General features: G+C 34.3%; 1 protein-coding gene across 1 annotated transcript; it reads right to left on the reverse strand.

Annotated features, from left to right (window-relative positions):
• Positions 1–27,479: 27,479 nt before the first annotated feature.
• LOC145116585 (dicarboxylate transporter 2.1, chloroplastic-like) lies at positions 27,480–43,907 on the reverse strand. Its single transcript, XM_079052919.1, has 4 exons — positions 42,946–43,907; positions 31,887–32,200; positions 28,458–28,906; positions 27,480–27,730 (listed from the first exon to the last, which is right to left on the reverse strand). The coding sequence occupies exons 1-4, from the start codon at positions 43,573–43,575 to the stop codon at positions 27,615–27,617; spliced, it is 1,509 nt and encodes a 502-aa protein (XP_078909045.1). The 5' UTR covers positions 43,576–43,907; the 3' UTR covers positions 27,480–27,614.
• Positions 43,908–72,089: the final 28,182 nt, after the last annotated feature.

A 72,089-nucleotide genomic window follows, 5' to 3' on the forward strand; every position in this document is an offset into this window, starting at 1 on the left:
AACTTGGCGGTGATCTCCGCCACAGTCTCGGTGGTCTGCTGCAAATCATGAAACTCTCGCACTAGTCGTTTCACCTCAATGGGTGGTGCAAACTCCAAATCAAATCGCCGAACAAACTTGGCTCGTGTCATATCAGCCACCCCGGCTGGTCCCACCTGTCTAGTAACCTCGCCCCACCAATCCCGTGTTGGGTTTTAGTATACTACAACATCCTATGGTGCACATACAACCCTAAATACCTTGGATCTATGTTTTCTCTATTATACATGCAAATGGTTTCCAAGGCATTAAACCTATAACTAGCATGCATTTGACATAAACCATATAATATACTAGTTAGGGAAACATACCTTTTATGTGGCTTGAAGTCTTGATGTATTTGGCCTTAAGAGCTTAACACCAATAGTATGAAATGCCTCAAATGGAATCACAACACACCTAGGACAAAGGTGGCTCTTGAGAGAGAATTCCATGCACCAAAACACCTCCATATTTATCTAAGAAAAGAAGTGGTGATTTTGGCTATGGAGTAACCTATTTATATGTAGGATTCCAAGGGTCATGGGTATAACCCATAATCCATACCCATGGGTTTTATGATCCATGGTTCATGTGGCCCAACTCTTTATGTATCCATACATAAACTTGGTCCAACATGGATCATAAGCCCAACACATATAAATATAACTAATTATCATAATTAGTCCTCATAGATTTAATTAGTCTCTTTTGATCACTAAATTAATTCCAAATTAATTCTTGATCGATACTAATTAAAACATATGATTTCATATTAATATATTATAACTTATAATATATTAATAAACCATAAATAACCTTCTCTCAAAAGTCCATCCTAACAAATTGTCCTGATGATATGCAACCCAAATGGACCATGCTACTCTCGGGTCAAGTACATACCAATAATAGTTATGGGCTTAGACATCTAATCCAACAGTCTCCTACTTGGATAAGTCTAAAACTATTATTGCAAGTACGACTTCATAACCCGACTAGCAATCGTAGCTCTTAAAGCCGCTGTCGAACTCTGAACAAATCAATGACGCGTCCATTAGATAAGGGATCATCTATTCCTCCATTGTAGATATCATATGGACTGAGACATGGATTATAATCATTCTCTCTGTCCATTTGTTGTTTCCCGATTTTCGATTTATGATGACTGACTGATTGAACAAATCAAATCAGTCCTGGCTTGGCCAAGCACTCAGATGTGTCATCGCTAAATCATCGAGGGCCCCACAGATATCGCTTTTATCCCGAAGGTAAAAGGAATGGATAAACTTCGACTCATATGGCTTGTTCTACTACTTGTTGAATCATACACAAAGGCACATTTTATAACATCGAGTTACCAAATGCGTTTTCGTGCAATCAATGTATAACCAACTCATAGTAACAACTCATATCTCTAGGTTTGAAGAATATAAGATATTATCGTCTCATGATCACTCGTGATAAAATCCATGAAGTGATTCAAATGAGCGCGGTTTGAATCCAATACTCAGAACTTATAAGAACTCATGAGTGTTGTAGCACCACTTTGTCCACCAACTTGGACCTCTACAAACCAACCCATGACAGTCTTGATTCATATCTACTTCCAACATATGACCGACTATGGATGGTTTGAATAACTTAATCATTCAGGAAGAGCGACTTAGTTATTCTGGAAGTCAAAACATGCAAAGTGAAACACAAGAATAAATGAATCAAATATGGTATCAAACCCTATGAATATAAATAAACACTTTTATTTATCACCATACTGATTACTCATTATTCATTGTTTCGGTTTTATCAACTTTACACTTGAATTAAAAACACTAGTTGTCCCATACTCCAAGCATGTACACTATGTTTTTCTTAAACAATAGCTTTGCCATACACCAAGTATGCACTCTATGTTTGTCTATGATCCTTACTTTGTGAAATAAACCAATTGAACATAATTTCAATGATTCTAATTTCACACTCCCAAATCCTTATCGAAAAATGTGAGAATTTCAAATTCCTATCATTTATCGAAATCTGTTTAGATTTTAAACTTATATGCACTGACCCTCCTGTAATGAATATGTACAAAGTCACAAAGACTTGTCAACAGTCATTATAAGGTATTCCAATGGAGATCAACTCCATGGAAACTAAGTCTCATATTCAAAGTACATTGCTTTGGACATGCTTCTTGCATTAAGTTTTCTAATCTTACACAGATAACTTCCACCTATGGAGACAACTCCATATTCTCATTTTGACTATCACTTTTGAATAAGAGATGCCTCTTTTCAGAATATGTCAATATGGTCCTTCCAAAATTAGCATTATACTTCCAACTGTCCCTGAGCAACCAATCTTTGGTAAACCTCAGATTGTCCTCGACAATTGCTTAATCATTTTAGTCATATCCAATTCTAGACCTTTTCCCTTCTTAATGCCTCTAGGCATTTGGAAAATTTAGAAATGACAAATATTATAGCATATGTAATCGATCCTGTACCCAAAGCAAATGGTACACGATTCATGATGTCTCACATAAAGACATGATTCTAGACCAGTCTTTTGCTACAATATTTTTATTTTCCATGTTTTCAAAATTTGACTATGAAGAGGGATGACGTAATCATAATCGAATTTTGAGAACGTAATATATAGAATTTCCTTAAGTTGAACCAATCCAACATGAAATTCATATATATATTCTTGACTAAAGATGATTAAGGTCTCAATCTAAGCCTTTAGAACTGAAATGAAGTATATCCTCTCCCTTAATTATAGCAAAACAACTTTTTCAATCCCTGCAGCCTCACGAATTGAAACTTTTGTTTTCTGTAATTAACATTGCTAACTTGCAACACTAACAATAATTATCATGCTCCCACTAACATGATGATTATTAGCATAACACTTATGCTCCCACTAGCTTTGACATGTACTCAGAATTCAGCTGGACTTCTAGAAATCAATACTTTATTGACTTTCTTACCAAAGTTCATATTTCTAATACGAGATGCTTTGATAAAACTTTATCAAAATCATACACCTTTCCTTAGATAGCATGCATGTGTGTCTAAACAATTTCAGAACTATGAAAAGGGATGCCGTAATCATAGTCTCAATTGTTTAGACCTTTTGCCATCTGCCTCAAATCTACTTGGTGGAAGTGTTTCCTCACCATCATTTTCATGAATCGGAGAGAAACCTTATGACCCTTAGATTTTATGGTGTGTGTGTTCTTATCCATGTGAATCGTCAAAACCATAGTCACAAGACAAGGATAATGACAAATCCAAACTCATATGGACTGAACTTATGCAATCTTAACTTCTTGCCACCTGGCAGTACAGGGCCTGCCATTGCTTCCAAGTTGTTATGCAACCAATTGAGAACTTTCAGAACTCCTATGCAAAGCCAACTTTAACTGGAATGGGCACAGAATATGTCAACACGATAGGTTATAAACCTCAAGTCGTGTGCTAGTGAAGAACCTCAGGTTTTATTCTTGATTAGTTCTTGAAATTCTTTTTAGGATCTTTAAGACTCCCATTATCCTCTTGACATATAAGACTATCTTGCCAAATATTCAAGAGATAGTGCGGATTCTTTATCAAGACAAACACTTCACACAATTGGCCTTAGTTGGTCTTTGTTTTATCCAAAACATCACAACTTACCAATTTCAAATGTACAAGAGTAGGACACTTTTACTCTTACATTTGACAAGTGTTTTAAACCTTTCTTTAAGATATGTCACTCAAGTTACAATCTTGGAGTATGACTCTAAGAATTGTTTTGGAATGAAGTATGACTCATCTTCCTGATCTAACCATTTCAACAATTCATGACTCCTCTTCTTAGTCATAAGAATGCACTAAGATGACCTTTAGAGGACTAATTGTGATATGATTTCTAAATCATTAAGATGATCACAAACATGATACTAAAGTACTCTCCCATCTTTTCAGATTTGAGAAACTTTTATCTTTCTGCCTAGTTTGATTCTTCCCATTCGTTCTGCCATACATTGAGACTTTTCCAATGTTTCAGAATTATACTTAAACTTGTAAGTATAACCATATTTACTAAACTTTAGTAAATCAAATAGTCTTAACGAGCTTTGTGGTGGACATGAACAGTGCACAAGAATGTGTACTCGATCCCTTTAGTCCTTCACTTGACTCACACATCCATGTGAACAAGTAATTAGTCTTGATTTTCCAATGCTTGAAAGTTCTCATTCATCATACTATTCAACTTGCATGATTCCAAGTTTCGGTCTAATTGAAACTTGGGTGATGAGGAACTTTCCTGATTTGGTAAATTTAGACACTACCACAAATGAAAGAATCAAATCCATTTTCCAATATTGTTGTCAGTGGAATCATATAAGCAACAATTTTCCACAAATGCCATTGTAAGGATACATCAAATAAATAAAATTAAACAATTTTCTTTTATTTTAAAACTTTGCGGAAAAACTTATCCTTACAATCCACATGGAAAATTGTTGTTATCTATTCCTTAGCAATATATCATAACTTCTTAAGCAACTGCTCAAAATTCTGAGGCGATCGAAATCCACCTTCGCGATCAGAATCAGCATATACTTCCTTTAAGATTTCTCTCTATTCTTTGATTCTTAAAACATCAACATGTGACCCAGTCAAATCATGTAATGAGGATCTCAGAATAGAACTTAAAAGAGTTAGATAATGAGCTCTACCTGATGTAGAGTCAAACTTATTGACTTTAACATCCTTAGGTAAATTTGGCAGTTTCGCAAACAGTGCCCCTTCCTTTGGCAATTTTAACAAATGGACCCTTTGGTAATGGTACTATCTCAGACTTAGCCTTTCTCTTTACCATTTGGTCAACCGGGTTGACTATGGCCAATCCCTTTCCATTGGGAAGAGAATGCTTTTTCTGGATTTCCAGTGTCACCATTGTCACTGTCCATCAAGTTTTTGGGAAGTTGATCTTCTAATCAAATTTGCTTTACTATCGTTCCAAATCATTGCTGATTCAGCAGCACCAAGCAAATAGATATGATCATTAAGGTTCATGTCATAGTCTGTTTCATAGTAGTCCCAAAGGAACTCACTATGTGACTTAGAAAGTGATTGAACATCCAACTTTCTCAAGACTTTGACACCCAACTCTCCCGGCTTGTCAATATGTGACTTCATCTCTAAGATGTGATCACACATAGACCTTGCTTGCCATTAGGGCTTGAGTGACCTTGAACTTGTGGGTTAGGGAGAATAATTAGAAGATGTGGAGGAAGAGAAGTATGACTTCCATGAGCCAAACTCGGGAAGTCATATTCATTAGGAAAGCTTGGTTTGGGAAGATCATTGTTGTCTAAACCAGACATCAACAATGGGAGAAATTCACGTAAAGTTGATTTAAGTCCTTAATATAACACCCAATATGATATATTAAGGCTAGGACCCAACAAACTATTTTATAACTTGGAAGAGGGATGCCGTAATCCAAGCTATAAAATATTTGAAGGTAGGTGAATGACGATTCACCAATTTCCACCAAGATAAACGAAATGTATTATTAGGTTTTAATTGGTTTTGAAACTCCTAGATTCTTTTGAGATTCATTGAACTTTTCAATGGCATGTTTCAATCTCGAGTGTGCCCTTCAGGTTTTGTGACTGGGATGTCGAGGATCACAAAACAAGGTGTGAAGTAACCATGCAAATATACTTGGTACCCTTAATATTTACCCCTCAATCGATGTGTCGGTTAACCACACACGCTCCAACGATACTATGATAAACATTAAGTTACCCTTTGCCTATCTTGTTAAGTCCAGGTTAGTGTGCCGGTTAACCACACATGCTCCACTAACAGCTTAAACAAAGTGCAAAGTGTAATTTCATGGATTAGCACCTTATTCACATTTTCCTAAGTAACTAAGATTGGGAATTTATAAGTGTTTAGTTACTTAGTATTTATCATTATACTTATAATGAAGGGAGAATTATAGTCCTTGTCCTACCTGTTCGGCTAACGACCCTCCACTGGTCAAGGAAGCGGTGAGTGAGAGTGGACACCCATTAAACTGCCATTTTATAGGCAGTAACCTTATACCCCCCTTATAGACTGGCTTCGTGAATGAGGCCTACTAATGGTAAAACGACTTTATCTTATACATATCTATATAATTAAAATTATAATAATAGTATAAGGGTTGAATTTTAAACTTTTAAAATTCTAAGGTCTAGTTTGGAATTAAAGTATACATGGGGGGTAACTTTACAAATTCCAAAACTTGAGGACAAGTTTTGAAACCTTTCAAAACTCTTGGATTTTTCATAACTTATGAGTTTAATTAAGGTTTAATGAAAAAAAAATTCAAGTTCCATAACTTGAGGACAAGTTATGGAAGACATTAAATCATTTAATGATGACATTAAAAATAGTGACTCTTCTATTTTCATAACCTATGAGACTTAATGACACTTTAAAAAGAAAAACTCTTCACTTTCCATAACTTGAGGACAAGTTATGGAGTTCATAAAAACCATTAAGATCAAATATTCCAATTAACACAATAATCAAATAATTTTTCTATGATCTAGATTAAACTCATAAGTAAAGATAATTCACATCAACAATTTTCAAGAAATTAGATAATCATATAAACTAATACAAATCTTGAAACTTTGACAACTATCCTTTGAAGACTCTTGGAATTCATAACCTAAAGAGTTAATAAATGAGACATTTCACATCCATAACTTATGGAAGTTTCAAAACTCTTAAGATCATAACTTTAAAAAAAACTTTTGAGTTCCAAAATTTTATGACAAAATTTGTAACTCCTTAAAACCATTTAGATCAAACTTTTAAAACAAATAAAATAATCATATCATTCTATCTTTTAATAAATTGACCTAATTCAACTCTTGTAGTAAAGTGACTCAAATTTTATAAATAATTAGTTTTTCATAAAATCAAGTAATTATCATAAAATTTGACAAACTTCATGTTTTTTTTTCTTTTTTTTTTCCTTCAACTTGAAAAAAAATACATTTGCATCAAATATAATAGAAAACAACCAATGGCTCTGATACCACTGTTGGGTTTTAGTATACTACAACATCCTATGGTGCACATACAACCCTAAATACCTTGGATCTATGTTTTCTCTATTATACATGCAAATGGTTTCCAAGGCATTAAACCTATAACTAGCATGCATTTGACATAAACCATATAATATACTAGTTAGGGAAACATACCTTTTATGTGGCTTGAAGTCTTGATGTATTTGGCCTTAAGAGCTTAGCACCAATAGTATGAAATGCCTCAAATAGAATCACAACACACCTAGGACAAAGGTGGCTGTTGAGAGAGAATTCCATGCACCAAAACACCTCCATATTTCTCTAAGAAAAGAAGTGGTGATTTTGGCTATGGAGTAACCTATTTATATGTAGGATTCCAAGGGTCATGGGTATAACCCATAATCCATACCCATGGGTTTTATGATCCATGGTTCATGTGGCCCAACTCTTTATGTATCCATACATAAACTTGGTCCAACATGGATCATAAGCCCAACACATATAAATATAACTAATTATCATAATTAGTCCCCATAGATTTAATTAGTCTCTTTTGATCACTAAATTAATTCCAAATTAATTCTTGATCGATACTAATTAAAACATATGATTTCATATTAATATATTATAACTTATAATATATTAATAAACCATAAATAACCTTCTCTCAAAAGTCCATCCTAACAAATTGTCCTGATGATATGAAACCCAAATGGACCATGCTACTCTCGGGTCAAGTACATACCAATAATAGTATGGGCTTAGACATCTAATCCAACATCCCGGGATCTGTCTCTCAGCATGCAAGAAGAAAACCCAACCTTTGCCACATCTGGGCAGGAACTCGTGCGCTAGGCGTTTTTGATATCTACCACCCAGCGTCGGCTGACAATGGGGTCCCTGACCCCGAAATACTCCGGCGCCCCACACGCCTTGAACTCCCGGAACGAGGGAGTCCGGGCCCCAATCTGGCCCGAAGCAATCTCATCCCTGAATGATCTGAGTCTCTCCTCCACGATCTCCATAATGCCCTCCTTGACCGTCCCAAAGATGATTGGGGTAGCGTCAAGGATGCCCTTCATAACCTCGGATGCAATGATATCGCGCGGTCTCTCCTCAATAGGCTTAGTGCCGCTGCTCGATCCAGACCCAGACCCTGATCCTGATCCCCCTGCCCCAAATCATGTCACCACCATGCTGAACTGAAATGTCATAGCCCATAATAATCAGGACACTTATATATAGGGGATCTTCCCACACCGGTCATACTTAGAGTGGTCAGATCTAGCATTGGTTCGGGTACAGGTCCTGTGCTTTCAGTAGTATGGGCCCAATACTACCTTCCACACCTACCTGTACCTTTCCCCAAGGCTCCACCTGATGACTCCAATTCGTCCCAAAATAAATCATAACCCACAAACCACTGCATAACCCAAATCCCAGGCTGTCCTAAGATTTGCTCTACCCATATCAATCAGACCAATCATAACAGGTTGCCTTTATGCATGCAAATTATACATAGAAAAGGATCAAATAGACTTTCGAATAAAAGATTCTACCCTAGGACCACAACCAAACAAGGAACAGGAGATAAGGCCAAATCAATCATTCTGAGGCTATAAGCTCCTAACCGTATACAATTTTTAAAAGCATAGACATAGCAAGTCTCATACGATCATCAAGCTCAAATATCAATATAACATGGCCAACACATTGGGAACTACTTACTTGGCTCGGCCGATCGCGCGCGTTGCACTCTCTTCTCTTCATTTCTTAAAAGTTTTTAACTTTTATTTTGAAAACAATTTATCATTTCCTTAGTTTGAGTCCTGACACACCCGAGAGTGTGCCCGAATCCCTCAAACCAAGGCTCTGATACCAACTTGTAACGACCCAAATTTTCCAAAGAAAATTTCATTTTTAATTAATAAAACACATTTGCATAAATCATGAAATCCCAACATAATTGTTTTCAAATCAGCATTCATTACAACTTAATTAAATCATCAGAGTGTCCCCACAACATATCAGTGAAAGAGAGATAGAGTGCACGCCGCGCCATCATGCTTTGCCCTTGCCCTTGGGCTCAGATGTACCTGAAACAAATCAACAACGTGTAAGTGAAATGCTTAGTGAGTTCCCCAGAGCATACCACACACAATACACATACACATATCCTGTTAGCTAATTAAAGCTACACACATATCACATAAGCCATGCATACATAAAACCTATAAGATAGCCATGGGCTACCCCACATGGTCTTTACCTAGGACAGCCATGGGCTACCCCACATAGTCTTACATCCAATGTCATGGGCTACCCTACATGGTCTTTACCTAGGACAGCCATGGGCTACCCCGCATGGTCTTACATCCATTGCCACGGGCTCCCCCCCGAGGTCTTCCATGCAAAACACACATTCACATGACATACCAAAACAAATAATGACTAACACATATATCATAATCACATAATGGGCCGGCCTTGGTGCCTTAGACCCATGGGTATGATGAGAAGACTCACCTCACAAAGCTGAACTGGCAACTGAATTCAGGTATGTCCTACGCTGCTCCTCCCAAACGGCCTATAACCAATAAATAAATAAACTTAACTCAACCCCTAAGGCTCCTCTGAGTCAAACCTGGTCAAAGTCTAGGTCTGTAGTCAAGGTCAACAGTCCATATTGACCTTGACTCTTCGAGTACAATTAGTCACTCGTCGGGTTCCCTGCTTAACTCATCGACTCACCGAGTCACCTGAGTGACTCGTCGAGTTCCTTGATGTTCACGGCCGTAAACCACCAACCGAACGCCCTTGACCGTGAACCCTTGGTCGTGAACCCTTGACCGTGAACCCTTGGCCGTGAACCCTTGGCCGTGAACCCTTGGCCGTGAATGAGAAAACCCTCTCGACTCGCCGAGTCACCAGAGCGACTCGACGAGTTCTCACGTATTCGGTCCTTTCCAGTGGGATTTAATGTCTCAAACTTCAGATCCATAATCTCCTAGTGAAGATGTCACGTAAAGTTGCAAACTTTACGTGCATGCATGGCCTCACATGGCCATAACACCAAAACTAACCTTCAAACAAGGTTTTCATGTATGGAGAGGAGATAAGCTTATAAAAAAATGTGACTTTATGATATTTGGGACCTAATAAAGTCCAGATCTGGAACCATATCCTTGTGATAGGTTCAGATCCAAGCTTGATTCCGTCTCCTCAAGGTTGGCCATAACTTCCAAAAAGAAATAAAGGCTTAAGGTAACAGATTAATACCTCAAATAGATGCCCAACACGAAATAGATGTTTGATCTAACACTTCTCCCTTGATGCTTCCTCTTCAAACTTGGAGTCCTCCCCAAAATCTCAAAGATAAGCTCCCAATTGTTCTTACTTCACACACTAGAGGGTTTGCGGTCGTGAACGTTCTTCTATGGTGTTAAGGGAGGCTACTGGGGCGGATAGTGACGTTTATATAGGGGGCAAACCCCGAAATTAGGGTTTTCTCTAAACAGTTCTGACTCGCCGAGTCGGGCCTTCCGACTCGCCGAGTCAGTTCCGACCCGCGCCCAAGATGTCACGACCCTACTCGACGAGTTGGACTCCCAACTTGCCGAGTCCATGCATAAAATTCCCCTTAAATGGTAAACTCCAGCCAATCCTTGAAATAGATGTTACACGATACGACCCTTTCACATTTCGGACTTAATCTTCCAATGTGTTCTTGTCTACTAGCTTCATTTTTTCGCAGGACCAAGTCCCCTACTTTACATGATCCTCCCTTGACTCTTATGTTGTAATACCTTTCCGTCATCGTCTTATAAGCTGCTTGTCATATGGCTGCATCTCCTCTTCGCTCTTCCAAAAGATCTAGATTCGCTCTGAGGTCCACCTCATTCGTGCTTCCCTGAGGATTCTTGGATCGTGTGCTTCGGATGGTGACTTCTATCGGGATACTTCTTCCGTTCCGTATACCAGACTAAACAGTGTTTCCTTAGACGATGTTTGTGTTGTTGTTCTGTAGGACCATAGCACATTCTATAACTCATCCAGCCATTTTCTTTTAGCTTTTCCCAATCTTTTCTTTATCCCTTTTACCAGAGTTCGATTTGTGACTTCCACCCACCCATTCGCCTATGGGTTTGCTACTGAAGTGAAGTTTTGTTTGATTCCTTTTTCTTGACACCAAATTTTTAAAAGGATTGTCCACAAACTGCTTTCAATTATCACTGATGATGGTGTGTGGCAGACCAAAACGACACACAATCTGTTTCTAAACAAACTTTGCTACGTTCTTTCCAGAGATTACAGCTATAGCCTCAGCTTCAACCCACTTAGTGAAGTAATACACTGCCATAATCAAGAATTTCAACCTTCCTGGTGCTTCTGGAAATGGTCCGACAATATCAATTCCCCATTGAAAGAATGGCCACGGGCTGGTAATACTGGTCATCTCTGTTAGTGGTAGTGCAGGGATGTTCGAATGTATTTTGCAATCGCAACATTTGGTTATAAATGTATTCGTATATTTAGTCATCGAGGGCCATAAGTATCATGTTCGTAAGATTTTCTAAGTAACCGCCCTCGATCCCGCGCGCACACCACATACACCTGAATGTATTTCTTTAATAACAACCTCTACTTCTTTCCCTGTTATGCAATTTAGCCATGGGGTAGAATACCCCTTTCGATACAAGTTCTCTCCATACATAGTGTAGTTTGGTGAGTTTATTCGTATTTTCTTTGCTTCCTTATCATCGGCGGGCAATACTCCTTTTTTTGAGGAAAAGGATGTATGGTGTCATCCATGAGCCTTCTTCTTCTTATAATTCCATCGCCTCTAGGGCTACTCCTTCGATACTCCTCTTGGACAACATTCCTACCAAAACCCTTTTAGAAAGATGGATGAACACCACCGACGCTAGCTTACTCAAGGCATCTTCTTCTTTGTTTTGCGATCTTGGGATTTGCGTGATTTCAATTCTTAAGAACTTTCTGATCCATTTTTTAGATTGAGCGAGGTACTTTTGTATGTGTGCCTCCTTGGCTTCATAATCACCTTTTATTTGGTTTACCACAAGCATCGAATCACTGAATACCTTCAAGTCCAGGACATTAATTCTTCTTGCCAACCTCAGTCCTGCGAGTACGGCCTCAGATTCTGCTTCATTATTCAAACATTTAAATTTAAACCTAAGTGCGTAAGTCGATTTATCCCCTTGTGGGCTGGTGAGAATAACCCCCGCCCATTAACCGTCTTTGCTTGATGCTCCATCTGTATACAATGTCTAACACCCAGAGGTGAATTGGTTCGGTATCTGCAGATAACCGACGTTACCATCGGTAGATGCTGATGGATATCCAGGGTCATCAGGCATTTCTATTAAGAAATCTACCAGAGCCTGACCTTTGATACAAGCTCTAGGTTTATAGACTATGTCGTACTCATCCAATTCAATTGCCCATTTCTTCATGTGACCTGATCGCTTTGGTTGCATCAGGATTTGTTTCATGGGTTGATTCGTTTACACTAGTATTGGATGTGCCTGAAAGTACTTGCATAGTCGTCTTGCTGCATAAACCAGAGACAAAACTATCTTTTCTACTATTGAGTAGTTCTTCTCAGCTCTTTGTAGCACCCTACTAATGAAGTATAACGACATCTATTTTTGACACTTTCTGCCAATAACACCACACTAATTACCTCTTGACTTGATGAGAGGTATATGGTAAGTGTCTCCCCTGCGTTACGACTTGCCAGGGTCGGTAAGTGTCAAAGGAACTCTTTTAACTTCTAAAAAGCCTCCTTGACTTCTTCTTTCCATTTAATGTTTTTCTTTCCCGTGTGAGTTTTTAACATTTGGAAGAAAGGTAATGTTTTCTCAACAGACTTGGTTAAGAAACGTCCCAGTGCTGCTAACTTTCCATTTAAGCTATGTACATCTTTTATCGTCCAAGGAGTTTCCATTTTCAATAAGCTTTCAACTTTCTCTAGATTCGCTTCTATTCTCGATGTAGTGACTACATGACCCAAGAACTTTCCTTTTTATGCTCCAAAGACACATTTTTTTGAGTTCAATTTCATATTGGCTTGTTTAAGCTACATCATAGTTTCCTCCACATCTAAGAGAAAGTTAGCATCGTCTTTGCTTTTAATACCATATCATCCACGTATACCTCTATATTTCTCCCTATTTGTCATTTAAACACATTATCAACCAACCTCTGGTAAGTTGCTCCTGCATTTCTTAACCTAAAAGTCATTTTGGTATAACAGAATGTTCCTTTCGAAGTGTGGAAAGCTGTCTTATCTTCATCTGATTTTGCCATTTTCACTTGGTGATATCCTTTATACGCATCCAAAAAAGATTTCCACTTGAATCCTCCCAAATATTCAATCTTCTGCTCTATTTTCTGTAAGGGTTGCTGTCTTTTGGGAAACCTTATTAAGGTCAGTAAATTCGATGCACATTCACATCGTGCCATCACTTTTCTTTACTAGAATTGGGTTTGCAATCCACATCTAGAATTGTGTGGCCCTCATGACCTCTGATGCTACCAACGTTTAAACTTCTTTGTTAACCACCTCGTTCCTTTCTTTAGCCATAATATGTTTATTTTTCTTCATGGGGACATAGGTTGGGTTGATGTAAAATCGATGCTTAATCAGTGTACGGGGGATCCCCATCATATCTTCTGGCTTCTATGCAAAGGCATCCACATGCTTCTTCAATAAGTTAATTATACTTTATCATTGTGACAATGGAAGCTCCCCTCCCACCTTTATTTTCTGATCCTCGTGCTTTTCGTTGATCACTACCTCTTCCGTGTCCACTGATGAACTTCGCTCCTCAAATATTGGCACCGCTGGATCAGTTTGAACTGTGTGACTTCGCTTAGGTTGACCTAAGGTCATGCTCTGGATTATTGCAATGCCCTCATCTGTAGGAAATTGGAGTAGTCCACGCACCATAGACGGGGCTGCGTGTAATGTCCATAAGTCAGTTCTTCCTAACAACATATTATAGGGAGAAAGTGCTCGAATTACAAGAAATTCTACCAAGATGGTTTTCCGAATGATACCTCTATAATCTTCCACTATAATAGATAATGAGATCTTCCCCCTCGACCATACGGATTGTCCATCAAATCCTACTACAGCTGATGTGGTTGTTCTGATGTATTTTTAAACCTCGGCGGGCAAACCTTTCAAGAAGTGTTTGTATATGATGTTAACGGAACTCCCGTTACCTACATATATCCTTCGTATCAATTTTTCCCCACTGTTGTTACAGTTATTAATGGCTCGGTTCCCTGATGATCGAAAGGTATTGGGTCATGATGGTTGAATTCGATACTGATCATCTTTCGCTTCTTTATTGGCTTGGCATCAAATTCCCCTTCGCCTTGTATCATGGCGATTTCAGCGACATAAGTGCGGGCTTCTTCTTTCTTGGGTGCTCGTTATTCCCCGATCTTAATTGTCCGACCTTTCTTTCTTTATCTTTTTAGGCCCTTACAGTCTTCCATAGCATGACCCAACTTTTTATGGAAATCGCAATACTTATTGGGGTCTCGGGGGTATGTTTTTAGATTCCATGTTTCCTTTGTTCGGGCTCGTGCGAGCATATGTGTTATATGTCTCCTGCCGATATCGTTGAAAACGGTCTAGACGTCGATTTTGAACCTTTTGAGCAAATCTTTTGTTTAAAAATCTTTAGGATTGATTATCAGCTCCCGACCCCTGATGTTGTCTAGTTCATTCATCTCGTCCACCACCTCGAGGTACTATTTTCCCTTCCATTCTTCCTTTTTATGCGCTCTCCGCTTCTTGCCTTAAAAACCGATTGACCTTATATATCATTTCTTCTGCGTTCACCCAATCTCTCTCCCACCAGTTTTCGAAATAGATCGCCCTCTAGAAGCCCATAAGTAAACGCCGCTATGATCATGGGGTCATCTCTCATCAACATTCGTCGGCCTATTTCGTTAAATCGCTTAAAAATGCTCTATTAGATTCTCCTACACATTGTTGGTAAGCAAATATTATGTGTGCCTGCTGTTGGAATCGTCTCTGTTGGATGAAGCTGTTGCAAAATTTCTGACACAGCTCTTTGATGTTTATATATATATATATATATATATATATATATATATATATATATATATATATATATATATATATATATATATATATATATATATTAATTTCTCAAGTTTTAAATTTATAAATTGATTCTATCTCAACCGAACTACTAAACACACTAGACAGTGTACCTAATCATGCAATAGTGTAGTTGTGGTAAGACCAGGTGTCGAACACAAGGGGAACGTTGGTGAATTAATTTGGAATTCTCGGTTATGGGTAACAAAAATCACACAAAAAATAGTAAAAAGGGGTTTATTAAATTAAATCTCAAATAACCAAATTAAACTGCAAATCTCGATAAAATGACTGAAGACAAATCTCTTTAGGTACTTTGGTTTAGACAAATTACATCTCGAAATAATGGCTAACTACAAATACAATGAATATTTATTTATTATTCACCGATTCCTAATATGACTAGCATCATGGTAAGACTACTAATCCTTTGATTTTAACACAACTATTAATTCATTGATCAAGTGAACAAACAATCATGCAAATTAGTATTTAATTCATATTAAGAAAAAAATTATCTTATTTAACCGTAATGGTCATAGAAGTTAAATCATTCATAGAATGGTCATCTACTCATGCACACACATTAAAGTTCATCACTTTATTTCCTAACCCTTGGTGTTGGTCCAACACTAGTCATAATTACCAATAGTCATGGTCAACTATGATTCAAATTAACACATTCATAATCATCTAAACTCTATTAATTCAGCAATAGGGAACAAGGTAACAATCATTAACACATATGGATCTTGCAATCAAACTCGTCAAAATAAATTAAATAAGAATAAACAATCCAAATAGCAATTTAACCATAAACTCAAAGTTTCATCAAATCATAAACACAAAGTAAAAGGTTTTAACTCCTAAATCAGAAAGTATACACATAATGGAATCACAGTGGGATGCTAATCATGGTCAGAACAACAAACCACATGATCTCTGGCATGAATCCGCTCCCTAATCCTTCATATCTTCGCTCATGTTATCTTAACGGCCTTCCGACCGCCTTCTAGACCCTCAAAACGGCAAAATATGTGTTTCTTATCAACCAAGAAAGTATAAAATTCGTAATCTCTCTTCTGGTCGACCCAAGATCGTAATATATAGGTTTTGGAACCGATTTCTGTACGTTGGGCGTAAGTGAATTACGTTGGGCGTAATGTAATAAAACTCGCATTTTCTGACTTAACGACCCAGCCGTGAACGCTGGGCGTTCCCCCATTACGTTGGGCGTAATAGGCCTCGTCATCCACTTCTTCGATTTTTGCAATTCAACTCCAATTCCACTCTTTTCGCTTCTTTTTCGTTCTAGCAACAATTTATACTTGTAAAATATAAATTTAAGCATTATAAGTACCTTTTAGTTATAAATAGCATAAAAACATTGTATAAAATAATAAGAACATGTCATGAATATAAGTATAAACCAGACATTATCAAATTACCCCACACTAGTCTTTTGCTTGCCCCCAAGCAAAACTGATTTTATTATCATATTATCTCATCAAAACCCTAGTCACCAACATCACACAGAACAATCCATTTTGAGCCTCTCCATTACTCCGAGACCGCAATGCATGTATTTGGGTCTAAATTTTCCTAAGAACTTCCCCAATCCTAAATACTCACAATCTTCATAAACACTTGCCCACTTCTTTTGACGACGCTCATTTTATGCATCCCTCCGAATCCATCCCCATAAAACTTTCTTAACCTCAAGGTATTTTTGGTTAAACCCTCAAGCATACATATGGAAAAATAACCTAGAAAATAAAAATACAATAAATAACTTGGCCGCCTTATTATTGAGTCTTCATAATTTGGAGCTTTTCTTCATGATATTCTTGATCTTCATAGCTTTGTAGACTCTTATTCCCAACTTTTTCTTTTTTTTTCTATTTTTTTCTTTTATCATTTTTTTTACTCAAAACTAATAATCCTAAAAAAAACATATGCTTAAGCAAAGGAACTTAACTTCAACCCTTATTGTTTAGAGGCGTTAGTCTAAGATGAAATGACTACTTAAGCTCTCCCGGATACATTTTTTGTACACGATGCTAAACATATTGCGGCCCTCAAACTAAGCAAGGTCGTGTTTTTGTTCCATGATTTCACTAGGATAGGGAAACCACAAATACACTATAGCATATATTGGCTCAAATAAACATTGAAACTCGCATCGAATCATCCCACACAACACTAGCAACCTAGTTCTCAACACAACAATATACCAATTTTTTTTAAAAAAATGTACTAGATTTTCAAAATTAGACTATTTTTACAAGTCTTTATTATTATTTTTATTAAATTTTCCAATCTAGCAATGTCAAATAATCTTCAAAATTTCTTTTTTAGCTTTCGACCCCCTACCCCACACTTAATTGAATGTCCCCATTGCATACTTAAACAATTAAAGAACATAAAAATAAAGAGGGAGAAAAAGGAACATACTCCCTTGGGGTAGTAGTGGCGAGAGCGAAACGAATCGGGGCTTCGAAAAGTTGCTCCAAAATTTGTTGGAAGACTAGAAACTGGAATGCTACTTCTGAATGTACCGGAAAATAAGACCAAGAACAGCGACTTCTGAAATGTGGTGCAAAGGATTGCAAATTAATGCAATGTACAGTGAACACGACGTGGGAAATGTCGACCACGTCGTGTCGTGGAGTGAGGAAAAATCTGCATCGCGAATAATAACATCGCCACGACATGGTAAATGTCGACCACGTCGTGGTTTATAGAATCGCAGCTTCTTTTCATAATGAAAAACTGCCCCACGACATAGGAAGGTGTCATCCATGTCGTAGTAGCTGGGACGATACTTCTTAGTCGTGTTGAAATAAAACTTAATGGTGTGGGAACAACTCATCCATGTCATAGGAATCAATGTGTAGTTAGAAACGTCACTCTTCAAAAAATAATCTCTCACGAAATCGACTTTTTCCTCTCGTGATAAAGTAGCATTCGTTCCTAGCGTCTGAACTTACTGTCAGCTTTCTAAGGGCAAAAATTCTGCAAAAATCTAAAATATCAAAGAGCATCAACATGGAAAACAAAATTTCATCAAATAAATAAAACATCGTAAATTAAAAAAACTACATACACACCAAAATAAAAATAAAACTAAGTCTAATAAACCAAAAATAAACTAAAAATAAAATAAAAATAAGAAGGATAACTCAGTCACTCATCATCCTCGTCGTCGTGATGTTGCGTCCCAGATCACCTCGTTGTCCATATGGTGGAGGAAAGGGAGTTGGATGATGATAACCATGTGAAGAAAAGAATCCATTCAATGCCCCCTCAAACCAATTATGCCTAGTCTCAACGTAATCAAATCGGTCATCCACATGATGAGAAAGAACATCCACGCGCTGAGATAGGTAACCAATATCGATCTCCGGCTATGGTCCCTGCTGGGCTCCCTGTGGAGCAGGTCTATGCCTCCCTTGTCTCTCAGGCTCTGGCTCGGCTGACCCTCCTCTTACACCTCGTCATCTAGTCGTATCCTCAAAATCCCATCCTCACCATGCATAAGTACCCTCATCGACTCCATCAACTGCAAACTCATCGCCCTCACGTCATAAAACACCATCGACCTTGTGATATATGTAAGTGTCGAAGACCTGTTGTAATATATCGAATTCATAAGTTTATTTTACAATGCATTTTGTGTAACAAAGCGTATTGTTTAGTCCTTGTAATTTTTTGTGTGCTTTCATGTTTCCTATAAATAGGAACATTACTTAGAGTTAGATAAGAGTCTTTGTATGAACTTGTCTATTTTCTCTCTGTAACATTGAAAGCATAATAGAGCTGAAACCAGATCATATTTACATCGTGTGTTCAATCTATATTCTAATTACTCTAATTTGATTCATACTTGATTCCACACTTCATCAATATCTCTCGTCAATAATAAATAAGATCTACCCAAATGTGTAATGAAATGTCCACCATAAATTGGGCTATCATCACGACGACCCCTAGCCTTTCGCCCCATATATGTGGCTAAATCCATTGGAAGGTTCAGGTTCCTCCCTCATGTAACAAGTGTCCATAGGAAAAACAAATCAGAAGATGGCACCCTCTCACTATTCTTGTGATGTGTGAGAGATATAGAAATCAGGAGATGTAATAATCTGTAAGTGGTGGAACGAATCATTTTGTCTTGAGCAGTTGATGGTATATACACTCCCCAGGTAATCTCAGCCCAAAATACAATCTCGTTGTTATCAGTAGGCCGTCCTGTAACACAATCAATAAGAAATGTCAGAAAGTGGACATTCCTCGTCTCATCCAAAGTATAAACTCCCACTCTCACGGCAAGTTCAATCGCCCTGCACTCCCTAATTGCTCAACCAATTCGAAAGGAAAAGGTTGTCCTGTCATAAGGGCTCTCTCTAGGATCAAAGGAAAATGTAGAATAAAACTCCAGCAAAAATTCCCGTTAAGAGCTTCCTGTATCTTGAACAATCATTCCCAACCACGGCATACAAAGAAAGGCACAACACTCGCGTCCAAGTGGGTGTATTGCAACAAATTTCATATTAGTTCGTCAAGTCCAGTTCGGGATGCCAAACCCCAATCGAATGAATGCGTGATTTCAATCTCCTTGGTGAGCACTAAACTAAGTTTTCCTTGATATCTTTCACGATTTCCTTTATTTAAAGTTCGTGGGAATTGCAAAAATTGATGATCAATAATTTCTTCGGGAGGTGGATTTTGGTTTCTTATTTGATTTCCTCTAGCCATGATTCTGCAAAAATTTAGCACAAACAACCACCATAAAACCATATTTTAAACAGATTAAGAAGAAAAACTCGAGTTGGGCAGTGCACGAACATTGGGCGTACGTCCTGCGTACGCTGGGCGTACGTCCTGCGTACGCTGGGCGTACGCTCACATGGCGTAATCGTTGTGGTGTTTGTCAAGGTCCAGGCCAAAATCAATCCAAAGGTTAAGTTCTTAGGGTCTTAATCGGTCCATTTAAGCATTTTCAAGCACCAATTGCATGAAAAATCGACCCTAAATCAGGAATGGTATAAACCCTTGATTTCAATTTAAGCACAATGCAGCAAATTAATTGAAATTAAACCACAAATTCAAGTAAAAGGGTTAAATAAAATCATACCTTAGTGTCGAGTTTAGCAAAAGAAAGAAGAAAAATCAGAACTTTTTATGAAGTACAAGCCGATACAGCGATAGTGTTTTGAAAAATAAGTGAAAAAGGAAAATAAATTAGATGAAGAACAAATAAACCTGTGTCGATGATTTACGCTGGGCATACTCGGTGTTCCGAGAAATCTCAGTCGCGATCTTATCCTTGAACGCAGGGCGTACCAACAATTACGTTGGGCGTAATTTAGTTATTTTTTTTCTTTTTGTGCATTTTATTATTTCTTCAATCAAATACCATTAGGCATTTTGAATAATTAAATTTTGCACTTAAACAATAGCAAAAATCCACCAACAAGTGACGTTATCAACGAAATTAAAAATAAACAAAACTAAAAATTAAAACAAATAACGAATAATCAAATAAACCAAATCAATTGAAAACCGTTCCCCGGCAACGGCGCCAAAAATTTTGATGTGCTTATATATATATATATATATATATATATATATATATATATATATATATATATATATATATATATATATATATATATACACACACACACACATATATTAATTGCTCAAGTTTTAAATTTATGAAATGATTCTATCTCAACGGAACTAATAAACACACTAGGCAGTGTACCAAATCGTGAGTAATATAGTTGTGGTAAGACCAGGTATCGAACACAAGGGAAACGATGGTGAATTAATTTGGAATTCTTGATTATGGGTTACACAAATCACACAAACAATAGTAAAAAGGGGTTTATTAAATTAAATCTCAAATAACCAGTTAAACTGCAAATCGTGATAAATTGTCTGAAGACAAATCTGTTTAAGTACGTTGGTTTAGAAAAATTACATCTCAAAATAATGGCTAACTACTAATACAAATGATATTTATTCATCATTCATCGATTCCTAATATGACTAGCATCATGGTCAGACTACTAATCCTTTGATTTTAACACAACTATTAATTCATTCATCAAATGAACAAACAATCATGCAAATCAGTATTTAATTCATATTAAGCAAGATTTGATCTTATTTAACCCTAATGGTCATAGAAGTTAAATCATGCATAGAATGGTCATGTACTCATGCACACACATTAAAGTTCATCACTTTATTTCCTAACCCTAGGTTTTAGTCCAACACTAGTCATAATTACCAATGGTCATGGTCAACTATGATTCAAATTAACACAATCAGAATGGTCATCTAAACTCTATTAATTCAGCAATAGGGAAGAAAGTAATAATCTTTAACACATATGGATCTTTCAATCAAACTCGTCAAAATAAATTAAATAAGAATAAACTATCCAAATAGCAATTTAACCATAAACTCAAAGATTCATCAAATCATAAACACAAAGTAAAATGTTTTAACTCCTAAATCAGAAAGTAAACACATAATGGAATCACAGTGGGATGTTAATCATGGTCAGAACAACAAACCACATGATCTCTGGCATGAATCTGCTCCCTAATCCTTCATATCTCCGCTCCTGTCTGCTTAACAGCCTTCTGGCCGCCTTCTAGACCCTCAAAACTGCAAAAGATGTGTTTCTTATCGATCAAGGAAGTATATAATTTGTAATCTCTCTTCTGGTCCACCCAAGATCGCAATATATAGATTTTGGAACCGACTTCCATACGTTGAGTGTAATTGAATTACTCTAGGCGTAATGCAATAAAAGTCGTGTTTTTTAACTTAACGACCCAGCCGCGAATGATGGGTGTTCCCCCATTACGTTGGGCGTAATGGGCCTCTTCAGCCACTTCTTCACGTTGTGCAATTCAGCTCCAATTCCACTCTTTTCGCTTCCTTTCCGTTCTGGCAACAATTTATACATGTAAAATGTAAATTTAAGCATTATAAGTACCTTTTTGTTCTAAATAGCATAAAAACATAGTATAAAATAATAAGAAAATGCCATGAATATATGTATAAAATAGACGTTATCACTCTTCAAAACTTCCTATACTCTTGGGGGTAGGATTGCTAGCCAGTATTGAGCAGATCCATCTAAAGTTCCTGCAAAATACAGACTCGATAACATTGGATCCATTGGGATCATATTAATGGCCCACTAGAAGTTGGAGACATGGTCAGTTGGGTCACCCGTTTCGTCATACGTCGAAACTCTTGGCCCTTTCAACCCTTAGGAATAGGAGTTTCGTTTATTTCATTTGTGAATGGTGATCGGAAGTTCAGATTATGGAAGGCTCGGTTACATTGTTTAGCTTCTACTATTTCCCGTGGTTTTTCTTGGTCCTTCTGAGCATCTTTTATGGATTTTCTATGATGAGAAGTTTCTTCCTTTTTGCTTGACCTTTTCCCGTGTTCCTTTACTTCCTCTTCTTCTTCATCTGAATCCTTCGTTTTATCTGTGTGGACAGTGACCCGATCCTACTCTTTTTCTTTGTGGAGTTGTTTTTCTTTCTGTAACCTTCTCATGTTATCCATGAGTCTAAAGGTTTGAAACGTTGAAATGCGTCGAATTCCTCCAACTCCCATTCTTCCACCATTTTTTTTCGCTGATTCGTCCTTCCTTCTTCACCTACACCTCCATTGTTGCGTCTTGGTGTCTTACCATCGTAGTAACATGCGGTGTTTCTACTGTAGTGATATGCGGTGTTTCTCCAGGACCTTCCAGGTTCTGCATTCTCGTAACGGTACTTGCATTAGCCGCTAAGGTGTTTATGGCGGCCATTTGTAGCGGAGTCCCATGGATGGCGCCACTTGATGTACCTTTTGTTCCATCCTCCATATTAGCAGAGTTGAGTAACTTCTTATAACGATGGATTACCTAGAAACAATCACAAATTCGTAAGTTGGTTGTCCGGGGAGGGGTCCCGGAACAACGCTCTGACAATTAAGTTAGTAGAGGCCTTGATAAGGTTACTAAAATATGTCTTAAATCGAAGTGATAGAATAGTTCTTAGCGTACCTCGCAGGAGTGCATCAAATCCCCAATTTATAATTGGAGTAGAAAACATCCCGGCCTTTCTTTCTACCGAATGATCTGAGGTCTTATCGTATTTATGGCCGTACACCCCAGGGTATGAAGAGAAACACTCAAAAACCATTATACAATTGTACAAGGTTCAATCAATCATTCTTATACAGTTGTTCCTGTTTCTTTGAATTCCCATGTACTTTATGTACTATAGCGACATCATTTTGTTCTTTTCTCACCTCTTCGCCTAACTTCGGTACTTTAGGTTCAGTTGGGTATCGTATGTGATTCGAGGTTTTCACACAGTTTGGGGGTTACACGAGGTTCGGCAGTTCGATCATTCCGAGGGTATAGGAACGGTGATTAATCCTATACCCTATTATCTATGTAGGTGACTACATGGCCATCTTTCTTAACATAATCTTCCAGGAGTGACTTATATCTTGTCATATTCCTAGAGCATCCACTTTCAAGATACCAAACTTGCCTTTAACCCTGCAGTACTTATAAAAAATTAGAACACTTTATGAACCAATTTTGCAATGGGTTTAACAGTAGAGGATTTAGCGGTATTAAAAATTGCATAGCCTTCGGCAGGGAGAGAATTTAATAAGTAATCCCTTTTTATCCATTTTTATTTCTAACAAGGATGTTGTCAACTCTTTTTGAACCTTCCTTAAATGTACACTTAGTGACTTCATGAGAAGGGTCATCATATCCACAACACTTCCTAATACCAAATTTAATTTTTCTTTCAAAAACATGCTTATGAGTTTTAGACTTGGTTTTCCAAATGTTTGAAACACATTCTTTTCCTTTAAAAATTCTTTTTTTTTCTAGAAAAATATAAACTACTATCAGTGATACTATATAAGGTATCATTGGCATGATACTCTGATGAAGAACAATTAGATTCATCATGTCAGAAAGTACTGACATGGATTCGATGTCATAGTTATTAGTCGTATATTCAGGGATATCAAGAATAGCATTATTAATAGCATGAATATCACCATTAGAGATACGAAAGCTAATAAAAGTGGGAATACTAGGGCTCACATACTCCCAGTCAAGGGTTGGACTGAAGGATCAATCGCAGTTAAGTAAGACCATTAGTGTTGGTAACACAATTTTTGTCTATTAGGTCTTGATAATTTACGAAACCATTTCTAATAAATTTTATTTTGCATTCTTGAAAAAGCTCATTTATAGATGGAAATCAAGGTTCTGTTTCAATTTTTTCAAACGTTTCAACAGCGTCTTGGATTTGGCCATCGATTATCTTTTCATACTGATGAAGAATTTGATCATTTACTATTTTGTCAGTTTTAGTGTGAGAATGAACCCAATTAACAATAATGTTTTGATAATTTTCAGAAATCTTTTGAGCAACATTTCTTTCACTGGTGAGTTCGTGATTAGTAAGAGATACTTCTCTAAATTTAGAACTCACCAGGGAGATATACTTCTCACTGGGTAAAATATCAGTATTTAGGGATTATCTTTTCATTATTAGAGTAAGCAACAAATTCTTAACATGATACAAGGAAGATGACTCCTAACTCTGGTCCACGGAATCCCTAATAGCTTTAGAAACGTCAGCTTCAAAGGTGATGGAGCTATTGGATAATTCTTCAGTGAATGGCACACCAATGGTTGCCATTAGACGGACATCCTTTCTCTTGATTTCTTCATCAAAATACTCCTCTTCAACCAAAAACATCTTAGAATCCAGATTATGTTTCTTCAGAGAAACGATCAACCTTTTATACTATAGTTCATATGACTCATCTTTCTTTTCATAATCATAGGTAACTGTCAGCCAATCCATCATCTCCTTTAATGATAAGCAGTTTTGAACACGATGGTAGATCTCTAAAGGCAATGGATTACCAATAGCAAATCGAACACGAATGTCTAGATTTATCAACTTCTTACCATCTTTAGTAGAGATAGGAATATGGAGACCTTTTTTGACAATATCCAACATATCATAGTCCATGGATCCGAGAACAGCCATAGCCTTGATTTTCCACAACGTGAAGTTTTTTGCATCGATAAAAAGAATCTTGTTTAAGGATGTAGATCCAAAGGTTGGTTTTGATGAACTTAGGAAGGTAGTTATTGTTTGTAGTTATTAGAGAGCCATATACAGTTGTTGGATCGCTAGGGTTAATAACAAGCAATGAATTAAACGATAGAACAAGAAGGTTTTCACAAAGTCTTAATCGAAAACTGATTTCGATTAAGGTTTTCACTAAGAACTTTTCTCTTACAAAGAGAGATATGCACAAAGTCGTAGTTTTATAATAAACCCTAAAACAACTATATATACAAGAAAGTATAAACTATCTATGGAAATCCCTACATATCAGGGACTGAAAATAAACTATACATATATAAGATCTTAATCACTAAGATTGAGAATTTGGAAATCGTGGGAGAAAAGCAATCTTTACGCAGGCACTAATGAAGACTAGACAACATATTTGATGTTGATAGATGATCAGCGTGTCAATAGGTTTTTCATATTAGATTATAAGGTTTGACCTTACAAAGTCCCCGGGAAGAATTGGCAACAGAGAGCAAAAAGCTCTTGGTTTATGTAGTTTGGTATATTACTTAAAGTTAAGGTGGAGATTGTGAAATGTGACTTTAGTTGTCTGATCAGTACATGGATTATAAGTGGTTGGTTGCCCAGTAGATAGACGCCTAATAGCTAGCTTGCTCAGCTTGTAGCTGGCTGCCTGTTAGTTGTTAGCTGGTGGAATGGGGGCGTAGTTGTAGCTAGGGTTTATATTGTGTTTTGCCTAGAAATAAAGGTTGATACTATTGTTTCAATAGAGTGGTATTGTATTGTAATATAATTTTCAATATTGTAAATAAGAATACTCTCTTATACGTAAACATAAATATATTGACAGAACCATACAAATATTATGTCTTTTGGTTTATTCTCATTTTTGTTATACAACCCTGTCTTTTATGATTAGTTATGATTGTTGTTCTTCTTCAATTGACTCTTCAACCAAAGGGATTTTGGGAGAAACATAGGAAAGGAAGTGGAATTTTGTTTTTTGTTTTGATAGGGTGAAAGTATATGTGCATAGAATCTAGCACAGCTAGCAAAAATTGATATAGGTTAATGGAGTAAACCTAGCTTCACCCCACCCTCACCCTCAGCGTACGCACCATCCTACCCTACCCATTTATCTATGAATTACTTTAGTGCAATGTGAGTGGCGATTAAAGAAAAAAGACTCGGAATCTCAATGATGGAAAGAGAAAGTACCATTTTGTTGATTTATATACATGATGAAGAGGTGTAGTAAGGTACAACTCCTCTTTTGTATCAAAAGCCACATACACATACACGTTTTGTTTTTTATTTTGTAATATTATGATTAATATTTTTATGTTTAAACCGGCACCAAGTGGAAGAGATATATAGAGGTGATATTTACCCTTTTTTTATTTGTGTTTTTTGACAACAGATTTGTTAGTTAACTTTAAAAACAAACACAATTCTAGAGTTTTTATCTTCTATTCTCACATAAAATGAATATAGAAGGTAACATAAAAAGACAAGAAAATAAAGGAAAAAAGTTAGGAAAAAAAAAAGCTAGATATTGTACTACACTTGCACTAGTGGAGATGGAACACACACCATCATGCCTCAAAATCCTACACCCAATTCAAAAGCTTTTCTTATAAAGGTCGTGGAATACAAACTTGTACTTTACCCTTTACAAATTGTAAATGTTTTGTATTGTGTGGACCAGGGAATAAAGGGGTTTTACATCTAAACCCCACTCCAATATGTGCTCCAAAAGAAGAGCAAAAGCACACTCAACCAATCTATCAAAAAACCACTACAGGACTTGCACACTTTGATTTTTTTAGTCAAAACCTACCGGACTTCTATTCACAGTTCTGGATCCTGGATCAAACAGAATCCACCAGCTTTTTTATAGTAAATCATACACCATAAATTTTCACCTCGTGTAATATTTTTAAAATGAAAGAGATGTACTTTGTTTGACCATAAATGTTAAAGGGTATCTATAATAATCAGAATAAAACTATATAAAATATAATACTATCATTGACGATGACATAAAACTATGAAAAATTAGACGGATAAAAGGAGTAAATGTACATCGGATTCAAGCAATTATAAGCATTCCTTCTTAAAAACAAATGCTTATAACATTAGAATATTAAGATACTATCAATATAATTCTAACTCAATAAAGACCCAAAATCTTCCACCACGGGGTACCTATTAGTCCCCATATCATTATGTTAATCATGGCCATGATAATCCCAAGCTTGAAGACATCGGGAAGTCTTACATACCCAGCTGCAAAACAACATAACAATCATTGAAGCCTGTTCATTTTAGTTCCCGTTTGCTATGCATTGCATAAATGATATGAAGTAACATTACTAGATATGATAAATAATAATAATAATAATAATATAATAATAATAATAATAATTATTATTATTATTATTATTATTATTATTGTAATCAATTAAACAAAAATTGTATTTTTTTCAATCTAAAATAATAAAACAATGAGATAAAGATTGCAATTTCTTTTTCCAACTAAAAACATAAAACAATGTGTGACAATGACTCTCTTTCAATTTTATTGTCTGTGAAAAAACATAAATGCCCTCTAGATCCTTATAAGCGAAGCTGGACAACACTTATCCAGTTCCATGAAATCCAATTTGGCCAGTATATCAAATACATGCTGCATGTGTCACATGGGATGAGATATGATTGGACCTGATAGGACTACATACTACTATAATAGCTTTATAGGGCTAATTACAATTATAAGGATGACGAGGACATTCACGTCTTTGCATAGACGGATGATCGAAACCGCCCTTCTCCCATCTTGTTTTATCTTTTTATGTAATATAGAAATGTACAATTTTTGTCTAATTGACACAAGTCATGGTCTCAGTCCAATGAATGTCAAACACAACATAATACAAACTTGTTGTGTCATGTCCTACGACAAACTCTCCATTAAAACTATAGGAAGATTGAAGACCCAAAATTTGATACATACCTCCATAATATACAGCAGCCTGACCACTACTATAATGTGTGAGTGCACCAAAAAGATTTGTATTGTATGCCAAAGTCAATGCCGAAAGAGTTCCGGGGACTTTAGCAGTTAGATGCATTGAAAGGAATGCGGAGTACAATGCACCAACATGAGCTGTTTGACCGGCAAATAGATAATGAATGAAGAAATAAACAGCTTGAAGGAGAAGAAGTGCAAGATGCCATCCAACTGAAAGAGATTTCAGAAAGTTGGCCACACAAGTTGACATCCAGGGCACGACTCCTAAGTCGGTGAGTTGAGTTGCCATGCCAATGAGCACCCCAAACCAAGCCAATGTGTCCCATGCTGATTTTTCACATAGGCAATCGTCCCATGTGAGGACCCCGAGGATTAAAAGGATCGATAAACCTAGCATTGCTGCAACGACACTTGAAATGCCAAGATTCTCTCTGTGTATATAAATAAATTCAAGAAACATTAGTTGATCTACACCTTTCATCCAAAAACAAACATATAAAATATAAATCATATACATAACACTATGTCATATGACCAACATAAGATTGGTTTTGTTGGTTACTGCCAACCAATGTATAATAAAATAAAAAAGATAACACTATGTCATATGAGCAACATAAGATTGGTTTTGTTGGTTAGTGCCAACCAATGTATAATAAAATAAAAAATGAATAAATTTCGGGAAAAAAAAAATCAAAAAGGGTGGGGCGACGACCATGTTGGGGAGCCCAAATTGATTTTTCTCCATTTGTCACATGTCACTTAAGGATTGGTTATCTATTTTTGTAGTAAACTTAAGGAGCTATTTGTTAGATCCAAACTATTTGATATAACATTTAAAAACTAATACTTGGTTCTGGCTCCTATGATATGTCTCTTACTCTATTAGTCGGTCAGATTCAATTAGATGTCCGACTCAGACCGACTCAATCAACAACTATAAAACAACACGTAAATACAACTGTACTTTTTGTAATTTTTTCTCTCAATAGTAATAATAATATTGGCAATTTCAAAGTTCAATCCCAAAATTCATAATTTTATATTTTAATTTTAATTTCTTTGTATATTTAAAATGAATAGTTTATACCTTGCTAAATTAAATAATCAATACGACAAAACTTCATTATAAAATTATATATATATATATATATATATATATATATATAATTTTTTCAGCGATTTTATATAAAAAAATAGCGATTTTTAATTTTGTAAAGTCAAAAAAAAATTAATATCTCAAAGTATTTTTTATACATTTTTAGGGTTTTTAGGGTTTTCTTTAAGTTTATATATATATATATATATATATATATATATATATATATATATATATATATATATATATATATATATAGGGTGAGGTTCAATAGAGAACCATAATTAACCAAGGAACCAATGAACCAATCATGAGCGTTGGAAATCATAACGATCAATGGCCAAGGAAATAAATGTATACTTTTACATTGAACGCACACACACCGGATTATACCAAAAAATCCACCCTTCACAAAAAAACCCACCACTTTTTTTCGTTTAAATTTTTTTTAGGCCATGTTTTTTATCGAAAAAAAAAACCGAATATACCGTTGTTCACGATTTTTCGTTCTCTTTCCATAGAGATCCATGATGATATATAAAAAACGAACTTTTTTTTTCGAAAAAAATCCACTTCATTTTCTTTAATGAAAAAAATTTAAGGTCTATTTTTTTATAGAAAAAAATTAATAAATATATCAAAATTCATATTTTTTATACTTTTTAAACATAGATTCATATTCAAGTTAAAAAAAAAAAAAAACTTTATTTCAGTTTAGATTCACATTGTGAACCTGTTCAGATTCATATTGTAAACCTATTCAGATTCACATTATGAACCTCCTTAGATTCACAGTGTGCATAATAAGAAGTCAGATTCACAGTGTGAATCTGAACTGATCGGAGCTTTTTCACATTGTGAATGTTAAAATTTGAAATATTTACAGTTTAGATTCACAGTGTGAATCTACACTAATCGAAGTTTTTTTTTTTAACCTTCTCAGATTCACAGTGTGTATAATAGTAATTCAGATTCACAATATGAATCTGAACTGTTTGAGATTTTTCATATTGTGAATGTTAAAAATTGAAATATTTACAGTTTAGATTCACAGTGGGAATCTGTACTGTTCGAGGGTTTTTTTTTTTTAGTCGTTGTTGATGTTTATTAATAGAGTACAAAAAAATAATATTTTTGGTATAATTAGTTTTTTTTTTATAAAAATAAACTTAAATATTGAAAAAACTAAGAAAATTAAGTGGGTTTTTTTCGAAAAAAAAAATTCGTTTTTTATATATCATCATAGATCTCTATGGAAAGAGGACGAAAAATCGTGAACAACGGTATATTCGGTTTTTTTTTTGATAAACAACTTGGTATAAAAAAAAATTTAAATGAAAAAAAGGAAGTGAGTTTTGTTATAATCCGGTACATGTGCGTCCATTATAAAAATTTACAACCCTTCCTTTTGCCGTTGATAGCTTTAAATTCCGACGCTTTGGATTGGTTCATTGGTTCCTTGATTAATAAATGGTTCTCTATTTAACTTTTCTATATATATATATATATATATATATATATATATATATATATATATATATATATATATATATATATATATATATATATATATATCATAACTTGAGATTGGATACGATTAAAGGTTGTGTATGCCGATAAGGATGAAAATAATTTTTTTTTTATGAAAAGGGCACTTGGGTTGGTTTCCTATAACATAGTCTAAAAGTCTAAATGACAAAACGAAAAGGAAGGTCGATCACATTAGAATTAGAATTAACAAATTGCCAAACTTGTCCTAGCAAAAAGTTATATATTGGAGTAAATTACACGAATGGTCCTTATGGTTTGGGGTAATTTGTACGTTTGTTCTCTAATTTATTTTTTTAATTTGTAAGGTCCCTACTGTTTGTTTTTGTTGCGCGCTTGGTCTCTGTCTTACCTAAGAAGACTATTTTGCCCTTGATTTTTTAATTTATTTAAATAAACACACTTCCAACCCCACTTCCACATCATCTTACCTTACCTTACCTTACCTTACCTACCTCATTTTATTTAAATAAATTAAAAAATCAACGGCAAAATAGTCTTTTTAGGTAAGATAGTGACCAAGCGTGCAACAAAAACAAACTGTAGGGACCTTCCAAGTTAAAAAAATAAGTTAGGAACCAAACATGCAAATTACCTCAAACCATAGGGACCATTCGTGTAATTTACTCTATATATTGATGTTTCTTGCAATTCTAACCCATACCGGTATGTAGTGATATGTTCCCAAACCAGAAAGATATCATCCTAAAACTAACTAGGCTACAAAACTGGGGAATTATAATGGAGCAATAAAATTAACATACCCGGAAATCCATAACGCAACAGTTACGAGCATGGTTCCTAACATGATCCATTCGTCCCTTTTAACCGGACCCATTTGTTCAAGCTTGGTTTGAGCCAAGATAGGAGCATTAGGTGTATGCTTGGTCTCCGGTGGAAAGATCTTGTAGATGATGAGTGGAGTTAACATAAGAGAAACCAAGGCTGGTAAACAAGAACCTTTGAACCATGTTATCCATGGGTCTTTGATTTTCACCCCTAAACTGTCAGCTAGTTTTATACATAACATGTTCTGAGCTGCAGCCGTCAAGAAAAGAGCGCTCGAGCTACTAGATGACTGTCATATGATAAAACATAAATTAGAAATAGACAACCTTTTGCAGACTATCTAAAAACTAACTGAAATGCACAAGTTGTTGACTACTGGACTTTTCACGCACTCATAGAGTTTGAAGATTGTATATCCTTATATTTAAAACTGAAGCTCAAATGAGAAGTACAATGTGCCATATAAATTTTACAAGGGGCTCTAGACTGTATTTTGGCCAAGGTTCTAAATAACGTAAGGCGTGACTTGGCGGCAATGTCAAGCCTCAAGCTTTTCTGAGCCTTGGCGAGCCACGTTGTTTGTAAGGCGTGACATAAGGCGGCAATTTTGTACAGTATATAATTAATATTTTTATATGTATTTTTAACTATTATTCATTTTTATACACATATATGAGTTAAGACGGTGTTTTGGTAAGCTTGGCGGCAGGTACAAGCCTTGGAGTCATGGAGCGCCATGGCGAGCTTTTTAGAACCTTGATTTTGGCTTATATATCTTAAACTTAGTTTTGGGCTTAGCTTTAGTAACTAGGTCCAATTTTAAGACTGAACGGTGTGGGCAACCCCCAGAGCCGTTATTCTAACGTGGCGGCCCCCTCAATGTCGTTACCACGCGAAACACCCCCTATTCGTTTTTGTCCGTTATGAGGATACTCGTTGCCCTTCGTTGCCGTCGTAACATTTGATAATGCGTTCAACGGTCAAAATTTCGACTGTTGTTGAAGTGTAACATGTAAAAAAAATTTTAACTTTTTTTATTTTATCTATAAATACTCTCTCAAACATAAAAATTTTACCAAACATTCTTTTCTCATCTTCAATCTAATTTTAACTTTAAAAAAAACTCATTTTTCCTTTCAACCAACTATGGAGCAAAACCCGAACACCCCGCCTCCAAACACAAACACATCTATCTCGATGGGTTTCGCACAATACGGAAGTTATATGAACCTCCTCACCTCAAACTCACCCCAAAGCAAGTTCCTACATCCCCTTACATGCAACAAAACCCAAATCTTCAACAAAACCTTTTCAGTGCTTTCAGTTCCATGCAACAAACAGCCACACAACCAGCACCCTCACAACCACCACCAGAAATTGTTCATGAAATTTGGCGGTGGCGTGGTGCGGGACTTCAAAGAATCCAACCATAGGAAATGATATGCGAAGAGTTGGGTTTTGGGAAGTCGTGCTCGAGAAATTCCACATGCTTATGAAGAAACAACCATATCGAAATATCGACATGTTTAGCAGCAAATGGACTCCCCCCTCCCCCCCGACCGGTCGGACGCGACAAAGCGAAACGTACTCAGCGTCACGCGGACGAAATTGATAGAAGGGTACAAGAGTTGGCGGAAATGAAAGCAAAGTTCGACAAACATAATATGATTGCCCAACAAAAGGTTGATGTGCAACGTGAGCACTTGGAGTTTCTTCGTAAGCAAGTCGAGAAAGATCAAATGGCGAATGATTTAGCAATTCTCCAGACCAGCAAAGCAAATATCGGATCACGAGAAGTACTAGTGCTCCGGAAGATGAAGGAGAAAATCGAAAGACAATATTTGGGTGACTAGTTGATCGGTTTTAGTTTTTTAGGACGTTTGGTTTTTTTTTTTTTTTTTGCCTTCAACATTGTGTTTTTTTTGTTTGTTTGTTTGTTTTTTAATTTTTAATGTTATGGTTAATCTAGTAGTTAGTTAAATTGCATGTTTCGTTTTTTTTTCATTAATCCAATGTGATTAAAAAAATATAATGAAAAAAAAACAATCAAAAATAAATTAAATTGAAAAGCCGAAAAAAAAAGAAAAAAAAATGATGACATGGAAAGTTAAAGATGTTATAACTTGCCCATTTCCTCCATTTGGTGTTATAACACCACAATGACATGACATGTGAGGTGACAATTTTTGGGTGTGATAACACTCATTAACTAGAATTCGCTTCGAAGTTGTGACATATACTTGCGCCTTATTTTATTAACGATCATACAATGATGTCAGGATAAAAAAAATTTGCTTAATAAAAAATTACTAGTTGATTGATAATTATTATTATTATTGAATATAACTTTAAAATGATAAATGTTAGAGACCTATGAATACCGAAATAGGAAAAATACTCGAATAATTATCTGATATTCGTAATTATATTAACTCCTTAAAAATTATATAAACACTAAATGCGACTGCACAAATTCTAACATCAGAAAACTATCAGGATAAAAATGGCACCGGTGATTGGTCTTTAAAGATGTTTAAATATTTGATACATATAATAAGTAGGCAATATTTTGCTATAAATGTCTATGTATCAAATAACTCAATAGATAAGTATAGATTTACAAATAATAAAATATTTCAATTAAAATTATTTTCAAATTATCGATCCACCTAAGGATTTAGATCTACAAAAAATAGTTTTGCATTAAATAAGAAAAAGGTAGTATTTTACCGGATTAAATTTGGTAAGTGGTGCTTGTTCATGGTTTGAGAATAAATTTACATTGAAAGCTCTTAAATCGTTTAATACCTAAAGAAAAATTAAATAACTTTCTATTTTTTTCCTAACAATCCTCCTACCCAATTAAAGGATGACATTTGTCACATTTAATGAACATTTAATGAATTTTAATGATATTTTAGTATACTAATGAGACATATCATCATTTAATTGGATGGGAGGGTTTGTAGAAACAAAAAATAAAAGGATATTTAATTTCTCATACCTAAATAATTTGTAGCTATTGATTTACCTTTGTTATTGGTACTGTTATGAAAGAGAAATCAAATATTCATACTAATTTTTCTACTCTTTAACTCTTTAGATTAAGTAAAAAAAGGATTATGAGAGAGATTAGGAGGATATTTAATTTTTTATTATGAAAATGTAAACCCAAAATAAATAATACACAAATAATTTTCATCAATTATTCAACATGTGAATAATTTTCCAAAGGGAGCTATTATTCATACCCTCATTTTATTTATTCAACCCCTTTTATTATTATTTGTTTGGTGGAAAGTTAAAAAGTAACATTGTTTTCGGTACCATATTTACATACAACAGTAGTTAAAGGGCGTTCAGCGCCAATAAATTCGTGTATAAATACTGTAATCATTAGAAAATTGATTTGATTTCTCTGCATTCAAATCCCATCAGTTACACGCGTTCAATTGTTTTTTTTTTGTTTTGTTTATTATTGTTTTACATCCTTTAACATAGATAAAAGTTTCAAAACACAGCCTTATATTTTTTACTTTCATTTTAAATTCTAATAACTTTTTATTTACTTGAAATATAAAGATAAAAATATATGCTCATCTTTTAGCTTTTATTTATTATTATCTATGAAAATATTAATTTAATTTATTATAAAATTTAAATCCAAAATGTTTAGAAATCTTAAAAAACTATCCCGTAATGAAAATCTTTTAAATATTTAAAATAGTATCAACTAAAATGTCAAGTCACCGTATATTTTTGAAATAATATCAATTAAAATGTTAATGATCGACCAAATAATATCGAGGGTTTGAGCATAAAGAAGTTATCGGGAATGAGGAGTATGACAAAATGAGAGGGAACGACCGTAATGAAAACGATTCAATCAGTTTACGTCATCGTTACTATAATACCTCTGTGATTTTTTTAATGTTTCATGTTTGCATGTTTCTTTTCATTTATTTACAAAATCGTCACCTTGTTAAATTAAGGTTTATAATTTTGTTCCTACGTTCTCAAATTGATACATGATATTAAATTATTAATAGTTTTATAATATGAATATTCTAGAAATGAAAGTAAAAATACCTTCATCGTTGGCGGCAAGAAAGTATGGACTTAAAAAACAAAAACGGAGTTCTTTGATGACACAATAATTAAATAGTAACATATCAATTCTAAACTAGAAATAAAATTAAATCATAGGTCCCGACTAAAAAAATAGAAACCAAACATAGGGATAATACAATTTACACCAAAACAATTTTATAAATAATATTAAAACCTGTGATATTAGGTCACACGATTATAATGAATACAAAATATATAGCTCCCATTAACTCCAAGTATACGGAGGTTCGTTAAAAAAACATATAGCTTTTTACCTAAATATACAAAAGTACGAGTAATAATATTATATATATATATATATATATATATATATATATATATATATAATTGTTGGTTAACTATAAATAATATTTTATTAATATTATCTTACAAATAAAAATCAATAAAATAAAATATCTTAATTTAATAACTTATATATATATATATATATATATATATATATATATATATATATATATATATATATATAGAGGTTTATAAATATTAACTAATTATATATTAAACAACTATTAATAATAACTATGTAATCATAATTTAATTATTAAAATAATTAAAAGTAGTAATGATTAGTAAAAAGTAAAATGATTAGTAAAAACAATAATTGGAAAAATGATTAGAAGGTAGAGATAAGTAGAGATGGGATAGGAATAAATGAAGCATTTTCCAAATAACATATACACATTAATAATAATAATAATAATAATAATAATAATAATAATAATAATGGAAAAAAGACAAAACAAAATTTCAAATAAAATAATAATAATAATATAATAATAATAATAATAAATAAATAAAGTAACAATAAATATAAAAAGATATTGTAATATATAAAATTAAAGATTAAAATAATGATTTATCCAAACAATTGATATAATTGCTTTTAGATAGGTACAGCTAGCAAGGTATTATATCTTAAATGAATTGAAGGATGTGATATGTTCATGTAGCCCTCACACACCCACAACACTAGCACAATATTGGTAGCATGTGATACAATCCAATGGACTTGAAGATAATGAATTTTAGTGATGATACAATGGACTGAAGTTGATGGATGTTAGTGATGCGATGTCATGTTGTATAGTAATAAAGGAACTCAGTTTTGTTCAAGAATCTTTTGGAAATAACAAAATAAGGAAAATGTTAAAAAATTATAATAATCTATTACAATTGTTTTTTTATATAATAGATATCAAAATATATTTAATACATATTATTATATTCTCTCTTACTCGTATGAAATAATCAAATCATAGGCTACATATACTATTCTATTCACACGAAAGGTACACAAAATAACTTGGGACAGGGAGAGGTACGAGTAGAATTAATCTATTTAATAATTGTATTGTATTATTCAAACAAACATTTTAAATATTAAACAAAACATTTTTCATAAAATGTTATGATATTTTCGAAATCAAAAGTTAAAATATATACTCTCTTTGTTTCATATTAATAGTCTCCGTTTCATATTAATGGTCTATGTTCATTTTTGTTTTGTCCCAAAATAATAATCTACTTCTAAAAATAAATATCACTTCTACCAAAATACCTATCATTATTATTAGTTAACATACAATGGACTTAAATGCAACAAAAGAATGAAATTAAATGTAACAAAAAAATACAACTGTCATTTCATTTAATAAAATTAGTGGTAATTAATGTTCTCTTAATCTGTGTGTGTTTTTTTTTCTGTGGACAATAATTTTTGGACGGATGAGTATTAAATATATATACGGACCAAATAAAAAATTAGAGGTTATACAAAAACTTTAATAGTTACATTACTAGAAAAAAAAACTCATTTCCAACAATAGTTTTCAACAAGTATCGTCGCTAAAGGGTGTCAACAACGGATGTACACTGAATTTTCATTTATCGAACTTTTGTGACGGATTTCCAACGATCGATTTCCAAATTTATATATTTTTTTGGACGAAATCGAATAGTTATTCCGAAGCATTATATATATATATATATATATATATATATATATATATATATATATATATATATATATAAAAGTTTAAATAAAAAATAGTAAATAGTATGAAAATATAAAAATACTATTTTATATTATTATTCAGCAATGAATGCCGTATATATGTATTGTTGAAATAATTTTAATGTAAATATTAACGTTTAATTAATTATATATTCATTAGAATGCTATTATTCTATTATAAATTTTATGTATGTTTATTATTGTAGTAAATTATTATATTAGTTTTAATGTGTGATTATCCATTTATTCAATATTGAATAATTACATAAAGCTGACGATATAAAATTCGTTGCAGAATAATAATATAAAAATAGTGTTTTTTCGTTTTTACACTATTTACTGTTTCTATTTGAATTATATATATATATATATATATATATATATATATATATATATATATATAAAGGACATGTCTTATATAAAAGAAAATAAAATATTAAATAAAAAAAGATATGTTAGTCAATCGATGTGTCTTAAAGACCATCAATATAAGTTTTAAAACCACAGAGATCAAATTTCTTAAAGAAATATTGTGACTTTTGAAATACAAGGAGACAATTTATATAATTTTGCCTAAAATAAATAATATATATATATATATATATATATATATATATTATAAAGAATATTAGTTATATATCTTCAATTTTAAGAGGTATATACTTAGTTTTTTTGTACAAAGCAAATATGCATAAATAAATCATTAATATTTACTAAAAGTTTTAAAAGTTAAATTAAGCAAGGTTATTAAGAAATTTAATTTGGAGCAAAATGATAATTTTAAAATACTAAGTTCATGTTTATAAATCAATTTATATTTCTTAAAGTAGACACCGATAATAATTAATGTACATCAATTATATATACAAACAATATAAATATAAGGTATAAACATAAATATTTTAATTAAAAGTGGTAACTTTTTTATTACATAATACTAATAATAAAATCTAATACTTATTTTCTCGTAAGAAAACTATTCGGCAAAAGAGTTATTTATTGTCGCTGCTTTGTACGGGCACACATCTAGCACATCTATATATATATATATATATATATATATATATATATATATATATATTAAAAAAAACTATTAGATAAATTCTATTGTCTAAAACAACATTGGCATTATGTATTTATGTTTTGGTTGAAGAATTTCCATAGAATAGAGTTTCTTTTGTTCTTTCTATTTGAGTTAGGAACTCGATTTTATATATATATATATATATATATATATATATATATATATATATATATATATATATATATATATATATATATAATAGACATATTTTTAAGTTTTATATTGATTTGAAACCCTATGTCTTTATATTTTTCAATGACTTTACATTTCTTTTAATAACTATTATTAATTGATATAATAACTGTTTATGTAATGTGTTTATGAAATGTTGCTAACGTTTTGTTTTCATGTTTTTCTTTGGTAGATTTCATATAATCAAAATTGTTATGTTTTGGAAAGAACTTTTGATTTATCGATCAAGCTAAATTTGAAGAAGCATAGTTTTTTGTGAAATTTTGCTAATTTTTTGTGTTCATGTTTTTATTTGGTCGATTTTATATAATCAAAATTGTAATATTTTGGAATACAATTTTGATTAATCATCTTGCCCTTATGAATCTTGGTGGTGAGATCTTGGAACCTCTATCATTTGTCCCGGTAGCACGATCTTTACGGACTTTAGTTGTGGTTTTATTGTTTCCTTTATCGTTAATCCTAATGACCTTACCGTTATGGATTTTTGTTAAGGATTTTAATAGTGGATCTTATTCTATCTGGTTACCTTTGTTTGCCTCCTAAAGATTTGTTCTTGTTGTTGTTCTTCCATTCAAATGGTGTTCGGATTTCATATTTATAGGTTAACTGTGATTTTATTTTTTTCAATGTGAATCCTATGGTGCATATTTGCACCTCTACTGTTGTTTTGTCAAAAAAAAAATGCAATAAAAAAATTGTTATTTTGATGCTTTTTTTTTCATGAATATTGAAAACAGAGAATCATTACATATTTTATGGTGTTTTGATTGAAAATTATTGAGAAAAAAAAATCTCCGGATTTTTTTAGTTCTTATTGGTAGAGATTGTCCTCTTAGGATTTAAAAGCCATAAGTTTTAATCTTTTTGCATGCGTTTATGCAACCACATCAATTTTTCAAAAATATAACTAAATCCATAAATATTCATCCTTTTTGCTTTACGTTTAGCCAACGACATCGGTTTTTTCAAAATATAATTAAAACTACAAATGGATGAATACTACATGGACCAATTTACTCTAAATTTTTTGATGTTGAAAAGAATATTTTTGATTAACTGAATATTTTATTGTGTATATTATATATTATATTATATTAACAGAAAATCACAAATTTAGCTAATTTTACCATTACCAAGCTTTTTATTTTATTTTTTAAAATAGGTAAAAATCCAAAAATGACTCAAATACTCGTAACCTGATAAAAAGTGAGAGTGAGATTTGTGTAAGTGATGACCTGTGAAAATCTTGTTTTTTTACGAACTTTGAATCTTCGTAACTCTTTCATACGAACTCACTTAAATGTAGATATTTTTTTGTGTGTTCTTTGTATACTAACATGGGTATCCATAGATATTTTATATTCCAAATTTGGATCTCAAGACGTCACAAGTTTTTAACTCCAAAATAGTTTACTCCGTAAAAAAAATTGAAAAAAAAGACCCAACTTTAACATTAATTAGTTTAGCATGCGAACTCCAGATATCATATCAGGATACTATGTAAGCTTAAAAGATAGGATAGTTTTATCCTAAGATCATACTTTTTTTTTTCATATTGACCTCTTCTATCTATTGTGGTTAGAATAAACTTAATAACATTTATCCTTTTAACATTCAAAAAAAAAAAATCAACAAACAAATTAAAGCTGACCATGGGTCGACCTGAGTTGGGTTCGGGTTCAATCCATTTATTAATTAGGTTAAAAATTTTAACCTAACCCAACCTGTTTATTTAAGTGTGTTGATATTTCCAACCTAACACAACTTTTAGATAAATAGATTGTCATCGGGTTGACCTATTTATATAGTTCTCGATCCAACCTATTAAATAAATGAGTTAAACTTGAGTTAACTTACTTAAAATCAAAAAATTAAATACATTAACTAAAAATTATACTATATAAATCAGTTCCAAACATAAATAAAATTTCAAAATATGATAAGAGCACAATCACAATTTACAAATTTGAATAAATTGTTCAAATAACATTAAAAAAATTTAGTTTCAAAGGGATTTTGGAGAGTGGCTAATATTTTCGGCGATAAGAAAAAAGATTGGAATTAAGATTGCATTTTTTTTAAAACACAAATAATAATACAACATTTTAATTTATAATTTAATAAATCGATTAATACAAGATAATATTCAAATAAATATTAAATTAAACATATATTAAAATTAAATGGGTTGTCAGTTGAAAACGGCTTCACAATTTTTACCCACCGCAACCTATTTAATTAAATGAATTAGACGTATTGATCTATTTAACTTAAATGAGTTAGACGTTTTCGATTGGGTTGGGGTTGGATAATTTTTGTCAGAAACAATCTCACTCCACATTAGTTTGCGTGAAAATCTCGAAAAAAGAAAAATCATAGATATTTTTGGTGGTGACATAAGAAAACCTAAAAATATCGCAGGCGCAGGCAGCTAGATTGTAGTATTTGGCGACCTGTAAAAATGGTAGCTATTTAAGTCATTTTACTATGACCATTTTTTGAAGAAAAAAAAAGTTAATGAGATTAACTTAAATTGCCATTTTCTATTTTATTAATCAAACTTTTTTTTTTAAATAATCGTAAACGTTGGATTCGTCGACTCGCTGTGTGTGTACTTGTGCCGAAAGAAAAGCTTCTATGGAGATTTGCATTAAATACAATAATTTACCAAAACGAAGACAAAATAACACACGATTCTGCAAACTCTTACATGTCTTGTATTATCTAAGTAATTGATTATCAATTAAATCCGAATCAGATGAATGGTCACCTTTTGTCGTGAGATATCCTATCTTATCCCACTCACACCCCGCCGACTAGGGGTGCACCGGTTTGTTTAGTTGCATGTGATAAAATGATAATAGAAATAAAATACAGATAGATAATTAATAAGTTATTATATTAAGTAATTATGTTTCACGTTTGATTAATACTTTAATTTTTGATAGTTTTGAATAATAGTTTGCATTATATGTAAACTTAAGGTAGTGATTTATACACAACATTTTTTAGCCATACATAATAATTTATGCATTAGATGATTTATACACAACATTTTTTAGTCATACATAATAATTTATGCATTAGATGATTGTACAATACAATTATATAAAAAATAAATTGTTATGTATGGCTAAAAATATTGTGTACCTAAACATACTATGCTATGTAACTCTAATTTATATATTTTGTGTCATAATTAACATAATATTATATATGAAATTAAAAGCTTGAACATAATAAGTTCATTAGAGCCAAAATAAGATTATGATAAAGATATTTTTAGTTATCAGTAATAAAAACGTTTTTTCCAATTAAAATCATGAAAGATTTTATCATATTTTAGTTTTTCATTATATTACTATATGATTTAAAAAATAAGTTAAATCATGACCATGTTCCATTTTAAATATTAGAAATAAACTTTTCTTGTTGCAATGTAATACCAAGCAATACCTTAAATATTTTATATCTCTCATGCATATATTACTCAAAATTGGAAATTGGAAACAGTTGTAATAGTGTTAGTAAATATATAATTAATTAATTAATGCATACCTTTCTGAAAGAAAAAAGCATTTGAAACTTGTAACAGATGTTATGAGCGTACCTGAAATTGAGATTGAACGAGGAAAGCACCAAGTCTCCGAGCGGAGCCGTCCTTAGGCCTACTCTCACCGGCGATCGCCAAGGAATTAATAATCGGCAAGAAGATCCCACCGGCCCTGGCAGTGGTACTAGGCATCGCCGGCGAAATTATAGCTTCGCAAATCGCCAAACCGTAGGCCAAACCCAACGTGCTCTTGCCTAACCACCTCACAAAGTACATTGCCATCCGATCACCCAGTCCGGATTTCACAAACCCTCTGCTGAAGAAGAACGACGCAACTATCAACCATATCACTTCGTTCGTGAAGGCAGCGAAGGCAGATTTGAACGGAAGCGTCTTTGTCACGACGGAGATCGTTAGACACACGAAAGCCCAAGCACCGACGGGCAAAGGTCCGAGGATGAGTCCCGCGATGGTGGTGAGGAAGATGGCAAACAGTCGCCACGCTTGTGTTGTAACCTGACTGGGTTTTGGGATGGCGAAGCAGACGATGAGTCCAACGGAGATGGAGAGTGCCAGTGGAATCGGCTTTGCACCGGGCAAGTTCTGGAATCTGAAAGAGCGACGGCAGGTGTGGGTAGGGATGTTGATTACGGCGGCGTTGTTAGCTTCTGGCGGAGGATTTGACATCTGAGGAGATGATTGATGCGGCGATTATGGATGTGAAATGATAATAGTTGTAGTGGGGATAAAAGGGTAAGAATGATGAGGATGAAGACTACGTATCTTCCCGCATGACCTTCTATTGTGCGTGTAATCAACATCAATCGAACCATACAACCTCGGTTATATTTTTGCAATGAATTCGGTCTATAAAACGTTACAAACTGTGGATCTTTACTTATTTTGACAAAAAGATCATATAGAATCATGGTCAAATTGTCGAAGAAGATGCCTAATTTTCATACAAGACTTTAACAACATTCAAACAGCCTACTAACTAACATACACTTATTACGTTTTTCTTTGGTCACGTCACTTTTTATATCACCTTACAAAACTAGTATGTGTTATATATATCTTACCATACTTTTATTTTATTTTAAATATATATAAATAATATATCAATATTATACTATATTTGTAGAGAATTAAAACCCATTAATTTTGATACTTTTTATTGTTTTTTAATATATATATATATATATATATATATATATATATATATATATATATATATATATATTACTTATTATGCAAAATTAATCGGATGCTGAATTTGAAGAGGTGCACACCTTCATGCAGCATATACAACTGTTTTATGCATTACAGTGAAATTAAATCTTATCCGGTCAACATAGTCAATAAAAAATGCTGGATTCATTGACCCAGTCCATGTTCCCTATTCGGTTCAACAATCTCCCTACTGTGGTTCCCTTTCTTCCGCCCTAATGACTATACATCTGTACTCTTCTACGCCCATTTATATAACCCTCTCCCCCATCTCCACTCCTCTACATTTTGAAGATCGACAACCACAACAATCACACAACCATGTCTGCTACGCTACACCTAGCTGCTACCACCGCTAATTCTACTCTGTGTGGTGGTGGTTACAAGAAGATTCAAGTGTTTATTTTCTTTTTGTTTCATATTACATGAATTCTTTACAGTTTATGGTTCGCATTTGATGTTTTTTTTCTCTATTTATGATCTGTAGAACACATCCAGGGTTTCTTTTTCCTCCCATTTTCTTATCTCGCAGAATTTTGAGTTTAATCCTAATGGTCTATGTTGAATCCCCATATCTCGGCAATTATCTCGCCCGCAACCCGCATAAATCGCTTTACAGGTACACCGCCAACCGCCCTTCGTCATGACGAAAATATGAAGTCTGATTTGTCTTTTTTCTTTACCACCACAGCCGCTCTGCCCATTCTATCAACCATCGCCACCAGGTACACCACCCTCTCTCTCTCTCCCCTATTCACACACACAAAGGTTTCATTTTGGTTTTCTTAATTGCTTACATGCTTACCTGCGTCATTGATTTACGATACATGTTAGCACAGAGGACATCCCGATCACTAGGGTAAGAGATTTGGAGGAGGTCGTGACAGATATGGCAGTGACAAGAGACGCACTGGTGGTTGAATCCAAAAACAACTCCTTGGGCTTGAAGAGGTATAATTAACTATTTTATTTAGAATTTTAGATGATTCTTGACTTTTTACATATTTTCTTTTCTGGTTTTTCCATTCTGATTGGCGATTAACCGGTTTGGATTTGTTATTTCAAAACCTCATCTTGACCCAGTTGTTTGAAACATGTATGTGTGATGCTGGTTTGCCTGATTCTAAAACCTACACTCCCAGTCCGGTTCTTTCAATACTTAGGTGATCAAATTGAATCCGCTGATCAAACCATTTTGTTCAGGTGTCTTTTTGATCACTGATTTAGCACAGTAACAAACATGTATCATCTAATTGTTTGTTTTATACAATTATTATTATGTGTATGATCGTTGATTTCTAATTGTTTAAATATCCACCTCAAATGTCAGGTGGAAGATGCATCTATGATGCACCAATGTTATCCTTTAACCTTTCCCCTCAAATGAAGTTATTCACATTTAATGTTGTATTGGGTTAAGTTCATCTCTTTTTTGTAAAACAACACCTAATTTCCCTTATTTTTAAGCTAAATTTTTTTTTACCTTAATTTGATTTGCAGACCAATAAGCGGTGATACAAAGGTTACAAAGACAAAGTTTTACACTAGTTTTTTCCAGATATCATAAAGATGGTAAGAAGGTACGTGTATTCTCCATTTATATCATTTTTCTTATGGTGGTTTCGTTGAGGATACGCAATCAATTTGTGATGATTTATCCCACTAGAATAGTATTATAATAAACTAGGAAAATTAGTTTTCGCTTGCAAAAAAACTGTATGATTTTTTAATCAGTCATTTATCCCTCTAATACACATTAATGCACTTCCGACTGCATCTGGTTCTTATAATAATGTGTTGTTTGTAGGCTTTGTCAATTCTTCCTGCTATATGCTCTTACAAAATTATATGCCAACATTTGTGTGTTATTAGATAAGCACCAAAATATTGATGGATATTGTAGACATTGTGCTGAAAATCTTGATGGTAGCTTCCATGTTTAATCTTAAAAATTGTGACATCCCCAAATTCAAGGCCAGAAAAGACCGATTTGTTTATGCTTTATTTGAAAATCAAAGTATATTTTTAAAGAAATATATTGCGGAATTTGTTCTTAGAAAACATGATAAATATATTATCAAAGCATTTCCGAAAAAATGTATTTTGTTTATATTAAAACTTTGGGATGTCATCATCAATACAAAAACATAAGCATAAACAGACCTTATTTACACTAGTGATTTACATCTCCTTTAATCTTTCAATGTAAAATAGCTTCGTATCGATACCTGTGATACAAATATGTTGAGTGGGTCAGGTTTGGAAACCTGGAGAGTACATAGGGTTTTCAACCCAAAATAATATAATTATTATATTTAATCATCAAACAATCAACCCAATTACTCATCCCCATTATCTTCTTTAATCTTAAGGATCTACCATAAGAATCATCTATCCTTCATTCCTAAGGATTGACCTAAGGAATATGCACGAAGTCCATCGCTGCCCAAGGTTTATACAACAAGCACTAAATCCATAGCTGCCAAGGTACTAAGTCCATAGCTACCAATGTTCATCTATACGGTACTAAATCCATAGCTACCAACGTACATATATAAGGCACTAAGTCCATAGCTGACAGGGTTCTTAAATTACAACTGGTGAACACATAGTTCAAAACATCTGGTAAACACGTAGTTCAAATATACATGGTAAACACATAGTTCAAAACATCTAGTGAACACACAGTTCAAAATTACTTAATGAACACCTAGTTCAAAAACACCTAGTGAACACTTAGTTCAAAAATACCTAATCCATACTTCCGGGTCTAAAACTAACCTCTTTACCTGATCCATACTCCCGGATCTGGTATGTCTGATCCATACTCTTGGATCAATAACTGTGCATATTCCATACTCTCGGACTAGGGACAATTAACTATGTCTTAATCCATACTCCCGGATTAATAACAGATAACTATGTCTATACTCTGCAAGATGACTAGATCATTTTAAACATCGAGATCTCTCATCAATTTTTATTTCATCACGCATCATCTAATTCATCTACGAATGTTTTACCCAACATATTTGTAGATATAAAATACATATATAGTTTAAATCATTTAAAACATGTATAAAACGTTCGTCCAACATAGATATCAAAAACACAGATAAAATGCACACATAACACGTAATTTATATTAAATACTTTATATCTATGTGTAAGATGAAAGTAACTATGCACTCACCTTATTAGCGTGACTTGATAGAATCTAACTAAGAACGGTCAGCGGTTCGTGATCGTCGGGCTCGGGATGCGAAACGCCTTCAGCAAACGAGAGAGAGAGAAAAAAGAAATGGTGTAAGGAATGAAAGGGCTGAACTTGCTATTATAGGTTGTTCTGGGCCAATTCACGTTGTGAACATGATAGGTTCACGTCGTGAACTTTCATGAGTCATCTCATAGCTTTAACACATGTTTTCTAGCCCCGATTAGTGTCCCTGACACATTTCACGTCGTGAACTTCATGTTCACGTCGTGACTTAAGGCGGCTAGGGTTTCTGCCACGTGTCATGCCCTTGAACAACTGCATCTTCGGAAGGCCATAACTTTTGCATATGAACTCCGTTTTTGACAATCTTTATATCCACGCGTAGGTGGAGACGTACTCTACAACTTTCTTGTAGGTCACTAAGGCTAAAAAGTACTTTATCATAAACTCACTTTTTATGATTCCCGGTGTCGTGTCGGTTTTGTCGCGAAACTTCGACAGGTCATAACTTCTTCGTTATAACTCGGATTTCAGTGTTCTTTATATGTACGGAAACCTTGTGACATATACTACAAATTAGTTAAGATTAGTTATTCTAAATAATCCTCTATCAAAAAGTAATTTTTGATGCTTATCGTCTCTAAATTGATTAGCCCGAATCTGCGGACGTTACAATTTTCTCCCCCTTAGGATGATTACGTCCCGAAATCATCAACAATACATGGATTGTATAATGACTCCATACGTTATCTTTTCATCCTAGGTAATAATTGTAACTTCTGTGCTCCTTTGAATGAGTATCTAACTCTTGGACTTCTTGACCGCAGGCGATGCTCAATCTTGCATCTGCTCCTCGTACTATGTTGGGATTTCAATTGTAACCTTCGAGTTACAATCTTGATTCCTATTGGAAACTATTTCTTCTTCTTAACAGGCTTAATATAAGTTATTTCATTCGATTACCATAATAGACCGATGTGTCATATTCTAATGACCTCTCATCGTATGATGCAACGCTTAGACTCAGGTCTTTTAGAGTCAAATTCCATAATGGAATATACCTTCCTTCATGTTCTAATGTGATATAATCACATTCTAGCATGTAGCACTTCTAGCTACAAGTTTCTTTACTTTAACGGTGATCGCGATATTTCTATTGATCGCTTCGATTATGTTCCACTTCAATCTTCTGGCTTAAGTCGGATGTTACATTGAACTTGGTTCTCTGAACCACGTAACATACTCGTCTTTGTCGGACTCGATTTGATATGACTGCTAGGGTCGGAAAAACATCATCTTCTTAGTCATTGCCGAAATGATGGTAACGACATACTTGAATAAAACGGAATCAATTACTAGCTTCTTGGTAACCTTGTGACTTTCCCTGATCCAAGCGTGAGTCATGTACTTCCGGTAGTATAGGCCTCTACTACCATTCACACCTACTCATACTCGTCCCAAGTATTGTCTCTTAGTTCTCCAATTTATTATCACAAAAACATTTTTTAACACATACAAATGTGTCCAAACAATCACAAAATTTTCCCCTAGACTCTACTAGGACTTCTTCCATGCGTATCTTCAATCATCAATTCTGCTTCAACTCAGTTGGTGGTGGAAAAGCTAGACAATGGGGTAACTTCATGGATTATACCAAAAGTTCTTTCCTTCTGCTAATCGAAAGTGTACTTCTCCCGTACTAGACGTATTATTTATTAGACACGTTCTAAAGGCAAGATACCTCTCTTACGATATCTTCTAATAAGCGTCATTCACTATTGCAAGCCTCCTCGTTTCCTCCGTTTACTTAATTTGCTACGAGCCTTCACCATGACGCTACGTTCACGGAAGCATGCGTTTAGTGCATCGAGACGAGAATATAGATAGAGAAGATTTAGACGTGTAATCCTCCTTATTACTCCGAAAAGTTACATGCCAGTTCTAATACCGTAGTTAAACGTTTAGAAATCTGAACACATAAAGTTTCCAGATCCGGTCGGCAACAGACCATAGATCCGATCATATAATGCATATCATAAATCATTTAGCACATAAAAACATTTTAGGCATCTAATCATAAAGTAAACTTGTGCTTGTGTCAATTCAGGAGTACTACCTAAAATATAATAGACACACTCAACTCACAATCATCGCTTAGCATTCTAAGTTTAAGTCTAGAAATCTTACAAATTCCTAGTTCGCTTAAACTAATGCTCTGATACCAACTGTGACATCCCCAAATTCACAGCCAGAAAAGACCGATTTGTTTATGCTTTATTTGAAAATCAGAGTATATTTTTAAAGAAATATATTGCGGAATTTGTTCCCAGAAAACATGATAAATATATTATCAAAGCATTTCCGAAGAACTGTATTTTGTTTATATTAAAACTTTGGGGTGTCATCATCAATACAAAAACATAAGCATAAACAGACCTTATTTACACTAGTGATTTACATCTCCTTTAATCTGTCAGTCTAAAATAGCTTCGTATCGATACCTGTGATACAAATATGTTGAGTTAGTCAGGTTTGGAAAGCTAGTGAGTACATAGGGTTTTCAACCCACAATAATATAATTATTATATTTAATCATCAAACAATCAACCCAATACCCATCCCCATTATCTTCTTTAATCTTAAGGATCTACCCTAAGAATCATCTATCCTTCATTCCTAAGGATTGACCTAAGGAATATGCACGAAGTCCATCGCTGCCCGAGGTTTATACAACAAGCACTAACTCCATAGCTGCCAAGGTACTAAGTCCATAACTACCAATGTTCATCTATACGGTACTAAATCCATAGCTACCAACGTACATATATAAGGCACTAAGTCCATAGCTGCCAGGGTTCTTAAATTACAACTGGTGAACACATAGTTCAAAACATCTGGTAAACACGTAGTTCAAATATACATGGTAAACACATAGTTCAAAACATCTAGTGAACACACAGTTCAAAATTACTTAATGAACACCTAGTTCAAAAACACCTAGTGAACACTTAGTTCAAATACCTAATCCATACATCCGGGTCTAAAACTAACCTTTTTACCTGATCCATACTCCCAGATCTGGTATGCCTGATCCATACTCCCGGATCAATAACTGTGCCTATTCCATACTCTAGGACTAGGGACAATTAACTATGTCTTAATCCATACTCCAGGATTAATAACAAATAACTATGTCTATACTCTGCTAGATGACTAGATCATTTTAAACATCGAGACCTCTCATCAATTTTTATTTCATCACACATCATCTAATTCATCTACTGTCACTCCCCGTTAAAGCGGAAACACAAAGGGTGACAGGCTAAGGTCTCATAAGACAAGGTACATAGGATTACCAACCATAATCATTGAGAATTTTAAGTTTACATCATGATCGAAGCAAAATTACATTTTAGTTCCCTAGTACAAAGTCTAATACATAGCAAAAAAAACATCAAGTGCAAATTCTTGTTGATGTCTAATTTAGATCACTGACCGTTCCCTGAAAAGCATGCAAAAACGAGGGTCAACTATAAAATAGTTGGTGAGTTCACATGTTTATAAAGGTACATCATTTCAGTAAGAAAATATAGATTTGTTCACAAAGTTCCAACTCAAAATGAGTGTTGAATGCCAAAGCACTCCGTTCACAACCAAGCCTAACGACCGTTCTTGCCCCATTCCATCATGTACATGGTTTCCATGATGTCAGTTCACGGAAATATGCACTCACGGTTCTGAGTGAGTGGGGGCTGTCTACCCTAAATAGCGCTATCCATAAGACCGTCGGCTCGAAATACGAGTTAATAGGTTGTAGTTCGGTTCTCGGGGACTTAACGTACAAGGTTCATAACAAATTCATATCACAAAGTTCATATCAAGAGTTCATCATATAAAGTTCATAACAGAAAGTTCATAAAAGAGTATCATTCCAAGTTCATCAAGTTTATAAAACAATATCGTTTCAAGTTCATTAAGTTCATAAAACCATATCGTTCCAAGTTCATTAAGTTCATAGAACAAGATCATTCTAAGTTCATTAATATAGTACGGATAGCTCATAAAACAGTAGCATGCTTTCCACCCCAAAACATGAAAACAGTAAAAAGGGGGTTGTGAATACTCACTAGGGAGAGTTTGCAGTTTGAGCTTCGCGGTTCGGTGTTGTAGAGATCGATTTCTACTATTGCCCTACGGAACACATAGTTTCTAGTGAGATACAATTCACTAAGACATTATGTAAGAACTACCTATCCTACTAGTGGTGTCGTAAAGTTTGTTCGGTTCATTATTGGTAATGTTGAATTCATTGTGTCTTGTGTTCAAAAATCCATAAAGGCATGAAAATGAACTCCAAAAATTGTAGAACTTTATATTCTGGTTCTAATAGAGGGTATTAATGTCCAGAAAATTTATAGACATTTTTGAAGGTCATTTATATTTATTTGTAAATTAAAGACCAAATAATAGGATAAATTCTAAATAAATATAAAACAGTTGCAAAAATTCCCAATTTAATTTCCAAAGGTTCTTATAATGTTCCCCAAGCAAGAAAAAATATTGGTTTGTGCTCTTGAGTCCTAAGACCTGGTTTTGTAAATTCATGCCGTAATTAAATGAAAAATCCGAATAAAATAACAAACAGTTACCAAATTGTATGAAAATTTAGGTGGCATCCATATTTTGTACGTAAATAAGTTCTGTAATTTTTCAGATTTTTATATCATTTGTAAGTATTTATTTTTTATTTTTGGCCATTAAATCCTTATTTTTGTAGAAAAGTAAAGATTATGATCTAGCACTTGGGGTTTTACAGAACATCCCTTGACACCATGAGCTTACATAAAATCATTTGGCTAAAAATTATTTTGGAGCTAAATGGGGGTATTCAACCCCAACAAGTTTAGAAATGTAGCACTAACTAGTGCATGAGTTCCAAATGTAGCTGGAAGTTCAACAATTTTGTACAAACTTATATAAAGTTTTTGTTCATGAAATTTTAGTTCTTCTGAGATAAATGTGTCCAGTTCCAAAAATAATTTTCTCCAGATTTATTGTGGGGTTTAAGGCCTTTGATTATGTAATGAAATACTAGTGATCATAGAAAATTTTCAGTTTGCGCAACTGTTTTGTAAAAACCCGTATAAAATCGAATTCTTAATGTTTTACAGTGAGACCACTTGGGTTCGAAAGTTAACTCAGAGAACTACGTCTCAGAAAAAGAATATAGTGATTTGGTCAAGAAATGAGTGAGATATGGCTGTTCAAATCCGAACAATTGTTTCTGACAGAATGCATGTTACCTTTGGTTTGATTAAGGTGCCCTCTTTGGGTCATATGTTCACAAAAACAACATGCATACTCTTTTTGGTAGAAAATGAATGATAATATGCTAGAGTTTACAGAAGAACAAGAAACTTTTAGATGCATGTATCCAATCCATAGATTTAGAGTTATCCAAGGCCCCAAAGTGGGTGTTTCATTCTTGTGATAGAGAACTCCTTGGAACCACCGAATCTTACACTAGGATTGCACCACAAATCCGATTTCTAACACATGCATGGAGTGAAAAACCATCCACAATGTCTTAGAAATGGTTTTATTATATGAAAACATAAAAAGAAAAAAAAATGAAGGTGTTGAATCTGGTTTTTTTTTTAGAAGTCACAAGAACATACTAGTTTCCTTTTGATCTTAGCTTTGGTTTGGTCCCGGATTTTCACCATATTTGACACATGCAATGTGTTTTGGTGAAAATCTACAAACACTAAGATGTAATAAAAGGTTCTAGCCAAAGAGGAGGCATGGAATCCGAGTTTAGAAAGAAAAAGTGCAAAAATCTACATCAAAATGATGAAGAAGAAGAAAAGAGTGAAGCATCCTACCTTGTCTTCGATTTTGAACTTAAAGAACACTTCAAAAGCCTCAAAAATGATCAAAATATGGCTAAGAATTTCGTGGATGTGGCTGAAGTTGAGGGACTTTTGAGAGAGAAATGATTCTAGGAAGAAGAGAGAAGTGGTGGAGTGTTTTTAGAGAGAAGAGGGAAAGAAAGTGAGGTTCTATCTCTCTCGTCATCTCTTTGGGGGTATACTTCATTAAAATCGGCCACAAAACTCCAGAAATGTTGGCTAACATATGAAAAATGATCTGGAAAAATCTATCCCACAGAAAATGTATCTAAGGTCGATTTTTCTCTCTCACATTGACATGCAAAATATGACCTCGGGATTTTGCATAAAGGAGCAATAATGAGTGAGAGAGAGAGGAGTGTAGAGATTGTGTGTGGCCGAATTTTTGGGGAGGAGAGAGAGTTATTATGAGGCTTTTCTTGGTAAGGGTACCCCTTAAAGCCTTCCCTTATGTTTTATAAAAATTTAGCTTTAATTTTTATAAAAACTCTAAGTATTTTCATGAACTTCCAAAAGTTTATTTCTTGGTTTCTATTGAACTATTTGTTTTTAGAAATAAATTTATAAACTTGAATCATCTTGAATTAAGTTATAAAAATGATAACTTATGATTTGATTTTGATAAAATCAAATTTTTATATTTCAAATAAATGAAATAAAAGTTCATAACATATGAATGTAGGATTAGACAATCCTTGGATTATATTTTTGGCTCATAATTCAAATTATGATATGCAGATATTATTTCCAACTTGTAATTAAATCAAACCATGATTTAATTAAATTGATTTGATAAGTGCTTAAACTAGTTAAGCATTTCATATATTCCGATTAATAAATTAGGGTATTTAACTTACCCTTGAGTTGTGATCTATTGTGTATGGTTTCATGTTTAGTTTTGAGATTGAACTTGGGCACTTTACAACCTAGTTGGAGTATTCACATATCAATGTGACTACTTAGTACGATCTATGTTACACTACTTGTTCCGAGGGATCTATTAAGTCGCGATCTAGCTCAACTTGTTGCTTCTAAAGCCAAGTTATGTGCACACATAGAAATGACAAGGTTCTAGATGGGTCCTAACATGAGTTTTGACGGTTGTTACATTCTCCCCCAGTTGTGGGAATTTCGTCCCGAAATTCAACTGGCGGTACCGTTTGTTCATACGTAGAAAATAGTTGAGGATATTTGTTCTTCATGAAATCCTCCCTTTCCCATGTAGCTCAGGTTCGTACTATTGATGATTTTTATGGGTTCATCCATGAATTTTATTCGATCATTAATTTGGAGGTCCTCAAGAGGTACGTTCAGGGATTCCTCCACCAAGCACTTTTTGAGGTTCAATACATGGAATATGTCGTGTATCACACTAAGTTATTCTGGTATCTTGAGCTTATATGTCACTCAACCGATTATTTCAATAATATCGAAGGGTCCTACATAGCAAGGAATTAGTTTTCCTATTTTTCTGAAGCGTACATTTCTTTTCCATGGCGATAATTTTTAAGAGTACTTTATCTCAAATTCCAAGGGTTTCCTATGCTTATCAACATAGTTCTTCTTACGATCACAAGCACTTTCGAGTCTATCTTGTATTTTCGTGATCTTATCAATGCTCTCTTGATCTTCACCAAGCCTAATTAATTGCTATCACCAATTTCCAGCCAAAAAAGGGGTGATCGACACTTAAGCCCATACAGTGCTTCGTAGGGGAGCACATTTAACACTGGCGTGATAGTTGTTGTTATAGGAAAACTCAGCTAATCGTAACTGGGAGCTCTAAATACCTCCTAAACTGATCATATAGGCTTGGAGTATGTCTTTCAAAGTGTGGATAGTTCATTCTATTTTCCATACATCTGAGGATGGTAGGTAGTACTTATCTTTAATCGTGTACAAAGTCTTTCCTTTAGCAGTCCTTGTCAAACTCCATTATAATAAATTATATCTACCATCCTGGTGGTTTGAATACCTCATATGAATCGCAAAAGGATCGGCACCATCTGGACCAACAAGCACTTGGAGTCCTAAAATTATTAATGGTGAAGGATGTGCATACATCCTTGCCAGTATGGAGAAAACCCACAATTTGATATGAGCATTGTCCAAAATGTATGAAACATCCTCTACTGCAAACAAGGTGCACTTGATTCGTTCGCTATGGAACATGAATGTGAAAGGGTAGCTCTGTGACAATTCGTGAGAATAACACAACTCAATTACCTCAAGACTGGCCTCTGTTGGCACTGGGTTAGAAGACGTAGTCTTGTTATTGCAACTATTATCATTTACTTGATAGTTTGTCTAGTACCGGGGAAATAGTTAGCAGCTCCATTAGGTTTGGATAGCTAAATATTTACAGCATTCCCGATTGGATCCTTGATAAGGACATGAATAGATAGAGTTCCAAGGGAAACATCCAAGTTGGGGAGGAGATGTTAATTGAACAATGGGAAAGGCATCTCATGTTGGAACTCTAATGATGACCAGAGCTTCTGATGTAAGAGTACGAAAGAGGTGAATGTTGCAAACAGTTCTCATGATGATGCTCTTATTTACTGCAGTAATGCCTCAATAGAATTATAATTAATAGGAAATAGGGTGTCGCCTCCTTCTAGTAATTCCGTTAGTTCCATAAAGAATCCAAAGAACTACAATGGGATAGTTTGAGTAGTACACAATATGAACTAAGGTATCATTCTCATTGGGGATGCGGTCCCCAAAGCAACCTTTGGTACAAATTTAGAACTTGTGGGAAGTCAAGTTCTTTCTAGTCCTTAAGAGAATGTCGAGAAAGGTATACCAACTCAACGGAGAGGGTCACCAAGCTATTTATGGTGGTTAGACATGTAAAGAAACATAAAGAAATTTAGTGGTTTCTAGAGATCATAAATAGGGTACACTCCATATGGAGGAAGCTTCTAGTTCTGAAGTACGTGCTAATGACGAATTTGATCATAATGGATAGAGTAAGAATACTTTACTACATTGGGACAATGAGTCATAAAGGGTTGATAAGGATGCAAGAACACCGATGGGGAGTAAACACTCCAAGTTTGACAAGAGAGATGCTAGAAATTCCGTAAGGAAACTAATTATGTTGTTGTTAAACGCGGATAGTGAGTATATTCAAAATGACCCAAGGTTTGATACTATGTTTTTCTCATCACATAGAAAGTTGCATTGAGGGAAATAAATAACAGGCTTGCGTCAAGAAGTTAAATGTATAATGTCCGAAAATCCGTGCTCCTTGTTTAAAATTTAAACTTGATTTATATAAAAAAAAAACTCTCAGAAAAAGAGATAACATACACTTGACGTGTCAATTTTAATAGTTAACAGCATAATGGTAGTAATTTGCCGAAAAATATCAAAGTTTTAAAATTTTCTAATTTTGGAAACTTTCTCGATTTAAAATATGAAAAGTGACATAAAAGAGTAAATTAATAGATGGTTTGAAATCAATGTTCTGGTAATGTAATATAAACAAATTAGGACCAAAATGTTCTGAAATGACATGCTCAAACTTGAAAAATCATATTTAGGAAAAATGGAATGCTTAAATGAGAAATTTGTCAAAAATGTCAAAGATGATTATTATGCCCTTACGAAGCATACATGAATACTGTAATGGAATCCAATGCTAATGGAATAAGCAGGAATGAATCTAGAGATACAATTCCGAATAGTGAGTACGCACTAGCAATGCCTGAAGTCGCATTTGTATCAATAGGAGGAGTCAAGTGATTCACTCGAGTCTGCAATCTTCTAGTGAGCTATACTGCCTTTGCAAGATACTCATTTCCTTTGCCTCATATTTGAGCATCCTCGCTCTGGGATATGTTGAAGGCCTTTGTGGTCATTATAGATAGTGCATTTAGTTTCATATAAATAATGTCTCTAGATTTTAAAGGCGAATACTAACTTTCCTAACTCTAGGTCACCACATTTAGGGGTTGGGCGTTCTTAAAGAAGTACAAGGGATTTTATAGTTAGTCGAAAAGATCGTTGATTTTGGGAAGAGAGTATCATTGTTTGATCTTCAACTTATTTAGTTCTTTATAATCGACGTACATTCGATCGATCCATCTTACTCTTTAACGGATAACATCAGTGCACCCAATCATGAAGAATTTAGACGAATGAACCCTTTTCTCGAGGGGTTTCTGGAGTTGACCAGACAGCTCTTGTATTTCGGAAGGGTGCTAAGCGGTATGACGTTTTAGCTACAAGTGTTGCCCCATAAATTAGGTCAATTCTGATCTCGACATATCCAGGCATGGAAAGTTTAGGAAATTCCTCTGGAATTACTTTTGGGTCGAAGGCGAGACATTAACATGTTGGTTTTTCAGTCTACATGTTGGATTTCAAAAGGTTGGAAAATAGTTCTCTAGATTAGTTGAGGAGAAGGACCTAAGGATTGCTATGAAAATATTAGGAATGGGCATAGAGAGAAATATAGTTTATGGTATTCTAAAACTCGCTCGAAAGAAGTATGTCCGAAAATTCCTAAGAAGTTCTTATTAATACGAGCAAGCCAAGACACACACATTTGAGAGGTCACTTATGACTTTCGAAGAATTTAATCTCCAAAGAGAGAGAATGACCTAGAAGGAGTGGGCAAGGCCTTTTTTTTCAAATTATTAGTTGGCATCATAATGTATGCGACAATATGCACTAGGCCAAACATTCCCCGTACATTGGGTGTAGCGATTCACTTTAGGTATAATCCATGGAGACAACATTGGTATGGTGTCGATTAGGTGCCATGGTAAACGAAGGGTACTTCTAAGGTTGCTTAGAATAACAGATCATAGTGGCCATACATGCTCCAAATATGGTCGTATACGTTCAAGTGAGGTTCAAATACGTCCCCGAAATGGGATAATAAGACTATGTGATGGTGGTACCTTCCATCGTGAAGTAGTTCTCTATAACGACGTCTGATAGGTAATATCTCCTCCGGATCTTGAAGTATGTTGTAATGGGTTGATTTTCCTCCACATTACACCCTTTGAACTCAAACAATGTTGGAAGGGATCTGACCTTAGGGGTTGAGGTAAGAGCTCGGGGAAATAAGAGTGTGCTTGAATGTCGTTTGAAAATATTTTGTATTTAGGTCCTGAAGCTCACAAGGTGTTTTCATATTATGCATTACGTTATACTCCATATATCTCAAGCGGCTCTTAAATTTAGGAGATACTTATTACTATACTAGTTACAAACTACAAGACAACTGGAGTTATGTCCTTATAACATCCTAGGGAGACTAGTGATATACCTTGGCCCGTTGGTAAGGTATTAGGTGTAAGATGATGAAGATGTCAACCTAAGGAGTCGATGAAACAACTGAATGGTGTGTAGGTCTCCTGGGTAGGTTACTGACTACTAACCTCCTCTCCGGACTCTGATCCCATAGAGGGGTCCTTTTACGGCTCATTACTGGATGGGTTAACTAATGTGCATTCGGTAATGTATCCTCATGCGTCGCCCGATCCGAGAGCGCGAGACATAGAGTTCAACCTAACTAAACTTCACATAAGGAATCCTAGTGTTTAGAAGCAACTCAGTAGCCTAATGTAACTTGATAGATATGTATACTAAGGGTTTCCAATTTCATTTAGTGTCTAAGAAGATCCTAGGTTGTTCATACCACTCACTATAACCACTTCCGGTTTTGCACTTGCTCTTCCTTAATTATACATAGGTGATCAGGCTATGTATAATTAGGGTCTAGTAGTGCACTACAAGATTTAGTTATACCAGATGGTATGATTATTAACTCGGTGGTTATAGTTTAGGCTTTCCCAAGGGAAGGGAAAACCGGTATTCTCTATAACCTTCGGCTCTGAGACCAAATCTGTCACACCCCGTTAAAGTGGAAACAAAAAGGGTGACAGGCTAAGGTCTTATAACACAAGGTACATAGGATTACCAACCATAATCATTGAGAATTTTAAGTTTACATCATGATCGAAGCAAAATTACATTTTAGTTCCCTAGTACAAAGTCTAATACATAGCAAAAGAAACATCAAGTGCAAATTCTTGTTGATGTCTAATTTAGATCACTGACCGTTCCCTGAAAAGCATGCAAAAACGAAGGTCAACTATAAAATAGTTGGTGAGTTCACAGGTTTATAAAGGTACATCATTTCAGTAAGAAAATATAGATTTGTTCACAAAGTTCCAGCTCAAAATGAGTGTTGAATGCCAAAGCACTCCGTTCACAACCAAGCCTAACGACCGTTCTTGCCCCATTCCATCATGTCCATGGTTTCCATGATGTCAGTTCACGAAAATATGCACTCACGGTTCTGAGTGAGTGGGGGCTGTCTACCCCAAATAGCGTTATCCATAAGACCGTCGGCTCGAAATACGAGCTAATAGGTTGTAGTTCGGTTCTCAGGGACTTAACATACAAAGTTCATAACAAATTCATATCACAAAGTTCATATCAAGAGTCCATCGTATAAAGTTCATAACACAAGTTCATAACAGAAAGTTAATAAAAGAGTATCATTCCAAGTTCATCAAGTTCATAAAACAATATCGTTTCAAGTTCATTAAGTTCATAAAACCATATCGTTCCAAGTTCATTAAGTTTATAAAACAAGATCATTCCAAGTTCATTAATATAGTACGGATAGCTCATAAAACAGTAGCATGCTTTCCACCCCAAAACATGAAAACAGTAAAAAGGGGGTTGTGAATACTCACTAGGGAGAGTTTGCAGTTTGAGCTTCGCGGTTCGGTGTTGTAGAGATCGATTTCTACTAGTGCCCTACGGAACACATAGTTTCTAGTGAGATACAATTCACTAAGACATTATGTAAGAACTACCTATCCTACTAGTGGTGTCGTAAAGTTTGTTCGGTTCATTATTGGTAATGTTGAATTCATTGTGTCTTGTGTTCAAAAATCCATAAAGGCATGAAAATGAACTCCAAAAATTGTAGAACTTTATATTCTGGTTCTAATAGAGCGTATTAGTGTCCAGAAATTTTATAGACATTTTTGAAGGTCATTTGTATTTATTTGTAAATTAAAGACCAAATAATAGGATAAATTCTAAATAAATAGAACACAGTTGCAAAAATTCCCAATTTAATTTCCAAAGGTTCTTATAATGTTCCCCAAGCAAGGAAAAATATTGGTTTGTGCTCTTGAGTTCGAAGACCTGGTTTTGTAAATTCATGCCCTAATTAAATGAAAAATCCGAATAAAATACCAAACAGTTAGCAAATTGTATGAAAATTTAGGTGGCATCAATATTTTGTACATAAATCAGTTCTGTAATTTTTCAGATTTTTATATCATCTGTAAGTATTTATTTTGAATTTTTGGCCATTAAATCCTTATTTTTGTAGAAAAATAAAGATTACGTAAAACAATTTGGCTAAAAATTATTTTGGAGCTAAATGGGGGTATTCAACCCCAACAAGTTTAGAAATGTAGCACTAACTAGTGCATGAGTTCCAAATGTAGCTGAAAGTTCAACAATTATGTACAAACTTATATAAAGTTTTTGTTCATGAAATTTTAGTTCTTCTGAGATAAATGTGTCAAGTTCCAAAAATAATTTTCTCCAGATTTATTGAGGGGTTTAAGGCCTTTGATTATGTAATGAAATACTAGTGATCATAGAAAATTTTCAGTTTGCGCAACTGTTTTGTAAAAACCGTATAAAATCGAATTCTTAATGTTTTACAGTGAGACCACTTGGGTTCGAAAGTTAACTCAGAGAACTACGTCACAGAAAAAGAATATAGTGATTTGGTCAAGAAATGAGTGAGATATGTCTGTTCAAAGCCGAACAATTGTTTCTGACAGAATGCATGTTACCTTTGGTTTGATTAAGGTGCCCTCTTTGGGTCATATGTTCACAAAAACAACATGCATACTCTTTTTGGTAGAAAATGAATGATAATATGCTAGAGTTTACAGAAGAACAAGAAACTTTTAGATGCATGTATCCAATCCATAGATTTAGAGTTATCCAAGGCCCCAAAGTGGGTGTTTCATTCTTGTGATAGAGAACTCCTTGGAACCACCGAATCTTACACTAGGATTGCACCACAAATCCGATTTCTAACACATGCATGGAGTGAAAAACCATCCACAATGTCTTAGAAATGGTTTTATTATATGAAAACATAAAAAGAAAAAAAAATGAAGGTGTTGAATCTGGTTTTTTTTTTAGAAGTCACAAGAACATACTAGTTTCCTTTTGATCTTAGCTTTGGTTTGGTCCCGGATTTTCACCATATTTGACACATGCAATGTGTTTTGGTGAAAATCTACAAACACTAAGATGTAATAAAAGGTTCTAGCCAAAGAGGAGGCATGGAATCCGAGTTTAGAAAGAAAAAGTGCAAAAATCTACATCAAAATGATGAAAAAGTGGAAACCTTGTGACATATATACTACAACTTAGTTAAGATTATTTATTCTAAACAATCCTCTATCAAAAAGTCATTTTTGATGCTTATCGTCTCTAAATTGATTAGCCCGAATCTGCGGGTGTTACAAAAATGGGGTTGATGATCGTTGTAAGTTCTTTACTTTTTTTTTTTGTTATTCAGTTAGTGCTTTTTCTTGATATGCTTAAAATTACTACTGTCATGTTTATTCTCTATTTGTTATCCTACCACGTACAACCAGAAAGATCATATGTAATAGGAACTTATAAAAAAATTTGGTTATTAACGTAATGATAATATGGAAAGATGAATCCGGGTAAATTTTCTGGTTTTATGATTTTGATTTTATATGTTGGTAAAATTTATGACTTTTGTATTTATAATTCGAGCCTAAACTGGACGGTTTTGCCCTTGATGCAAGTTTGATTGAGGATGTTATCTTGAGCAGCTGATGTGTAACCTACTTTTGATCAAAGTTGGACGATTTTACCCCTGAATATGGTATTTGCAATTTCAAGTTGATTTGGGTGTTGCTTGTAATCTTGCTGATCTCTTATGCTAGGATGTGTGATGATAACTAAATAAAGTTTTTTTTGCAAGGTTCTTACATGTGCAGATTTTCAAATTGGGGTTATTTTTTTGGCTGATGCTGATAATACTAAATCACTGGTGATGATGTTTTTTAATATTTACAATTGATTTCTTGATTGTGTTCATCTATTATTCTTGTATTTTTTATGGTTTTGTTAGCTATCTTTTTGTACAGGTTATTGCTATTAAAAAAGTTATTTTTTAAAATGGTTCTTCAGTGATGGTCCACTTTGCTTGGTTTTTAGTATTTCTTTGTTGATAGGATTATAATACTTTTAGAAATTAGTCTCTGAATATTAGTGTGAATCTTGATATGGAATTGAAAAACAAAAGGATTTGGGCTACTTTCTTTGGTTTTTAATTAGTTATTTGTTAATATGATTAGTGTAATCTGTTGCTAATAGGATTAGGACCATTTTATATGGTTTTATTTTTTTATTTTTTGAGTCAAATTTGTTAATTATCAGTCAATTCAATTCTATTTGGTTTTTATTTTACATGTCATTTTGTTTTGATAGTTCATCTTTAGCATTAACTAGAAAGAAAAACTCAGTGCCTTGCGTTTGTGTTAACTTATAAGATATGTTTGTTAGTTATTGAAGACATTAAACATGTCTCTAAATAAAAATTGTATTATTATTTTTGTTCAATTGCATTGTAGCTGTCAAAACGTTTGTTATACGCTTTTCAATAATCTACAATATAGAAAAAAATCAAAGGACAAGCTAAATCAACAACAAAGTTTTAATTTTAATTAATTAAATGGTTGAACCGTCTTCTGCACCACCGTACATCTACTTTCACCCGAAAAGGAAACCTATTGAAAAGTGATGAATCAAAGAATCAAGTATAAAACGAATCAGAGTATGAAATCAATTATGAATGCGAGATTGAACACCAGATGTAAATATGATCTTGTTTCAGCTCTATTACGCTTTCAAATGTTTACAGAGTACAAAGAGAGGTCTATAAAAACTCTTTTTTTTCTAACTCTAGTAAATATCCCTATTTATAGGGAACTGAAAGCGTACAAAAAATATACTAAGGCATAAACACTTAGGCTTCGAATAAAAGTGCCTCAGTAAAATAGATTACAAAACATTCGAAGAGTTCAAAATACATTTCGACTAATTACAACAATTCGACCCTTACAATCTCCCCCTTTGTAATCATAGTCGAAATCCTTAATTTGTAAGAAGCGTGATGGAATACAACAACACTCTTCGAATCTCCGTGTACCAGGAGATTATCTTCTTCAGCTCTTTCTTATCTCCTTCATTATTCTTCCTACAATGATTCATACGAACAATTAAGTTCGTATATTGAGACGTTGAGTACCTCTCCACTTCGCATGCTTGGAATAAGAATCGTTTAGCTTTTCCAGCTTTGTCTTTTCCTGCGAAGACCATTCCAAAAGGCTTCAAACAGATTTCACCATCATCATACTTTTTCAAATCTGCTTGAGTCTTCGTAGGAGCCATTGGTGCTTTTATTTCCATTCCTTTAGCTGTAGCTAACTCCACATCTGTTAGTGCCAAGCACTCATAATAATTTTCGATGAAAATCTTGATGTGAGCAACCCCAAGCTTGAATTCATCCGGTTCAGTGTTTTGAAGATACGAAAATGATTTATCTTTCAAAATCAATGCAACTTGTATAAGATCATACAAGTTCATTAATGGAAAATCTGCAATTGTAAATTCGCAAATATTTCCATTTGCCCTGGCAACCACATACTTAATGTTCTGAACTGTGTTTTCGAACACCACATCCTTTTTCACACTTATAACTTTCTTGATCTTTATCAAAGACCAAACTTCCTCAGGGGCTTTTGCAAGAACAGCATGAAATCGAATTTTCATGTGTGTACCTTCATCCTTTTCTTTAAAATTTCCTTCTGCTTTGAACTGTGGCATGATGAACATCATTTCGTTTATTGGAAAATCCAGCTAGCTAGCATCAGTATTCGTGACCAAATAACTTTGTTTTGGTTTCTTCTCAAACAAATACATGTGATTATACGCTACCTTGGACTCAGTTGTTTCGTAATTGTAGCGTTTGGATGGATCACCTTTGTCCATTCCCTTCGGATCACTAGCACGCTGAGTCATAATGCTTTGAATCAACCTCAGTTTTTCGATTTCAGCTTCTGCTTCAGCCTTCTTTTCTTCTTTCGACTTTTCCACAACAATCAATTTCCCTTTATCTTTCAAGGCTGAATTATCAATTACCTATTTTGGTTTCGAACCACTCTCACCAGTCTCCGTAGATTTACCAATCACAATTCCTTTCGAAACAGGTCTTGTAATAGGCATCGTTGTAACAACTGTTGAAGTAATCAGCCCAGCAGAAACTATAAATGGCTTTGTTGTTGGGATCTTTGAAGAAAATACTGTTCCTACAACTTTCGCATCTTCATTACTCATCTTCGACTCACCAGTTTTTCATTCTCCCCCTTGCACCCCTGTGAAAACAGGTGGGGCATATGTTGTTGGAAGAAGGCTTGTAATGAGAAATATAGGAGCAAGTTGCTTGTTGAGAAGTGCTTCGAATTGTAAGAATTTTTGAGATAAAAATTTAGGAGTAATCAGGGAAGAAGAAACCGGCTGGACTGGTAGATCTTTTAACTCCTTTAACAAAGTAATCACTTCCAAAAAGTTGGAATTTTCGTTTGTTGAAAGTTGAGTGATTTGAGGACTCAAACTTTCATATAATTTGACAAATCTTGTGACCGCGTCACAAATAATATCAACCTTCTGATTCAGAGATGCATAATCTTGTTGAACATTTGCAATCTCTTTTTGCATATCTTCGCGGAGTTCACGAATTTGCAAATTGACATCTTCCCGCACTTTCTTGACTTCTTGAACAAAGAGAACATGCCTTTCCCTTGTGACATTCTTCAATTCTTTCACATCACTGGCAAACTTCGAATTTTGAGAATTGATCTGTAGTTCATTATTTTGATCACTATGATCAACCTTCTCCAAAATTCGTGATTCAGAGTCTGTAAGCATCCCAGATACTTTATTCATAACTCTGGCTTCGAACAATTTCAACATTGACTCAACCTCCAAACTTGAAACAGACGAACCACTCCCCAGATCAGCTTGAGATTGAATTATAGAATTCAACTTCTGATTCAGAATTTTAAATTGCTTCATGGTCATCAACATATGATCTGGAAACGCCTCTTCGTCTTCATGAAACTCCAATTCCTCAAACATGCCTCCAAACCCCTCAGTATTAGTTTCGGTCTCCATAAAAACGGTTTCTTGAACAGTCGAATTAGGTTTGGGTGTGTCAGTGGATTGAGAAGAAAAAATAGAAGTGAATGGTTGATTGATAATATTTTCGAAGGTAGGGGAATCAGTGGTTGATGTAATGGGAATAGTGGATTGTGGTAAAGAAAAAATACTTTCGAAGGGAGCAGAAGTAGATTGACCTTGAGCTTCATTCTTCGCACCTCCGTCACCCATATTGACATTTGCATCCGTATCAGATACGTTTGCAGGGATGCCTGAAGTTCGTACCTCCTCAGAAACTGATTTGGCAACTGTATCTTCGGGTGGTATGACGATTGTCTGCCTAGGAGTTGAACTTTGTACATGAAGAGTGACGTCTGGTGTTTCAGGAACTCTTTCATCATCATCTTCAGTAGACTCAGTAGAAAGCATAAGCTTTCGTGTCTTCTTCTTCTTCTTCTTAGATATGTGTTTAGCCATATCTATAGCCCTTCGCTTCTTTGATGATGGAGAAACAGGCGCTGGCATTTCACGAAACAAAACACCCTGATGAGTAACCTGAGGCTTTCGTACTACATGAGATGTTGGAGACTTACGTAGATGCGAAGACATCATTTTGATTCTTCGAAACATACCAGTCTTCGAAGGAATAACCACTTTCTCTTGAGACTCAGGAACAACAGGTTTAATTATTTGAGTCTCTGCAATTGACACTTCTTGAACCACAGACTCTTCAACTGTAACTGGCTTCTTCTTTGGAGATTTCAAAGATTGCGAATCCTTGGTGTGCTTTTCAGAAGAATCCGGTTCAGGCTTCTTCGATCGTTTAGATTTCTTTTCTTCCCTTGGCAACAATTTCCCAGTTGGAACAGTAGAATCAACAGTTTGCAAATATGCCACTAAGACTGAATTCGAAGGATCAACTCTTTGGAGCATAGCATCAGGAATACGAGCAACAATGGAAAATCCTCAGAACTATCTGGAACTTCCTTCGGATAGTGATACGATTGAAAAACAACTTTGTCCTCATCATTGGGTACCAAAATCCCTTCCTTGTTGTAAAAGTATTGCAAAATCAAGCTCCAGTATCTTGCACACGAAATACCATGAATAGCATTCGTGTGTTCTACACTCTTTTGGAATTCCTTCCTCAATTGTGTAGAATAGTCCACTTGAAGATCATAATATATACCAGGAACCATTGCATACATTTCCATTCTTCCTTTATCCAGACCAACTGTTCTCCCAGTTAACCATCTTAGAAAAATACCGAATAAGAAATTCCATAGTCGTGGAAGACCAGATTTCTTAAAATCACTGATCTTTGATAATGGAGGCTGATATCCCATGTCATTAAACATATTAACGATTTGAGGGAATGTGAAAGCAACATATGGAGGTGAATTCGGAATTTCAATAATTTGGCAAAATAGTTTCTTGGATAGCCTGACCTTTTTGTCATTCACCAGATGGAAAGTAATTGTGTCAGAAGCTTTGTTGTAAGTAGCAGTTGATCCTGCTTGAGAAAGCCAGGACAGTGGAATAGAGAATGAATTGAACATCGCCGTAGACAAAACGGAGTTCTTCAAAGCAACGATTAGCATCTTCAATTCTTCCGAGTATTGAGAAACATCACCCTCCAAGTAATAGTTTGTTGCTTGAATCTTCATTATTGGTAATGAAGAGACATCGTCAGTGGTTTGAGAAGGATCAGCATCAACATGAACAGAAGTCGCCATTGTTAGGGTTTGAAGATGTTGATGCTCAGAGAATTTGGGAATTTTTCTTTTTGATCGCGTAAACTGATAATAAACCCTTGAATCCCCTTTTATATGTAACCCTGAAGTTTGAATTTGAAGCGGGATATGTATTTAATGATATCCGACGTGGCACCTTGAAAATCGGATCATTAATGCGTAAAAGTAGCCATGCGTCAAAAAGTAGTTGTCACATCTCCTTGAAAACCGGACAGAATACCATACGTCATTTATTAACATCCTGTATTGTTATCCCCATGAAGATTGTAACCGTCAGAACCCTTCGAATGGAAGCAAGGCTCTTTCACTTTTGGGATGAAAAGCGAAGTCATATGCCAGAAGTTTGAAATCATCAGCCTGAGTTGGTATTACTCAGAGCCTCAAGGATTTCGTGAGTGCAGTGTTTCAAAGAATGTAGACGAGAAACAAAGATAAGAAAAATTTGGGATATTGTGATGTCAAAATATCAATTTGACACAAAAGCAGATGAAATCCCAGGCAAAGATTGCTTCATTAAACATTAAGAAAAATGATCAATAGCTTGTGTAGGTTCCCGTGAATTACAATCGAGTACTTGTTAATAAGTATCGAAGGGCTTCTTTTATAATGCTTTGTGGGTAGTTAAAAAAATTTCGTTACATGTCATCCTAAACATAAGGTGAGAAATTGTAACAGAAATTACTTGTTTAACCAGTGTAGTCAGTGACAAGTTTTCTTTGAAAAATTTTAAGTGACATTGAATTTCGAATGAAACTCACACGGAAATCATATTCAAGAAAAAAATTTGTGCTGGATCTTGTTGGGTAACAAACATCATGGGTTTCGAATGTTTGATCAAGACCACTCATTCGAAATGAATATGATTTGGAGTTTCGAATTTTAGTACTGAAACAAATGTTTCGTGAAAATCTGGAACATTGTTCCCCGTCAATTCCTTAAAACTGTAGTAAAAATTGGGTTTCACTTTCATCACGGTCTCATGATGTCAGATCATAAACACAGATTTTTGATATGTCTAAGTCTCGATGGGTTTGATCAGAGACCTCTCGGACATATGTCTTCGTGTGTGATCGTGTAAGAACTTTATAGGTGAAAAAGATTGATGTAAGACACGAAAAGTACCTCTGTTATTTTTGGACAAAACAGTAAACTCTTAACTCATTTTGAGAAGAGTCAGGTAGCTCAGAGACTAATGTGAATATAAGCCTGATTGGGAAGAAATTTTCTTATGAATAATTTCATTAAGGCTTTCGTACACACACATTGAGTCATTGGAAGCTTTGGATAACATGCAGCAGCATGCTTCTAGGGACAAATTAGCTAGTTCAAGTGATGAAAAATGTATTGATTCATACGAAAAATGAACCTGACCCTAGAACTGCAAGCATAATCCACTGTATATCGTCATTATTATCTGCAACAAAATACTAAAAAGAAATAAGAATCAAAATATTTTTGTTGTTTTGATTTTTCGAAAATAGAAACAGAACAAAAGAAAATCTTTTTGGGTTTTTGATTTTTCGAAAAATGAATAACAAAACAAAAGAAAATCTTTTTGGATTTTTGATTTTTCGAAAATTGAATGACAAAACTAAAGAAAATCTTTTTGGATTTTTGATTTTTCGAAAATTGAATGACAAAACAAAAGAAAATCTTTTTGGATTTTTGATTTTTCGAAAATTGAAAATACACTGTACTTGTTGCAAAAATACAAAATTTTATGATCCCCTTATAAGTGACAAATGTACGAATTCGAAGGGGTCGAAGCGTTGACTATGAACAGTAACCTCTGAATCAACCCTTAAAATAAGTGTTAAATTTACGAATTCGAAGGGGTCGAAGCGTTGACTATGAACATTAACCACTGAATGCTGACGGTCGTGAGATGTGGTTCTTGTGGATTTGACTGATACCATGCACAATTACAAATAGAAAACATGATATCAGGTCTACTTGCTGTAAGATAAAGTAATGAACCAATCATGCTCCTATAAAGAGTTATGTCAACAGCAGGTTTATCTAACGAAGGTGTCAACTTTATGCCAGTTGCCATTGGAACTCGTAACTTTGTGCTATTCGTCAATCCAAACTTTTCTAGCAGATTCTTCGTATATTTTTCTTGATTAATAAAAATTCCTTCTCTGCTTTGACGAATATTCAATCCAAGAAAATTATTGATTTTTCCCATCATGCTCATTTCGAACTTACTTTTCATCAAATCTTTGAATTCTCTAGATAAAGCAGGGTCAGTTGAGCCAAAAGTAATATCATCAACATAAATTTGAACAAGCATTAGATGATTCCCAACTTTCTTTCGAAATAATGTGGGATCAACAGATCCTTGTTTAAATTTATATTGTTTCAAAAATGAAGTAAGAGTTGCATACCATGCTCGTGGTGCTTGTTTCAAACCATAAACTTCCTTATCTAAAATATAAACATGATCTGGAAATTCCTCGTTAATAAAACCTGGGGGTTGTTCCACGTAAACTGTTTCTTTAAGCTCTCCATTTAAAAATGCACACTTTACGTCCATTTGATAAACATTAAAGTCTTTGTGAGCTGCATAAGCCAGAAATATACGAACCGCCTCGATTCTTGCGACAGGGGAAAATTTTTCTTTATAGTCGATTCCTTCTTGTTGTGAATATCCTTTAACAACAAGTCTGGCTTTGTTTCGAACAATATTTCCATCTTTGTCGGTTTTATTTTTAAAAATCCATTTTAACCCGACAATCGAAACATTTTCATGTTTAGGAATTAATCTCCAAACCTTGTTTCGTTCAAATTCAGACAATTCAGATTGCATTGCAACAACCCAATCTGAGTGTTCCATTGCAACCTTAACTGTTTTTGGTTCAATTTTAGAGATGAAAACATTGAACATGCAAAATTCTTGATGAGTATTCAATACCTCATTCTTTGCATGAATTTGAGCTCTTGTTAAAACACCCTCTTGTGGATTCCCAATTACTTGATCCTTCAGATGATCTCTTGTCCACTTTTCCATTGGCGGATATGCTGGATCAAATTCCAAAGGTGCATCTTCGTATATATCATCATTCTCTGAACCTGCAATCGAACAAACATCATCAAAATCATTATTATTCTCAATGTTTTCTAAATGCTCCCCCTCAACATTATGCTCCCTCTCAACATCATGCTCCCCCTCAACATCAGCATTCAATCTTTCTTTCTCCCCCTCGAAAGAATTCTCTCACTCATCTAAAGTATTCGAATCCAAGTGCTCCCCGTCCACTGGATTGTTTTGCATACTTTCGCCTTTCTCTGGAGAAGTTGATGTTGAATCATCATTAAGCTTCGTTAGTTCAGAGAGATGATTATCATTTGCATTTATTTCAGCATCAACAACATGATCTGAAATTCCAAAAATTAAATCATAATCAATATCTAAGGTTTGTGAGGATTCAGATTCATCTTGTATGTTTTGCAGAATTGGATGATTTTCAAACTGCGATGTAGTTTGTTTAATGTAGTAATCATCAAATGTAAGATTAAAAGTTTCTTCAACTTTTCGTGTTCTTTTATTCAACAGACGATATGCGACTAAATTATGCGAATATCCCAAGAAAATCCCTTCATCTGCTTTTGCTTGAAATTTCGTAAGATTATCCTTGAGATTCATAATGAAGCACCTGCATCCGAAAACATGGAAAAATTTGACGTTAGGTTTTCGATTGTTGAGAATTTCATATGGAGTTATGTTAAAACGACGATGAATGAAAGATCTGTTTTGAGTAAAACATGCGGTGGATACGGCTTCAGCCCAAAGGTATTGTGGAAGATTCGCATATGCCAGCATAGTCCTTGCTGCTTCACATAGAGACCTATTTCTTCGTTCAACAACACCATTTTGTTGTGGTGTGTATGGAGATGAAAAATTATGCGAAATCCCTTTGTCCACCAAAAATGAATCAAGGACATTGTTCTTAAATTCAGTTCCATGATCACTCTTAATTTTTCGAACAATCTTCCTCAATGTTGTTTCCATCTTTTTGATAAAGTCAATCATGATTTGTGCAACTTCGGATTTAAGCCTGAGAAAATAAACCCACGTAAATCTGGAAAAGTCATCAACAATAACTAAAATGTACCTTTTCTTGTTGAGAGTTGAAACTGTCGAAGGACCACACAAATCAATATGTAAAAGCTCCAAAGGTGCGACAATTTTCGAATCTATCGTAATTGGATGACCTTGTTTATGTTGCTTTCCAACTTCACAAGCTGCACATAAAGAATCATTGTCAAATTTAAGTACAGGTAAACCTCTTACCAGATCTTGTACCACACGTTTATTGATGTTTCGAAAATTGAGATGAGAAAGTCTTCGATGCCATAGCCAACTTAAGTCTGATGTTGCTTTCCAAAGAAGACATATAGCAGGTTTCCCTACTATCGGATTGATGTCCAAAGTGAACATGTCACCTTTCCTTTTTGATTTCAGTAACACTTCTTTAGTGTTGACATTCGAAATAACACTTCCTTCTTCATTAAAAAGAACTTGATTGCCAGTGCCCACAACAAGTTGGGAAACACTTATTAAGTTATGTTGAAGACCTTCAACATATGCAACACGATTCACTGTGAATTGTCCGTTCGTGATCTTCCCATATCCTTTTACTTGACATTTTTGATTGTTCCCAAACTTCACAACTCCAGCATTTTTTAGGATTCGAAAATCACGTAAATTTTCCTTCTTCCCAGTCATGTGACAAAAGCAACCACTATCAATGTACCATTTATTATCATATTGCTCATCACATAGTACCTGTAATCAGTGGAAAAATTTAGGTACCCAAGGCT

The sequence above is a fragment of the Lactuca virosa genome, chromosome 5, assembly GCF_052849685.1.
Source record: "Lactuca virosa cultivar CGN04683 chromosome 5, Lactuca_virosa_CGN04683_v6, whole genome shotgun sequence".
NCBI lineage: Eukaryota > Viridiplantae > Streptophyta > Magnoliopsida > Asterales > Asteraceae > Lactuca > Lactuca virosa.

Bases quoted from the DNA above. Each gene is read 5' to 3' on its own strand.
- LOC145116585 (XM_079052919.1), bottom strand. From the start codon at position 43,575: ATGTCAAATCCTCCGCCAGAAGCTAACAACGCCGCCGTAATCAACATC. The intron at 32,201-42,945 runs GTACGCTCATAA...ATCATATGACAG, and splicing joins TCGTTCAATCTCAATTTCAG to TCATCTAGTAGCTCGAGCGC. The intron at 27,731-28,457 runs GTATGTATCAAA...GTTGTTTTGCAG, and splicing joins GGCTGCTGTATATTATGGAG to CTGGGTATGTAAGACTTCCC.